This window comes from Salmo salar, chromosome ssa08 (assembly GCF_905237065.1).
Source record: "Salmo salar chromosome ssa08, Ssal_v3.1, whole genome shotgun sequence".
In the NCBI taxonomy this organism is placed as follows: domain Eukaryota; kingdom Metazoa; phylum Chordata; class Actinopteri; order Salmoniformes; family Salmonidae; genus Salmo; species Salmo salar.
In genome coordinates this window covers 22,799,963-22,872,051 of record NC_059449.1, presented here as the reverse complement: position 1 = coordinate 22,872,051, position 72,089 = coordinate 22,799,963, and the positions used below count along the sequence as shown (strand labels likewise).

At 42.3% G+C, this 72,089-nt stretch overlaps 1 protein-coding gene and 1 long non-coding RNA gene across 8 annotated transcripts in view; both read left to right on the top strand.

Moving 5' to 3' along the window:
* LOC106592304 (uncharacterized) overlaps nucleotides 1–2,181 on the top strand; it is a 6,222-nt gene extending 4,041 nt beyond the window's left edge. For 2 of the 3 annotated variants that reach the window (XR_006770813.1, XR_006770815.1), the window contains exons 3-6: nucleotides 386–767; nucleotides 883–1,025; nucleotides 1,372–1,422; nucleotides 1,623–2,181. This is a non-coding gene — a long non-coding RNA (uncharacterized lncRNA). The remainder of the gene's footprint in view (nucleotides 1–385; nucleotides 768–882; nucleotides 1,026–1,371; nucleotides 1,423–1,622) is intronic. The other variant, XR_006770814.1, reaches the window with a different exon arrangement.
* Nucleotides 2,182–12,270: 10,089 nt separating this feature from the next.
* Nucleotides 12,271–62,562, top strand: LOC106591358 (uncharacterized). 5 transcript variants are annotated; one of them, XM_045723000.1, is made up of 12 exons: nucleotides 12,272–12,489; nucleotides 16,976–17,362; nucleotides 29,589–29,679; nucleotides 32,998–33,267; nucleotides 39,091–39,360; nucleotides 42,188–42,457; nucleotides 44,937–45,206; nucleotides 46,070–46,153; nucleotides 46,233–46,877; nucleotides 52,114–52,253; nucleotides 52,356–52,465; nucleotides 61,906–62,562. In XM_045723000.1, exons 2-12 carry the CDS (start codon nucleotides 17,009–17,011, stop codon nucleotides 62,036–62,038), a joined length of 2,637 nt encoding a protein of 878 aa, XP_045578956.1. In that variant the 5' UTR covers nucleotides 12,272–12,489; nucleotides 16,976–17,008; the 3' UTR covers nucleotides 62,039–62,562. The 5 variants fall into 5 exon arrangements, with proteins under 5 accessions (XP_045578958.1, XP_045578959.1, XP_045578956.1 ...); XM_045722999.1 differs by having other exon boundaries at nucleotides 46,058–46,153; XM_045723001.1 differs by having other exon boundaries at nucleotides 46,058–46,153; nucleotides 61,860–62,562.
* Nucleotides 62,563–72,089: the final 9,527 nt, after the last annotated feature.

Genomic DNA, 72,089 nt, shown 5'->3' with positions numbered 1-72,089 from the left:
CCCGGAAATTACTGTTGCATATACAACATCACTAAACAGTAGAGACATAAGTTCACTACAACATTGCCCTACTCTTTCAAATGTTCAAACACATTCCATAGTTCAACAAGGTCACTACACATCAATCACCTTGACAACTTAAATGCAAACACATGCTTTACCCTAAACAGATGCACTATCAGGTTACATAAGCACTCACTCGATAGCGTGAGAATGGCATGACCGGATGTACATATATGGGCATAACCACGTGACACATAAAATAGATCATCAATCATTTTTGAACACAAACCATCTACTGTATTCTCTCTATTGTTTTTTACTAAAACATTTGTAGTCAATGTTGTGACAGCTACACATTTTGATTGACGTTTCCCTTTTTCAGATGCAACTAAAGAGAGTCCAGCTACAGAATAGTCTAAATACCAGGACCACTGAGAGAGACCAGTTACAGAACAGTCTAAATACCAGGACCACAGAAAGAGACCAGTTACAGAACAGCCTAAATACCAGGACCACCGAGAGAGACCAGCTACAGAATAGCCTATATTCCAGGACCACAGAGAGAGACCAGCTACAAAATAGTCTCACCACAAGGACCAAAGACAGGGACCAGCAGCAAAATAATCTTAAAGTTATGACTGCTGAAAGAGATCAATTAAAGATTAGTCTTAACTCAAGGACTAAAGAGAGAGACCAGTTGCAGAATAGTCTAAATACCAGGATCACTGCGAGAGACCAGTTACAGACCAGGCTTAGGTTCTATGGTGAGTGCAGTCTTTTATTTTCTTATTTAGAAGTACAATTTTATTTCATACTTAGAAGAGATGTAATATATTTGTAGATGTTTAAATGCCTGCTGTTCTGTTGTGTTTATCTCAGAGGAACCCTGTCTGGATGGATGGTGGAAGTTTGGCACCAGCTGTTATTATGTCTCCTCCAGGATGGAAACAGCTGGGGGCAGTCAGAGAAAGTGCAGAACAATGTGTGCTGCCTTGGTTATTATAAACAGCAGAGAAGAACAGGTAATATAATATATATTAGTAATACTATAATACTACTGTTTCGTTGTTGTTGTTGTTATTATTATTATTATTATCTACTTCTCTGATTAGTATTCAACATGTGTAACCAATTGTATCACCAATGTTCATGTAACTGTCAATTTATAAAATATACTTCCTGTCAGAATAGCATGTTTGCATGAGACTATATCTAGACCTATACTATAGCTGAGGCTGCAACCTGATCTCATAGTTTCACTTCAAAATTTGATGTAATCTTGATGAAAGTCTATTTTTCAAGCATACATTCCGCATGGTTACAGGGTTAATTCTGTGCGGTTAGAGGTATAATTCTGTGTATTTACAGGGTTAATACGGAATCTGGGAGTGGGTTGGCAAAACACCATTTAACCTCTACGTAAGGAACATGTTCTGGAGGACTTTTACACAATTTTTTCTGTTGTAAGAAATTACTTTTTACAGTCTGATAATCTCGTCCTCAGCCAGCTCTCTCTCTCCCTCTCTGTCGGATGGTAACAATTGAGCCTGGGGACTAGGTTAATATTCTCTATGTTGTATTGGATGATTTTCAACTCTGATTCTCTGTGTTGTTTATAGCTATTGGATGGAAGGGGAACCAAATAACTTGAATGACAAGGTGGCTTGTGTTGAGATCTCACAGACGGCATCAGACCCATTGAAGAATTGGAAGGATGGACCATGTGCTCCTCGAAAATACTGTGTGTGTGAAAAACCATTCACACTGTAGTCCAATTGCAATAGCAAATGTAATTCCCTATCTTATAGAGTTGAACTGGTTTTCACTGTGTTAGGCTGAACCTGTTTTTGTTTCTATGTATAACTACATTGAAAGACGTATTTGATGTCTTTAAAGAGACCATGTCTATGTGGAGTTTGTCCACCATTCATCAGGCCCAGGGGAGTGGAACTGTGGATTCATAGTCTCTAACTGTGGTTTACATATTATTATTTTTTACCATAATTTACTATTATGTTTTTTAAATGTACCATTGTGGTGTGCATATAAAAAAATATCATTGAAGTTTTTACAGTTATCAACCCATTTCAAATGCAGCAGTGTTCTATATTTGTGTCCATTCTGTTCCATATGTATCATGTGTTCATTCTACTGACTAAATACATCTATATACTGTGATCCAGATATACTGTATTACTAAGTGTTGTAATGTACTAATAGTAACTCCAGTGTTTTCCTTCTAAAGGATGTCAGTTATTAGTTGACATAGCACAGTAAAAACACTTTAGTTAATAGATAGAAAATAGTCCTTATCAGTAAAGTTAAAGCAGTACCAGAATTGAACACTAGATGTGTTGTGTCATGCATGGACATGTGACCAGAGCCTGTATTCACAAAGCGTCCCAGAGAAAGTGCTGATCAAGAAACAGTTTTTTTCTTTGACCTCTCTCTCGTAATGTTAGTATATATTTTTTACTTAGCTTACCCAGTACAAAGGAACCAATATGATAGTCCCAAAAGTGCAAACTCTGCCCAACCAGCAGCACAATACTCCTGTTTGATCAAATATTCACTTTTAAAACATTTGTGCAGTATTCTGTAGCTACACATACTACCCGTTTCCAACCACTTACACATTTTCAGGATAAACCCAAATTAACCACGTTACCTTGTATCTGAACCCACCGTCCAATGGTACGTTAGTTCATTATTGTTTGGCCAAATAAGGTAACTGATATCCTGATGTAAACACATAATGCAGGGTGTTTAAACTTTAAAACACACGTTACTCCAATCTTACATTTCACTCGGTACATTTTGCTACATTTGTATTATTTACAAACCAATATATTACAGTTGGATGCATATGTTTTCACTTCTCAAATACTTATTTTCTCCATTTCACCAGATATGATCATTTTCTGCATTCTCTAGTTGCGCTGTGATTGGCTCAGTGTTCTGTCACACATGGGACACTACGTCACCACAAAATCTACAAGGAGAGCTCGACAATTCAAGCCCCTTTGGTGCTGCCATAGATTTACATTAGAAGTGCCCATCCAAGAAGGCTCAAAGTCATTGGCCATAAATAAAATGACGTCAAATCACCATTACATCTACCGTAGCTTTTATTAGGCTGATCATGTCAATATCATACTTTCAAAATCTTAGCTATCAAGCTAGACAAGCAGTCATCAGTCATCATCATTAATCAAGTTGACAATCCACTGGCAAAACCTTTTCAATCCTTGTCATATGAAGAGAAATTATAGATAAAACACATCGGTGCTCATCGGCCATTGGACATAAACATTACACAACAAGTTGGAAATAACAAATTCAACAATGAGTGGTTTAGAAGGAATCAGTGGCTAACAGCAAGTGTTGCATAGCAATCACATTCCTGCTATTCAGTGGAGAGGGTGTGTGGTCCAAGTCTGGGTTTAAGGGTCTCTTTTCCAACCTTAAAAGGATAAACACATGCAACAACATGGGCCAGAAAAGGTTGAAAACATTGGCGATGCTGTCAATCCAGCATGATTTCTGCTAAGTTCAAAACAACTGGAAACTCGGAACTGGGAAATCTCAGACTTGAGTGAGTTCAAGACAACTGAGACATTGGAAAAAAATGAGCTCCGACTGGGAAAATACGTTTTGAACGGTCATCTAACTCATAATTCCAAGTCGGGAACTCGGGCCTCTTTCTAGATATCCAACCTGAAGATCACCGACATCATGATTCAACCTTGTTTTTTTCCAGAGTTCCCAGTTGTCTTGAAAGCACCATAAATCCACCATAAATCCAAGATTTTCCCACAAGAAGGACCCCCTGCACCACTTTACTGTTCAAGTGAGTACAGCACAACAAGGAGAGTCCAAAAATGTCTTGTATGGTACTGCATAAATGATGTAATATGCCAGGGAGATATGTATACTGTAGCTAAGAAAGTAATACTAAGTGTATGTTGTGTAGTAAGTTGTTATCAACCCATGTGCATCGCCCTAAACATGTGGTCCCTTTCCCTCTCATAACTTAGCCTACTGTTCTGACTTGGTGATGCACATGTAGCCTGTAGCCTGTTTTAGAGAAATGTCTTCATCGAATATTGTAAGAGCTTTCATTTTCTGCTTATAGACCCCCTTTATTTATCCTACGGTTCTGACTTGGAGTACAGGGAGAATACTGTAAGAAAGGCCCATGTTCTGAAATTTGTCACTGTACATTTCAAAAGTGCTGAACAAATAGTTTTATTGACTATGTCCTTCTTAGCTCGCTCATTAGTGTCTTCATCGAAATTACAGAATGCCTCTTATCCGCTCACCGTTCCCTTATGCCGTAGTTTGTACATCTCAATTGTCAGTAGAAACTACATTTGTTTAAGCAAGTCAGCCATATCAGCTTTGGTTTTTTTACAAGGCAGTAAATGAGGCTGAATTAAATGTTTCGCTGCCAGACAAGGCTCCGCTGATAGCCAGGTGTAGCAGTGGTAAAATGTTGGGACTCTGCTGTTGGTTCAGGTTTGTGTGCACTGTTTGTCACCGTTATAGTACAGTAAATGTATTGTTTAGTGTTGTGTTCTGTTGTGTAGTGGCTTTGCTGGCATTCATCAACATTTTATATATTTTTTGCCCCCATGCTAAAATCGCCACTGAAAAAAAGAAGAATTTATGTTTAAGGAAAAGAAAATGTGTCTCCTTGCGGAGGTAACAGACATATTTGGGAAACTGAACGAACTGAACAAAAGTATCCAGGGGAAATACAAAAACATTCTACAGATGAGATACCGAATCAGTGGATTCAGAGGAAATTATTATTATTGGAGAGAGAGTCTTTCAAAAACGAACCATGCCCCCTTCCCTCGACTGTGCATTTTTCTAACAAACAACAGCATCAGTAAGTGTCCCACACGAGTGATGACTGCTCACCTCTAACACTTGGAAGAGCACTTTGGGACCTACTTCCCAATCCGAAATCAGTTGACTTGCCTGTAAGTGAAATTGAACAGCTGATGTAGCTGTCATGTGACAATGCTGCAGACAACGCATTCAGGGGTTAATGTATCACTGGATGAGTGTCAACAAGATGCATACCCAGCATTGTTAAAATAACAGTTTTAATTCAATCTGAGCATACTAGTTCACTCCCTAAAATAAGACAAGGTTCCAATGCAGTCCATGAAGAGGTTGGTCTATTAGGATTATGTGAACAGCTATTCTGCCATACTATTGCAAACAGCAGTAACTACTGTTCACATTTTGGTCAAAAGTTAAGACTGAAATCCAGCTTTGTAGTATCTGGTTTATCTTGGCACAAAGTGTCCTGGTTCAATTATATTCAGTTTCAGAGAAAATGGAGTGTCAAATAGTGACTACAAAATCCAAGTAAAATCCAAGGCAAACAGCAGTAAGTGAAGTTACTGTACTCTGTCTTTGATCCACCGTGATTTGACTGCAGTTACTGTGGTTTGTCTTGGTTTTCTGTCAGGCTCCGAGTTCAGGTCAAACCAATCATGACACCCTCAGACACACCATGAGACAGCCAGTGATCCCCAGAATAAAGATGGCACATTCCCACGGAAAATGTTTGGTTGAACTCTCATTGAAATGTAAATAACCAGACAATGGTAAGATAGCAAACAAAGTATGTAAAAGTTAGCTAACATTAAGCAACTGACACCATTGTAACTATATTTATACAATGTCAAATATTAAGTTTAAACATTCTCCATGATTAAATCGTTACATTTTTACCTTTACATTTTAGTCATTTAGCAGACGCTCTTATCCAGAGCGACTTACAGTAGTGAATGCATACATTACATTTCATACATTTTTTTTAATATATATTTTTTTGTCTGTGCTGGCCCCCCGTGGGAATCGAACCCACAACCCTGGCGTTGCAAACACCATGCTCTACCAACTGAGCTACAGGGAAGGCCTAATACTGAAAAAATGATTCAGGATTACATTCAAAACATGAAAACATGTCTACATAAAACCATTAAATACATCTAGAATGTAGTTAGAACTCTCAAACTGTTTCCATCAAACAGAAAAACAACAAGAAAGATGGATTAACACATTTATATTTCAGATCCTATACTTTGCATTTACCCATATAGTTGTTTAAGGTCATACAAAGGGGGAGTGCAAACAGCTTGTGAACTCTGCAAATAATGTTTCCACTCCGAGAATGAGAACGGTAGGCTAATTGACTGTAATTAATACATGCATTAACAGAATTTAATGTAACCAAATGACAGGGTATAAACAGTATATTTACACGGCCTACTGGTGACATATGTAATGGGGAATTGATAAACAATTAACAAAGGGCAAACAATTCACACAATTAAACAATGAATGTTCAAGAATTGGAAGGCGACAGCTGAGCGCATTCTGGAATTGCTGATGAAGTGCATCCATTCTGGAGAGAGATGCCTCCACCACACCCACCTCCCCTTCTTCTTGTTGCAACATTTTCCATTATACTCAAGACACATTATCTTCACACATATTTTAGATGCTTTTCACTGGCATCCACAACTCAATCAGCTAGGCCTATTGCCACGTGCTCTGCCCAAATTGCAGGCTTCCCACATAGGCCTTGGCCTACGCACTTGTGATGTGTAACAATCCATAACAAAAACATATTTGTAAATAAGCTAATGATCCTCTGTGGCGAAGTCATGCCCTCTGGTGAAGTATTTTGAATGATTATATTTAGGCAGGAGTAATTATATCATTTTGGCAAAACATCAATTTACTTTAGGGGAAGCCAGCATCCAAACAGTGCACAGGATGCACCCGGCAACTTTCCCTTCCAATTCGCAAGAGGCTGAAACCAGAGATCTGTATATAATGACGTGATGCTCCGCCCGAACAATGGGATTAGTTGTCCCAAAGGCAGGAAGGCAGGCTACAAGCTTAGGTCTGCATATTATGCCAATAGAAACACATTGGGTTAGTTCTGGACAGATTTTGGCGAGAGTGAGCCCTCTCGCTTCACCTCTTCCTCTTTGCTTAAACAATCTCAATGGAAGACACATCCATGCGAGCGAAACAAAGCCCCTCTGTCTTACTACACAGTATGTAGCCCATGTATCAGATGCTGTCTGGACCAAAAGAGTATGGCATGTCATACTATTTCCGGCCAGACAGCATCAGATACATGGTCTACACATACTGAGACAGAGGGGCTGTTTCACTGTCCAGACAGCATCAGATACATGGTCTACACATACTGAGACAGAGATGGTGCTGTTTCACTGTCCAGACAGCATCAGATACATGGTCTACACATACTGAGACAGAGGTTTGCTGTTTCACTGTCCAGACAGCATCAGATACATGGTCTACACATACTGAGACAGAGATGGTGCTGTTTCACTGTCCAGACAGCATCAGATACATGGTCTACACATACTGAGACAGAGGGGTGCTGTTTCACTGTCCAGGCAGCATCAGATACATGGTCTACACATACTGAGACAGAGATGGTGCTGTTTCACTGTCCAGACAGCATCAGATACATGGTCTACACATCCTGAGACAGAGGGGTGCTGTTTCACTGTCCAGACAGCATCAGATACATGGTCTACACATACTGAGACAGAGAGGTGCTGTTTCACTGTCCAGGCAGCATCAGATACATGGTCTACACATACTGAGACAGAGGGGTGCTGTTTCACTGTCCAGACAGCATCAGATACATGGTCTACACATCCTGAGACAGAGGGGTGCTGTTTCACTGTCCAGACAGCATCAGATACATGGTCTACACATACTGAGACAGAGGGGTGCTGTTTCACTGTCCAGGCAGCATCAGATACATGGTCTACACATACTGAGACAGAGATGGTGCTGTTTCACTGTCCAGACAGCATCAGATACATGGTCTACACATACTGAGACAGAGGGGCGCTGTTTCACTGTCCAGACAGCATCAGATACATGGTCTACACATACTGAGACAGAGGGGTGCTGTTTCACTGTCCAGACAGCATCAGATACATGGTCTACACATACTGAGACAGAGGGGTGCTGTGTCAGTGTCCAGACAGCATCAGATACATGGTCTACACATACTGAGACAGAGGGGTGCTGTTTCACTGTCCAGACAGCATCAGATTCATTGTCTACACCTACTGAGACAGAGGGGCGCTGTTTCACTGTCCAAACAGCATCAGATACATGGTCTACACATACTGAGACAGAGGGGCGCTGTTTCACTGCCCAGACAGCATCAGATACATGGTCTACACATACTGAGACAGAGAGGTGCTGTTTCACTGTCCAGACAGCATCAGATACATGGTCTACACATACTGAGACAGAGAGGAGCTGTTTCACTGTCCAGACAGCATCAGATACATGGTCTACACATACTGAGACAGAGGGGCGCTGTTTCACTGTCCAGACAGCATCAGATACATGGTCTACACCTACTGAGACAGAGGGGCGCTGTTTCACTGTCCAGACAGCATCAGATACATGGTCTACACATACTGAGACAGAGGGGTGCTGTTTCACTGTCCAGACAGCATCAGATACATGGTCTACACCTACTGAGACAGAGGGGCGCTGTTTCGCTCGCTTGGACGCTTTATCTGAGATTTATGCTTCTTTCTGTCGGCACTCGTCTGGGTCAAGTAAATGATCAATATATCAATATTTTATTTGGACGGTCAAGGAGGTATGGTAGGGCGGGCTAGGAGGTATGGTAGGGCGGGCTAGGCCTCCTAAGGACCGCCCATAACACCGACCCTGTTGCCAGGAAACAAAACCAAAGCATTGATTGCTGTCATAACTTGTCCATAGACTGCTTACAGGGTACGGAAACCAATATGTAATTTTGTAATATGGGTGAACTGTTACACATTTAGATTTTAGATATTGCACTTTCCATCTGCATTACCCATATAGTTGTTTAAGGTCATACAATGGCAAGGTGCAGTATCAGCATTTTAGGGGTCATAGGTCATGTGTTCATGCTTGATAAGCATACAAAATTCCTTCATAATAAGATAAAAGTCCCTCAGTGGATTATCACTTATCTACCTACAATATATTTGTCTATACAGCCAAAACACTTTAAAGGACCAATCCCCGGTTCAAAAAATAACAAAGAGGGCACCCCTGCCTCTGTTTTGTTAAAAAGTTGAAGGATGGGCCAGGAGAAATGTAACCACATCAGTATATTTTGCTTAAGAACGCCCACAACCCTCACAAGACTCATCTGAAGGTAGTCCGGTACGTTTAAAAAATGAATGAAAGTAATATATATGGAGGTAGTTTAGTGCCTAAAAAAAGGCATTAAATATGTGGCAAAAAATATAACTATTATTTCCTGATCTTTCTTATATGTCTCAGATATAGGGCAGAAACTTTAAAACAAACTTCCTTTAGAATTTTTTTTTTTTGTACAGTTTTAACATGTATGAATCTGTTATTCAATGTGCGTTTCTATGGGCTAATAGCAGTAAGGTCAAATTCAATATTTCATCAAATAATGTATATATATATTTTATATATGTAGGTGGAACGAAACCGACACAGGGTCCTCATGACCCTGCTGGACCCATGACCCTGCTCATGACCCTGCTCATGACCCTGCTCATGACGCTGCTCATGACCCTTCTAATTACAGATTCATTCAGGATTTTAGACAAATCTAACAGAGTTGACTATATCTCCAAATTTGTAATCACAATTTTGATATACATTTTCAAAGAGTCACCGAGGGCTATTGCAAGAAACAACATAACATTATTTTTCAGTTAATATTAATTTTAAACACTTTTGGGGGGAGTTTGAAATCTTGTGATCCTTTTCTCTGGACAAGGGCATTTCTTTGCACAGAGCCGACATAGAAATTAATAATATTGAAAATATTTAGAAAATTACAAAACCAAAACTCTTTCCTTATAAAATTCCCCTTAAAGTAATTTGTAAGATAAAAAAATAAATATATATATATATATATATATATATATATATATATATATATATATATATATATATATATATATATATATATACAAATGTAATTTCCCTGCTGGACAAGGATCATCCCTACTTTTAAGAATCCCTGGCTGAATAAATGTGTTATGACAGTTGTTATGAATGATACTGCAACACAGTATCTGGTTTCATCAAGGTGTTATGAATACCCCTTCACATAAAGGGTAACGTGTGTGTGTGTATGTGTGTGTGTACATGTGTACAATCCAATGTGTGGTTGTGAGTGTGTGTTTGTGTATGCGTTCATGTGCGTTGGTTGTGTGTGTGTGTGTGTGTGTGTGTGTGTGTGTGTGTGTGTGTGTGTGTGTGTGTGTGTGTGTGTGTGTGTGTGTGTGTGTGTGTGTGTGTGTGTGTGTACAATCCCATGTGTGGTTGTGAGTGTGTGTGTATGCGTTCATGTGCATTGGTTTGTGTTTGTGCTTCCAATTAGTGGAGTGTGGTATGTTCATCAAAATGAGGGAAATAATGCATAAAAACACTGACTGTAGTTATTACATGATCAGTTGAAGTTATTACATTATTAATACAAAACATTGCTACTCACCTGATAATGTAATTACCACCGAATAACGTAATAACTTGCTGGATAAGTTAACCTCTATGGGATTGGTGTCCCTATACGTGCGCTAATGTGACTAGAATTACATTGTAAGTAACATCCAACCAGGACATAGACATGTCGTATATTTGCAGAAAGCTTAAATTCCTTTTAATCTAACGGCACTGTCCAATTTACAGTAGCTATTACAGTGAAAAAATAACATGCTATTGTTTGAGGAGAGTGCACAACAATACATTGACCTCTGAAGGTAAATCATGAACTTATATTCAGTAATCTTGCTCTGATTTGTCATCCTGAGGGTCCCAAAGATAAAATGTAGTATAGTTTTGTTTGATAAAAATAAATGTTTATATTCAAATGTAGGAACTGGGTTCTAAAGTTTGAACCCATTTTTTGGCATTAAAGTAATTCAATTAATTGTTTTTAATTGGTACCGGGTTCAGATGAGTCTTGTGAGGCTTGTGTTCATCGAAGAGTAAAACAACCGAAATGTACGTGTTCATGTGAATCTCAACTTTCGATGGTGGGGTCATATTATAGTTTGTAGGGCCACAACATTTTGGCCATCTCAGTCTCCGGACTTGAACCTCATTGAAAACCTGTGGTTTGAATTAAAGAGGGCATCCATAAGCACAGATGAATGATGTTCAGGATATGGAAAGATTCTCTATGGAGGAATGGTCTAAATTCCCTCCCAATGTGTTCTCCAATCTCTTTTATATTTTTTCTTTGTTTTAGGTCTCAGCGTTGTTATCCTCGCAAGGGGAGGATGATAGAGTATTGAAAACAGGGTGTCACACCCTGATCTGATTCACCTGTCTTTGTGCTTGTCTCCAACCCCCTCCAGGTGTCACCCATCTTCCCCATTATCCTCAGTGTATTTATACCTGTGTTTTCTGTTTGTCTGTGGCCAGTTCGTCTTGTCTTGTCAAGTCAACCAGCGTGTTTTTCCGGGCTCCTGGATTTCATAGTCTCTGTTTTTGTAGTCCTTCTAGGTTCTGACACTTTGACTGCCTTGACACTGTGGTCGCCTGCCTGAACAATTAGCCTTGCCTGACCTCGAGCCTGCCTGCCGCCCTGTACCTTTTGGACTCTCGCCTGCTTTATGAACTTCTGCTTGTCCTCGACCTGCCTCTTGCCTGCCCCTTGTCTACTTTGACGACATCCTTGTTTTCTCTTGTTCTGCTTCTTAATAAATATCAGCAACTCGAACCATCTGCCTCCGGTGTCTGCATCTGGGTCTCGCCCTGCGTCGTTATACAAGGGATCCAATTATTTGGACCCCTATCTTTTAAGATCATACTAGATCGTAAATTGTACTAGTATAAAATATATATATATATTTTGTTGCATACAATATAGCTCAGTATTTGTATGATTTTTTAAAATAGTATTTTCTGCTAAATTTTATCAAGGGACCCAATAATTCTAGACCCCACTGTATGTGGGTGAGTCAATTTATTTGAATGGCATTATTTTTACATGATTTAATACATGTTCTCCATCTGAAGAATATATTAAAAGTCAACTTTATTACATTAAACAAAACGTTTAATCAGTTTGAGACTACAGGAAATAGGTTGACTGCTTTGTTAAACAACAACAGTCACAGTTGCTTTGGTTGTCAACAGCCTTGTGGAAAAACAGGAATCCCTGAAGTTGTTGCAGGTGAGGCATGCGGCATGCAAGGGTGGGGCAACTGTTCCTGCACCTGAACGAGACAGACTGGAACAACCTCTGTGATTAACAAGAAATCACCTGACTGTCTAGAAAGGGTAAGCCTTCAAGCTAAGGGTGACCTGTCACTTCATGAAGTACAACTAGTACCCACATCGCTATAAAACATCAGCTGTAGCTCCACTTGTAGACATACAACTCCAGATACCCAACTCAGCAAGCAGGTAAGGACATCTATATAGTCACTATTACAAGACACAAGCCTGATACAATAAATGGGTGTTTTGTTTTTCTAAATTGACATAAAATTAAGTATGACTTTTGTAAAGGCTATATGTAATTTATTTTTTACAAAGCTGGATGGTGTTAAGATATAGATGGGAGGCTTGAGTAGAGATGAAGAGTGGGACTAATAACAACAAGAGAACTCATGTAAAATATACTGTGTCCGTAAAATGTATATAGGTTCAGAAATCAAAGAATGTGTAAATTGTAAACAATTGTTGGAAAAGTTACTTGTGTCATGCACAAAGTAGATGTCCTAACCGACTTGCCAAAACTATATTTTGTATCCTAGCTTCTGAGTTGGTGTAGGAGGCAGTTAAAAATGGGCACATATTTTTTTCAAAATTCTCAATACTGCCCCCTAGCCCCAACAGGTTAACAAGAAATTTGTGGAGTTGTTGAAAAACGAGTTTCAATGACTCAACCTAAGTGTATGTACATTTCCGACTTGAACTATATGTACAGTCGTGGCCAAAAGTTTTGAGAATGACACAAATATTAATTTCCACAAAGTTTGCTTCTTCAGTGTCTTTAGATATTTTTGTCAGATATTACTATGGAATACTGAAGTATAATTTCAAGCATTTCATAAGTGTCAAAGGATTTTATTGACAATTACATGAAGTTGATGCAAAGAGTCAATATTTGCAGTGTTGACTCCTCTTTTTCAAGACCTCTGCAATCCGACCTGGCATGCTGTCAATTAACTTCTGGGCCACATCCTGACTGATGGCAGCCCATTCTTGCATAATCAATGCTTGGAGTTTGTCAGAATTTGTGGGTTTTTGTTTGTCCACCCGCCTCTTGGGGATTGACCACAAGTTCTCAATGGGATTAAGGTCTGGACCCAAAATATAGATGTTTTGTTCCCCGAGCCACTTAGTTATCACTTTTGCCTTATGGCAAGGTGCTCCATCATGCTGGAAAAGGCATTGTTCATCACCAAACTGTTCCTGGATGGTTGGGAGAAGTTGCTCTTGGAGGATGCGTTGGTGCCATTCTTTATTCATGGCTGTGTTCTTAGGCAAAATGTAGGGACAAAAAAGTGATAACCCTTGTGTGGTGTTCATGTTTGTTAAACAAATCAAAATATATTTTATATTTGAGATTCTTCAAATAGCCACCCTTTGCCTTTGCTCAGGCTCCGACCGCAAGGCACTACAGAGGGTAGTGCGTATGGCCCAGTACATCACTGAGGCCAAGCTTCCTGCCATCCACGACCTCTATATACCAGGCGATGTCAGAGGAAGTCCCTAAAAATTGTCAAAGACTCCAGCCACCCTAGTCATAGAGTGTTCTCTCTGCTACCGCACTGCAAGCTGTACAGGAGTGCCAAGTCTAGTTCCAAGAGGCTTCCACACAGCTGCTACCCCCAAGCCATAAGACTCCTGAACATCTAATCAAATGGCTATCCAGACTATTTGCACTGCCCCCCCTTTTTACACCGCTGCTACTCTCTGTTATTATCTATGCATAGTCACTTTAATAACTCTACCTACATGTACACATTACCTCCATTACCTCGAGTAACCGGTGCCCCCGCACATTGAACCGTACCGGTACCCCCTTTATGTAGTCTCGCTATTGTTATTTCACTGCTGCTCTTTAATTACTTGTTACTTTTATTTCTTATTCTTATTTTTTTAAACTGCATTGTTGGTTAGGGGCTTATAAGTAAACATTTCACTGTAAGGTCTACACCTGTTGTATTCGGCGCATGTGACTAATAAAATTTGATTTGATACCCATATCTATACCCCAAATGTGCAGAATGTCTGCTAAAATCCATCCCCTTCCATCTTTTCCCACCTCCGGCCAATGGGCTTCCTCTCACTACTATATTTGGTAGTGAGTGGAAACGCCAAGCGGACGCTTCACATTGAAACGTCCAGTGAAACATCTGTCTCATTGTTCTGTCAGTAGCTGTACTGCTCCAGATGTTGTGGCTTGCGGTAGCATAGTGGTGTTTGATTGGCCAATCATACAGGTGGGTTGGTTGTTTAGCAACAAAACTGACTCGTGTAAAACCATGGCGCAAAACAGACGGGGTTGGTTTAGATTGTTGACAACAAGTATGCTATATTTGGTCTCCAATGATTATTGAAAACATAAATATACTGCTCCAAAAAATAAAGGGAACACTTAAACAACACATCCTAGATCTGAATGAAAGAAATAATCTTATTAAATACTTTTTTCTTTACATAGTTGAATGTGCTGACAACAAAATCACACAAAAATAATCAATGGAAATCCAATTTATCAACCCATGGAGGTCTGGATTTGGAGTCACACTCAAAATTAAAGGGGAAAACCACACTACAGGCTGATCCAACTTTGATGTAATGTCCTTAAAACAAGTCAAAATGAGGCTCACTAGTGTGTGTGGCCTCCACGTGCCTGTATGACCTCCCTACAACGCCTGGGCATGCTCCTGATGAGGTGGCGGATGGTCTCCTGAGGGATCTCCTCCCAGACCTGGACTAAAGCAAGCGCCAACTCCTGGACAGTCTGTGGTGCAACGTGGCGTTGGTGGATGGAGCGAGATATGATGTCCCAGATGTGCTCAATTGGATTCAGGTCTGGGGAATGGGCGGGCCAGTCCATAGCATCAATGCCTTCCTCTTGCAGGAACTGCTGACACGCTCCAGCCACATGAGGTCTAGCATTGTCTTGCATTAGGAGGAACCCAGGGCCAACCGCACCAGCATATGGTCTCACAAGGGGTCTGAGGATCTCATCTCGGTACCTAATGGCAGTCAGGCTACCTCTGGCGAGCACATGGAGGGCTGTGCGGCCCCCCAAAGAATTGCCACCCCACACCATGACTGACCCACCGCCAAACCGGTCATGCTGGAGGATGTTGCAGGCAGCAGAACGTTCTCCACGGCGTCTCCAGACTCTGTCACGTCTGTCACATGTGCTCAGTGTGAACCTGCTTACATCTGTAAAGAGCACAGGGCGCCAGTGGCGAATTTGCCAATCTTGGTGTTCTCTGGCAAATGCCAAACGTCCTGCACGGTGTTGGGCTGTAAGCACAACCCCCACCTGTGGACGTCGGGCCCTCATACCACCCTCATGGAGTCTGTTTCTGACCGTTTGAGCAGACACATGCACATTTGTGGCCTGCTGGAGGTCATTTTGGCAGTGCTTCTCCTGCTCCTCCTTGCACAAAGGCGGAGGTAGCGGTCCTGCTGCTGGGTTGTTGCCCTCCTACGGCCTCCTCCAAGTCTCCTGATGTACTGGCCTGTCTCCTGGTAGCGTCTCCATGCTCTGGACACTACGCTGACAGACACAGCAAACCTTCTTGCCACAGCTCGCATTGATGTGCCATCCTGGATGAGCTGCACTACCTGAGCCTCTTGTGTGGGTTGTAGACTCCGTCTCATGCTACCACTAGAGTGAAAGCACCGCCAGCATTCAAAAGTGACCAAAACATCAGCCAGGAAGCATAGGAACTGAGAAGTGGTCTGTGGTCCCCACCTGCAGAACCACTCCTTTATTGGGGGTGTCTTGCTAATTGCCTATAATTTCCACCTGTTGTCTATTCCATTTGCACAACAGCATGTGACATTTATTGTCAATCAGTGTTGCTTCCTAAGTGGACAGTTTGATTTCACAGAAGTGTGATTGACTTGGAGTTACATTGTGTTGTTTCAGTGTTCCCTTTATTTTTTTGAGCAGTGTCCATTTGCAAAGAAAGCACTTGTTTCCCCTCAAATACATCATTACAGTTGTTGCTTAGCTAGTGAATTTTAGCATTGCATGTCTTCATCAAAACCCCTCAAAATAAGACATAGTATCAATAACAAGATGAAATGAGCTGAAATGAGTCACTTACGATTCTCCACATGGAAGATTCTTGTCATTCTTGCTGGTAATTTGGCCATCCAGAAACACAACAACACGCTGACTTCTGCCCCATGGAAGCGTGCACATCATTTTCTAAACTTTGTCAGCTAACCCATCTATGCTCAAATACAAATAGCACGACTTTTCTGCGTGTAGTTTTCAATGGTTTTCAAAGGTATACTGCGGAACGGATGCTTTGCAAAGGTCAATGAAAGATGGCGGAAGCTGATGTGGATCTTGAATCTAATGGTGGTGGAATCAAGGACAATTGGACTATTGTCCAAAAGAATGGAAAACGGAGCAAGGTAGAGTACAGTGCTGAGAATATCCCTTCTTACAGTATCTTGTAGGAGTACAGTTTGATAATGAGGAGCAGCTGATCGGATTACCAATCTTAAAAAATCTATTTCAGATATCACAATTGTGGAGAGAGTACTGGGTAAAGTGAAGGGTGTGAGGATCACGAAAGGCGGGCTTGTTTCGATATTTTTGTACTTCTGAGGATCAGAAGGAATGTGTGGTGCGTCTCAGCCGATTTGAGAAGTTTTACATGTCATGTGTCTCTTCGAACAGGGCACCCCTCAAGGGAGTAACATCTGGCATCTCATGGGAAGTCGATGTTGCAGAGATGTTAAACACCTTGACAAGAAAGGCCCAGTAGAGGAGGTATTAGGTGAACACCTTGACAAGAAAGGCCCAGCAGAGGAGGTATTAGGTGAACACCTTGACAAGAAAGGCCCAGCAGAGGAGGTATTAGGTGAACACCTTGACAAGAAAGGCCCAGCAGAGGAGGTATTAGGTGAACACCTTGACAAGAAAGGCCCAGCAGAGGAGGTATTAGGTGAATACCTTGACAAGAAAGGCCCAGCAGAGGAGGTATTAGGTGAACACCTTGACAAGAAATGCCCAGCAGAGGAAGTATTACGTGAAAACATTGACAAGGATAAGGAGGCAGAGATGGTAAGACACACTTACATAATTTACATCCTCAGTGGTAAGCATGTTCCTGTAATGTGTTATGTTATTTTAGTTTTGCTAATTAAAACTTGTTTATGTGACCTAGCAAGCAATGTATAGTGTAGAGCATCAGTGTACCATCTTTGTAATAACCAAAAATATCCTATTTTGAAGCTGGTGTACAAAAATGAAAGTAAAATTATGCAAAAAAGGAAACTTTAAGGATGGGAAGCATACAAATGGACAGAGATGTGGACTCGAGTCATGTGACTTGGACTTGAGTACTACTCGAGTTGCACATTTTGTGACTTGCCAATCGACTTGAGCATCTACTGTATGACTCTTGACTTAACTAGGACTTGAGCTGTATGACTTGATTTGTCATCTCGCTCACAATATTGGAGTGCTGCAGATTCTGTGCGTTGTGTTCTGTGTCTTGACCAATCAGATTCACGGAAATTACAGGTTGCGCAGGCTAGGCACAAAGCTCGATGCAAAGCACGCACTGCACCGCAGAGATGGAACCTAGTCACAATTTTGCAAAAATCATGAGCAAGTCTCAAGTCTTAACCTTCAAGTCCAAAGTAATAATGGGCAAGTCTCAAGTAAAGTGCCAAGTTCCACAGCTCAGGTCGAGTCAAGTCACAAGTCCCTAATTTTGGGTTTCGAGTGGTCAAATCAATTGTTGTTTTTTTATGCCAAACTGCATCCTTTCACAATCCCCCCCACCCAACCGAATGCAACGATTTCTGGGACGATGATGCCCTGATGCAGAGGTGGCACCACAGGTCCCAGAGTGGTGGAGGAAATTGTTTTTTCGCTGGGGCCCAGAGCTTTTTTAAATCTGGTTACCTATCCAGGTATAAATCAGAACCCTATAGGTTCTGACAGTGATTAATTAGTTGGAAAATGTTTTTATATGGGCAATGATAGGAGAGGGACCCGATTTACATTTGAGTCATTTAGCGGACGCTCTTATCCAAAGTGACTTACAGGAGCAAATAGGGTCAAGTGCCTTGCTGAAGGACACATTGGCATATTGTTCACCTAGTTTGAACCAGCGGCCAAAATTAAGAACTTGACTCGACCTGAGCTTCAAAACTTAGAAATTTGACGTTTGGAACAATTTGGAAATGTGTTGTTTGTGAAACATGGATGAACATCTAATTCTGAGGTGAGACTGTGAGATCTTGTTGATCTTTCCACCTGCTAAGAAGGTAAAATATCTAGATAAAAACAAAAAGCTTCCAGCAGATGTCGCAGTGCATCAGTTCCGAGTTCCGACACCTGTCAGATGGTAGTCTGATGTCTGAAGCTTCGAACGTCATCATCACATTGTATTGTTACTTTGATATAAGCATCAGTACATTATATTGAATCAGTAGTGCTTTGAAAACTGCATCAGAATGTTGGAGTATCAATCATCCCATCACAAAAAATAAATAAAGAAGTAATTTTGTGTGGAAGCCAAAAATGTTTTTACGTCAGAGGCAGAGATGCCTAAGTGGACGCGTCATAATTCCCTTAAAACCTAGCTGTCTAACACGGAAATTGTTCCAATAGTTTTTTCACCATCAATTTTTCCTATAGGGGATTTTAAGAACCACTTCAAACAAGGTCTGTGTTTCATGTAGGCTTTCCCTGGCTCTATTCCCTATCCAGCTCTATTTAATCTCAGATTGGAAAATGCTAATTGCCCCTTGTGTGCACTTCCGGTAATACCGTATACCCTGGTATGGAATAGAAATGGTATGATAATCTGGATACCGCACAACCCTAAACAACTGTACACCACAACACTTATAAAACTTGTTTTTGATTCTAGATGTTATCAAATCTGGAGAAGAACAAGTGATGGAAGCAACATGGGGAAAATGGGTGAAGGTTCTAATGGCGCCGGAGGGGATGGCTGCCGTTTTATGGGCTCTTAACCAACCGTGCTATTGTGTTTGTTTTTTCGCATTGTTTGTAACATATTTTGTAAATAATGTTGCTGCTACAGTCTCTTAGGAACGAAAAGAGCTTCTGGACATCAGGACATCGATTACTCACCTTGAACTGGAAACATTTTTTTTCTTTAATGAGTCAGACAAGAGGGATTTACTCCAGACAAGGCCCTCATCCCCGTCATTAGCAGGAGAAAGAGACGGAGATATCGCAGAAGGAGATCAGGGTGCCTTGTAAGGATCCGGCGATGAGTGGCTAATCTGCCTTTGTCATCGGTACTCTTGGCCAACGTACAATCGCTGGATAATGAAGTGGATGAACTACAAGCACGTATATCCTACCACCGGGACATTAAAAACTATAATATCTTATGTTTCACCGAGTCGTGGCTGAAAAACGACATGAATAACATACAGCTGGCGGGTTATATACTGTATCGGCTAGATAGAACAGCAGCCTCTGGTAAGACAAGGTGTGCCGGTCTATGTATATTTGTAAACAACAGCTGGTGCATGATATCTGAGGAAGTCTCAAGGTTTTGCTCGCCTGAGGTAGAGTATATCATGATAAGCTGTAGACCACACTATCTACCAAGAGTGTTCATTTATATTTTCCGTAGCTATCTATTTACCACCACAAACCGATGCTGGCGCTAAGGCCTCACTCAGTGAGCTGTATGCAGCCATAAACAAACAGGAAAATGCTCATCCAGAGGCGGTGCTCCTAGTGGCCGGGGACTTTAATGCAGGGAAACTTAAATCCGTTTTACCTAATTTCTACCGGCGTGTTAAATGTGCAACCAGAGGGGAAACATTTCTAGACCACCTTTACTCCACACACAGAGACGCATACAAAACTCTCCCTCCATTTGGAAAATCTGACCATAATTCTATCCTCTTGATTCCTGCTTACAATCAAAAATGAAAGCAGGAAGTACCAGAGACTCGGTCAATAAAAAAGTGGTAAGATAAAGCAGATGCTAAGCTACAGGACTGTTTTGCTAGCACAGACTGGAATATATTCCGGGATTCTTCCAATGGCATTGAGGAGTACACCACATCAGTCACTGGCTTTGTCAATAAGTGCATCGATGACGTCGTCCCTACAGTGACTGTACATACCCTAACCAGAATCCATGGATTGCAGGCAACATCTGCAGTGAGCTAAAGGGTAGAGCTGCCGCTTTCAAGGAGTGGGACTCTAACCCGGAAGCTTATTAGAAATCCTGCTATGCCCTCCGACGAACCATCAAAAAGGCAAAGCATCAATACAGGACTAAGATCGAATCGTACTACACTGGCTACCGACGCTCATCGGATGTGGCAGGGCATGCACACTATTACAGACTACAAAGGGAAGCACAGCCGCGAGCTCCCCAGTGACACGAGTCTACCAGATGAGCTAAATTACGAGGCGAGTAATACTGAAACATGTATCAGAGCATCAGCATCAGTTTCGAACAACTGTGTGATCACGCTCTCGTAGCCGATGTGAGTAAGACCTTTAAACAGGTCAACATTCACAAGGCCGCAGGGCCAGATGGATTACCATCACGTGTACTCTGAGCATGCGCTGACCAACTGGCAAGTGTCGTCACAGACATTTTCAAACTCTCCTTGTCTGAGTCTGTAATACCAACATGTTTCAAGCAGACCACCATAGTCCCTGTGCCCAAGAACACTAAGTCTACCTGCCTAAATGACTACCGACCCGTGGCACTCACATCTGTAGCCATGTAGTACTTTGAAAGGCTGGTCCTGGCTGTCATGACTTGCCCTCCTGGATGGAGATCAAAGGTGCTGGCTAACCAAAGTTTTAAAGACCCCCCTCTACTGGGGTAGTTGGCCAGTTTTAGTTATTTGTATTTATTTTGTTTACCCATTTTTCTCCCCAATTTCATGTTATCTAATTGGTAGTTACAGTCTTGTCCCATCGCTGCAACTCCCGTACGGACTCGGGAGAGGCGAAGGTCGAGAGCCATCCATCCTCCGAAACACAACCCAGCCAAGCCACACTGCTTCTTGACACAATGCCCTCCAACATTTGTTAGGCCATATTATAACTTCTGACATTTGGTAGGCCATCTGTTTGTCAAATATGGTTAGATACAATGCATTCGGAAAGTATTCAGACCCTTTCACTTTTTAAGCATCTTGTTTCGTTACAGCCTTGTTCTAAAATGTATTAAATAAACATTTTGCCTATCCCATGATTACAAAGTGAAAATAGTATTTTTTATGTTGCCAATGTATAAAAATGAAAACAGAAATATCTCATTTACATAAGTATTCAGACCCTTTGCTATGAGACTCGAAATTGAGCTCAGGTGCATCCTGTTTCCATTGATCATCCTTGATGTTTCTTCAACTTGATTGGAGTCCACCTGTTGTAAGTTCAATTGATTGGACATGATTTGGAAAGGCACACACCTGTCTATATAAGGTCCCACAGTACAGTACAGAGAGATCCTTGATGAAAACCTGCTCCAGAGCACTCAGGGCCTCAGACTGGGGCGAAGGTTCACCTTCAACAGGACAACGACCCTAAACACAGAGCCAAGACAACACAGGAATTGCTTCGGGACAAGTCTCTGAATGTCCTTGAGTGGCGCAGCCAGAGCCCGGACTTGAACCCGATCGAACATCTCTGGAGAGACCTGAAAATATCTGTGAAGCGATGCTCCCCATCCAACCTGACAGAGCTTGAGAGGATCTGGAGAGAAGAATGGGAGAAACTCCCCAAATACAGATGTGCCGTGCTTGTAGTGTTTTACCCAAGAAGACTCAAGGCTGTAATCGCTGCCAAAGGTGCTTCAACAAAGTTCTGAGTAAAGGGTCTGAATACTTATGTAAATTATATATTTCCTTTTTTTATTTTTAATAAATTAACAAACATTTCTAAAAACCTGTTTTTGCTATTTCATTATGGGGTATTGTGGTGGCATAATGGTGTATTGTGTGCAGATTGATGAGAGAAAAAAATACTTTAATCAATTTTAGAATAAGGCTGTAACGTAACAAAATGTGGATAAAGTGAAGGGGTCAGAATACTTTCCAAATGCACTGTACAGTACATGCAGCTTCTCTTCTGTCATAATTTGTTGACCCACAAGACTAAATAAAGTAGTGCTTTCCAGAATAATGTCTTACATTGACAGAATTAATGCGTTAGTTGACAAGGATAAATTTGTCGGTTTTGTTTAGGGACCGGGGAGAAAATGCAAAAACTCCAATACAGTTGAAAGATTGCTACTGTGCAAAATGTCAAAATGTTGTCAGGTTGACTGTTTTTTTAGGACATTAAAAGCTGAGAAAACAATGAAACACGTTTCTGATAAGACTTCAGTTGGTCTTGGGTACATATTTTGTGGTTGAAATACTGTCTGCTTGCATAACAGTGTCATAGATAACACATTACACAGGCACATGAGCTACTATCTGGAATACTGTGGGCATTTTAACATGGTCAGTGATCCTGTAGATGACTGGAAGGAGAGGGAGAAAATGTATTCCTCTAACCTCATTCTTTCAATAAAGTTCTTGTTTCATTGATATTAAATTACTTGTTTTTCTTTCCTTATCATATTTAAGACAATGCTATTTGTAATGTGTTTTGGTGCAGATTTGTTTTTAACATACTATCCAGATAAGAGTGTCAAATACTGTTGGCCGCAAAGACAGCTGTAATTTGTTCACAGTAAAATGTATTTCTATTCTGATTTCAGATCTTCAGTCCTTACAAAACAACTGCCACTTTCTAATGAAGATAGTTTTTCTCTAACTTGTTTGGTAAAAAGCAAAGATTTTCATATAAAATACACATTTCCACAGGTGTTATTTCTTGACTGATTACAATTTCATTAATGGGATGCAATTGTATGTCATCATCTCAGCTTTCAAAATATATAATGTTTCATATATGCACAGGTCATGATTCAGCAAGATGTGGAAAATTCCGATCAGACTGGAAAGGGCTAGGGTAGCTACAAGTCGAGTAGGACTTCAAGTAGGCTACCAACCCCTCCCCACAGACACAAACAAACATTATCAAGAACGTCTAGCTTCACCATGTAAGTTAGCTAGCTAGTTCATTCTCTAGAGACTAAGAAGTCGGGGTTATAAACTGACATATGGAATTATTTTAAGATGGTCATACTATGAATCATTTAGCTATTTGAATTTTAGGACCCCTTTAGGTATAAAATAAAATAATTAATTGACAAAATATTGAATTTCGTCTTTATTACTATAGCCCAGAGAAATGCATTGAATAACATATTCATAAATGGCAAAAAAGACAATCAATAAAAACTTCTAAGAAACAAGGTTTTATGTTTTACACATTTAACCCATATTTTTGGGTAGGGACAAAACTATCTTCATACTTCCATAAAAATGTTTTAACCTTTGTAGTCGGGAGAATCTCTCCTTTCCACAGTGGGGTCACATTAGCTTGTAAGTCAAGCCCTTAGGGAAGTCTCATGGTCTGACAAACAGTGCTCTAACTGTGCCACCCTTCAGCACAGATGTGGAAGTGCGACACTGATGGATGCAATGGATTGAGATACATCCAATAAAAAAAAAACATCTCTACCTTAAAGTTGATGGGGATTTAAAAAAAAAGTCATTTAGATTGATGCACCGGTGCATCAATTGACTCTAGGGGGTTGCAACTAGCAAGCTAAACCTCTGTTTAATAAAAGCCAAAGAAAGGTACATTTTTTTTATGAATTATATATTTAAATGACTAGACAAATAGAAGGCTAATATAGCCATGTAGCCAGGCTAATGTTGCTAACTAGCTAACTAGCTAGATAACAGGTATTGTGTAAATTTTAGAACATGCCCAAGACAGTTCACAGAACTATACATTTAAACAAATTTAGCCAATTAATTAATGACTAGATTTAGCTAACATTAGTTAGTTAATGCCTTGATTTGTCGGTCTTGTCCAGATCATCATGGCACTGGTGAGTGTCATGCAGCTTGAGAAAGGTATTTGTAGTTCTGTGTCATAGCCACATTAGCAGCTAACCGACAGAGTAAGTCTACACGAAACACAATCCTTATTTGAAGTGTTTCTAAAATCCCCTTTGTGTTTGACTGCTAGGTTTTATGGGTATTATGACTAATAATGTGGTACTTTGTTTAGACCTAATTCCTGTCGTAGTGTGGAAATGCTTGTGTAGTTCCACCCTCAGAACACAAATCTATGGTTCCTTATCAAAATTGATTCATCGGGCGTGGACATCTTCACCTTCCTCCATGTGCTAATTGCTATGGAGCACAGCACAGTTAACAGTAGCTACTACATAGCAAAGACTATCCACTCTCCTCCTCCCTCTTCTGCAACGGAATTGAATGATAATGGATGAATGCAGAGTTTAGCTGTGATATTGGAGTTTTACCGGCGAAGCTAGAGGCTAGCTAACCTACTCCCTGGACCAATACATCTAGCTACAGTAGCTACCAGTAACTATTAGCAACTGTGGATATATCTTTTTTATTCTTTTTATTTTTTTGTTACCCAGTTTTCTCCCCAATTGGTAGTTACAGTCTTGTCCCATCGCTGCAACTCCTGTACAAACTTGGGAGAGCTGAAGGTCGAGAGCCTCATAAACTCCTCCGAAATACAACCCTGCCAAGCCGCACTGCTTCTTGACAAACTGCTCGCTTAACCTGGAAGCCAGCCTCACCAATGTGTCGGAGGAAACATCGTACAACTGGCGACCGAGGTCAGTGTGCATGTGCCCGGCCTGCCACAGGGAGTCGATATAGCGCAAATGACATCCCGGTTGGCCAAACCCTTCCCTAACCCGGACAACGCTAGGCCAATTGTGCGCCGCCTTTCCCGGTCCCAGATTCTTGTTGCTAGTCAACTTTCAGTGCACACCCCCATAAACGTAACAAAATAGGGGCTCGTCCGGGATTTTGTTTCCCATGAGCTCTAATCAACTACTCTGAAGCTCTACTGTGCCCAGATATTTGAGTGTTTAAAATACAATTTTGTGGTAGAGTTTATGTTACTGACAATCACTCAGAGGGGTTATAAGATTGGTGAAATAATTTTGAAAGTTGCATAAACACACAGGCTAATAATGAAAAATATGGACCTTAAGTTTTTGTGGAAAGCATTTGTGGAAAATCCTACTATGGAGATACATGTACGAAGGTGAAACTGCTCATCATTGCAAGGCATTATGACATCAAAGTGGTACATGTCGATCCAAAAGCAGTAGTCAGTTAATTGGTACTGCTTTGGTAGAGGAGGAAATCCTCCCAGAGAGGGAAGAATAATGAAAAGGTTCCTACATGTGGTAGAGTACTCCGTAGATGTACAACTAAGAGAGTTAGAACTAAAGGCAAAGTTGGAGCAACTAAAATACGAGTTCTGAGCACATTGAAAAACAAGAAGAACGTGAGCAGCCATTTGATTAAGAGAATTGGATTTGGAAACACTCCGAATCCAGGCAGGCTATCCTGCACCCTCAACGGAGTTTGATCTTGGTCAGACAGCCGGCTTGTCCCACCTGTCAACGAAAAGGAGTTGGACGTACAGTACCAGTCAAAAGTTTGGACATACCTACTCATTCAAGGGTTTTTCTTTATTTTTACATTTTTATTACATTGTAGAATAATAGTGAGGACATCAAAATTATGAAGTAACACATATGGAATCATGTAGTAACCAAATAAAAGCGTTAAACAAATCCAAAATATATTTTATATTTGAGATTTTTCAAAGTAGCCACCCTTTGTCTGGAATGTATTTCAATTAACAGGTGTGCCGTGCCTTTCCTTCTTATTGCATTTGAGCCAATCAGGTGTGTTGTGACAAGGTAGGGGTTGTATACAGAAGATAGACCTATTTGGTAAAATACCAAGTCCATATTATGGCAAGAACAGCTCAAACAAGCAAAGAGAAACGACAGTCCATCATTACATCAAGACATGAAGGTCAGTCAGTCCGGAAAATTTCAAGTGCAGTTGCAAAAACTATCAAGCGCTATGATGAAACTGGCTCTCAAGAGGGCTGCAACAGGAAAGGAAGACCCAGAGTTACCTCTGCTGCAGAGGATAAGTTCATTAGAGTTAAAAGCCTCAGAAATTGCATCCCAAATAAATGCTTCACAGAGTTCAAGTAACAGACTCATCTCAACATCAACTGTTCAGAGGAGACTGTGTGAATCAGGCCTTCATGGTCGAATTGCTGCAAAGACACCACTACTAAAGGACACCAATAAGAAGAAGAGACTTGCTTGGGCCAAGAAACATGAGCAATGGACATTAGACCGGTGGAAATCTATCCTTTGGTCCAAATTTGAGATTTTTGGTTCCAACCGCCGTGTCTTTGTGAGACGCAGAGTAGGAGAACGGATGATCTCCGCATGTGTGGTTCCCACCGTGATTCACGGAGGAGGAGGTGTGATGGTGTGGGGGTACTTTGCTGGTGACACTATCTGTGATTTATTTAGAATTCAAGGAACACTTAACAAGCATGGCTACCACAGCATTCTGCAGCTATACGTCATCCTATCTGGTTTGCGCTTAGATGGACTATCACTTGTTTTCAACAGCATAATGACCCAACACACCCCCAGGCTCTGTAAGGGCTATTTGACCAAGAAGGAGATTGATGAAATGCTGCATCAGATTACCTGGCCTCCACAATATCAAACCTCAACCCAATTGAGATGGTTTGGGATGAGTTGGACCATAGAGTGAAGGGAAAGCAGCCAACAAATGCTCAGCATATGTGGGAAATCCTTCAAGACTGTTGGGAAAGCATTCCAGGTAAAGCTAGCTGAGAGAATGCCAAGAGTGTGCAAAGCTGAATGAGTAGGTATGTCCAAACGTATATATAAATCACTTAAAATTCAATAATTCAAAAGTTCAAAGTGTTGTATGCCCCTACCCTGTGGAGTTCTCAAAAATGATTACATTTCTTTGAACTTCATTTATTCATTTTACCTTCCATTTCTGACTTATAATTTCAATAGCTCCTTGGTCACATGACCTAGACACCTCACTCAAACTTTGTATTGTTCAAAGTGGAGGGACACACATTGCACACCCTTTGGTTTTCCCAAAAAGCAATTCGATAACAGATACTGAGGTTGGCTCACAATGGTTTTATGGCAGACGTATGTTTGACCGTATCTGGTCTGTAACAGGATGCTGTGGCATACGGTAAAGCCTGTTACATTTGCCAGCGGATGGGTAAACCAAATCAAGCTGTTTTGGTTGCACCTTTGTATCCTATTCCTGATTTTGACAAACCTTTCAGCAGGGTTCTGGTGGACTGTGTTGGTCCTTTGCCAAAAGAAAAGAGTGCTTTGGTATTCTTGAGAGAGTTAATAAAACTTTGAAGTATACATTGAGAGCTTACTGCTTTGAGTTCGAGAAAGACAGGGATGAAGGGGTCCCTCTTGTGCTATTTACAGCGTGGGAGTTTCAGTCTGAATGAGCTCATGTTTGGATATCACGTCAGAGGTCCTTTGTGCTTGCTGAAAGAGAAGTTGTTGCAGGACAACACCTCAAAAACAAATTTGTTGGAGCAGGTTTACGCTTTTCAATACAGATGTCCCCGCTCCTGTGAGTTTGCTAGTAAGAATCTGGAGAAGGCCCAAACAGAAATGAAAGTTTGGTATGATTGAAAGCCCTGAACCCACACTTTCGATGTGAGTGACCATGTCCTGGTTTCGTTAGTGATGACGTCAGGCCGGAGCGCAGAAAAACAAACCTGGCTGTGTCATGTCAACATGTTGAAACCATACTTCTACTGCTACAAGAAGTCCGGAAACCGGTAGTGATCTCCTGCCTGTGTTTCTCACTGTTGACTATTCTCTTCCTTGAGAGTACCAGGAAAGCCCAGTACACCTTGTGCCTGTGGAACGGTTGAGTAACTCAGAGATTATAGAAAGCCTTGATTTATTTTTTTCCACATTTGTATCCGGGGGAAAAAGGTGACATTGTTGCACTGCTTTTAGGTACACTATAAAAGTTGAATAAGTTATCATGGACTGTTTGGTGATGTTATGGCTGCTGTTTTAAATGGATATATTGTACCTTCACCTTTTAAAGGGCCAATCAGCAGTTGAAACAACAAAGCGTCTGCCGACCTCTGTTTTGGTAAAAACAGAAACCTGAGCCTATATTGTTTGTTTACAATGAATGAAGTAAAAAAAAAAGCGTATATTATGGGTTCTGATGGGGTTCGACTGTTGAACTAAGCTCATGAGTAAGTGGCTACCTATCATTCATTTAAAAGTAAAAACGTGGATGTAGCAATCACAGATTGTCGCTTTATGGTTTAGGATAGGGTAAAAGAAATATATATATATTTAAGAAAATTGTGCCTAGCACTAGGATTGAACCCACAATGCTCAGAGCTGTAGCTTGCAGTTTTAGCCCATCCTCACACCCATCCTAATCACCCTGACTTGTCACGAGCTTATTAGATCAGAGGTAGTCAAACCTCTCCTCTTAGACCCCCAGCCGTTCCATGGATTTGAACTATTCCAGAACTAGCATACCTGATTCAACTTGTCAACTAATCATCAAGCCCTTGGTTAGATGAATCAGTGAGCTAGTTCAGGTCTACAGCAAAATTGTGAAATGTCTGGGGGTCTCCAAGGAAAGGTTTGAATCCCCCTGTACTAGATGGTAACAGGCACGCACGTTGCCCCTAGTGGACGTTTGGAAATTGCCATGGAAATAAAATGGCTTGCCATCACGTTACTTTACTTTTCCAAAAACGGGTTGGTAGCAAGTAATCCACTAGAGTTTGGGCTCAAAGTAGGACATTTTTATGTAAAAAATATAAAGTAACTTTTTCCAAATGTATTGTCTATCCCCTATGATGTGACATTATCAATGTAGACACATTGGGATTTTGTGTGGAACTTCTGCTTTTTTTATGTGAGTTATCTGTTGCTGGATGAATGACAAAGGAGATGATTGTAAAACAAAACAAAAAAAGCACACAAACGCTCCGTCTTTTAATGTATGCAACTCGTCAGGCATCAGAAATTATTTGACTGGAGTGATACTTTTGACACACAAAAACTGATAATGATGTATGTTCTATACGATTTCAGCCATGTTCATGCGATCAGTCTGACTGTACCCTTAGTGTGCATTAAACCAAAACTATACATGCTGAACACGGCATTAAATATCCCTAATTCTGAACCTGTTGTGCTTTATTCTCAACAGACCTGCAGTTGTAGATTCAACATAATGTATTAAACATGTTAACCTGTGAATTCTACTTTTTATAGAACTGTGAAGAGGAAAAGCCACTGAAACAAGTCAGAGATGAGTCGAAACCAGAGGAGGGATTCTCAGGAAGAAACAGGGAAACATCCCAAGGTATTGTCTCCTGTTAAAGTTCTTCATACCAGCTCCATTCATTGGCCTTACAACTCATGTCTGCTAAATGACTAAAATGTAAATGGTTGCCACGACATACTCCACTTTTAATAACATATGACTTGGTAACACTATCATAAATGTTTTATTAATAAGCATTTCTAAACTAAAGGTTATAAGTATAGGCTGGTTTACAGTTGGTCTATCGACATGTCTGGAGCCAGTTTTCACAGTGACATAATGAACATTATATTGTCATATGACATTAAACTTGTCCTTGCCGTTATGAAAAAGTATAAAACACAAGAACTGCTGTATTTTAAAAACGAATTTACCCTGAACAAAAAATAAATGCAACATGTAGTGTGCTGGGGACAATAAAAGGCCACTCGAAAATGTACAGTTGTGTCAAACAACATAATCCCACAGATGTCTCAAGTTTTGAGGGAGCGTGCAATTGGCACACTGACTGCAGCAAAGTCCACCAGAGCTGTTGCCAGAGAATTTAATGTTCATTTCTCTACCATAAGACGCCTCCAATGTTGTTTCAGAGAATTTGGCAGTCCATCCAACCGGCCTCATAACCACAAACCACGTGTGGGTTTTGTCATGACGTTGCCCTCTCTCTGGGTACAGCGAGCACAGTTGAACCCCCTCCCTCTGCACCAGGCCTTTTCTATGCAAACATCCCCTTCCTCCCTCCCCCCCCCCTGGCTGTGTGGTCAGAATGCGGTCGTAAATTCCAAAGGGAATGTCCTGCCTCACAGGCCATAGTTTTGAGACAGAATGGTTTCATAAAGAGACAAAGGAATTCTTCCACCTCTCCGGACGGGGAACCGAACGACATTTATGTTCTGGAGAAGGTATAAAAGATCGGTGAAGAATCCAGCTACGAACTGGTCCGCTTGGTACAATTTTATGAAACTTGTGAGAGACAATATTGCCATATTACCATAATAATGTTTATTTGATAGCCTCAGCTATGGGACTTACATCTAAATGGTTGTATAAAATGTATTAATAAGGATAAAGCTATTTGGATTATGTTGAGATGCTATGTACTGATGTTAATGTGAGAGAATTATATTTCTGTTCAAAGCTTAACTAAGTCATCGGCATGCCCCCAGGGACACAGACAGGACAAGGCGTCATGTGACAGCCTTTTCTACGTTCAGTATATAAACCCCCACCCAGAATTTCTTTCTTAGACCAGGCCTCCACTCCATTATGAGTTGGCCAATAGGTTTGACCATGCATTCCTCTACTGAGCTTTAACCATACCACGTGGTTAAACTTTTTAGACTATCGATACCGACAGAATAATAACAAGTCTTTGATATTAATTACTAGTCTGCAGCTAGAAATTCGGTATCATTGAACGCAAAGACCGACGAAACATCCATTCTATAACGACATGAACGGATGTCGCTTTGAAAGATCCATTCTAACCGAGAGAGAGAGAGAACGCGGACAAAAACTCTCCAACAGGACAAAAACTCTCCAACAAGGATCCCGACGACACACTGAGCGTAAATATATATATTGATTGCAATTGTTTCCGAATGAGTGAGCGTTCATGTGCAAAGGATAGCATATTAATTGTTAATATTTATCAACTCTGTTGTGCCTCCTCAGCTGCCCTGTATTACCCTTTGTTTAACAAGGCGCCATGCCGGTTTAGCCCACTAGGGCACATTACTCTACCATTTCTTTGTAACAATAACTGTTTGTATGCTTTCTGTGAATTACTTAGTTTAGTAAATAAATGATTTTAAGACAATTTATGTGTGGATGACTTAGTGAAGACTGGGTTCGTGAAGATAACAACGATTTACGACGTTTGGAATGAGACTGGAGCGAGGTAAAATACACCATTTAAACCAGAAGATAATTGGTCAGATACTATAATATAATATAATATATAATGTTATAATATAGGAAAGTTATATTAGGAAAATTATAACTTGGTAATCTGAATATTTTCCTTGGTGCCCCGATCTCCTAGTTAATTACAGTTAAACGATTAATCAGTTTAATCGCGTAATAATACTTACAGGGAGTTATTTGATAAACCTGTCTTCAGTTTTAATGGTGCCCAAAGACACGACAGGGGCCTAGCCTCCACCAAACTGTACAGTTGGCACTATGCATTGAGGCAGGTAGCGTTCTCCTGGCATCTGCTAAACCCAGATTCGTCCATCGGACTGCCAGATGGTGAAGCGTGATTCATCACTCCTGAGTCCAATGGAGGCGAGCTTTACACCACTCCAGCCGGTGCTTGGCATTGCACATGGCGATCTTAGTCTATGAGCTGTTGTTGCTCATAGACTTTCCACTTCACAATAGCAGCACTTACAGTTGACCGGGGCAGCTCTAGCAGGGCAGAAATTCCACAAACTGGCTTGTTGGAAAGGTGGCATCCTATGACAATGCCACATTGAATGTCACTGAGCTCTCTGGTAATGCCATTCTACTGCCAATGTTTGTCTATGGAGATTGCATGGCTTTGTGCTTGATTTTATACATCTGTCAGCAACGGTGTGGCTGAAATAGGCAAATCCACTTTTTTTGAAGGGGTGTCTACATACTTTTGTATATCTAGTGTATTTGTGAAGTAGGTATTAACTAATATAATTCATGATCCATTTTTAATCCATAATTGTGTGTGTGTGTGTAATATTTTGTTAACTAATATAATCCATTAGTTATACGTTAACTGCAGTTCAGTAAAACATGAACTACAGTGCAATAGTGCAACTTAATGTTAAGTGTTATCCACCCAGCTTTATATCCTATTATATCCTATTCTGTTGCTGACAGTAGCATGAAACCATGAAAACAATACCTTCCTTTTCTTCTGGCTAGTCTTTCCTCCCTAGCAACTGGATCTACGTTAATCTTTTGTCTGTGCCGTGCAGCCCTCTCCTTATTAGACAACGGCATCTACAGTATAAAGATAACGTGCCTTGAAATACCTTAAAATACCATGAAATTGTTTAAAATTATAATATTATTGTGCAGAGGATTTATCACAGCATTATCTTAATTGATATAAAGTTGCTGCCAAATATATTGGCATCTTTGCACTTTTCTTAAATAATTCCCTATTTCTTCTGAAATAAGTTGAAAACAACTTTTGGTATCCACACCTTGTTATTGGATTTTAAACATTGTAGAACAACTTGTTGTTGTGTGACTTCTATTTTTTTAGCTTGTTTCTTACCATATCAAAAGAAATTGCAAGCTGGCCTTTTCAACCTCCTGTAATATATTTCTAGAGTTAAACTATAGCCCTGACAATAATGTATTTTCCCTTAGTACTTCCTGCTCCAGACCAGCTGAATGTTGATTCCGTGGAGACCACATCAGCTGCTGTTAGCTGGAGCCAGCCACCAGGATTGAACCAAACCAAACATCATTACCAGATCTCCTACCGCTGTCCAGGGACAGAACGACACATCACTACCACGTCTTCACACAGCATCACTCTCTCTGGCCTGAAACCTGGTACTGAATACTCAGTCACTGTCTGCACTGTGCTGGAAAATGGAAAGCAAAGTCAACTGGTGTTAACAACATTCACCACAGGTAAGGAAGTACCCTACTTAAGTATTATTTCTGGTGTCAAAGTTAATTAAGCTTTGACTAGTTATCAAAATGACTAATATAAATTAACTAATCATAATGGATGTGTGTCAGCATGGGATATAAAGGTACACAAATATATGATGGTGAATTCCCTAGATCTCATAATGCAGTTTGGTGTTGAAATCCATAAAGGTTGTGCAACACCCTGTTAAAACATGTATTTAGAAATATGATTTACGTAATAATGTGGATGTATAGTTTGTATACGTTATATACATTTAATCAGATTTGTTTTATTTTCATAAACTCTATGTTTTACTAAAGCCTTCACTGTTGGGCACAAGTTGGTTAAATTATTATATACTGTTACTTGAAATATGTTAGGACAGTTTCTGTTCACGTCAAATGAAATCAACTCAAATCAAATGTATTTATATAGCCCTTCGTACATCAGCTGATATCTCAAAGTGCTGTACAGAAACCCAGCCTAAAACCCCAAACAGCAAGCAATGCATGTGAAAGAAGCACAGTGTCTAGGAAAAACTCCCTAGGAAAAACTCCCTAGAAAGGCAAAAACCTAGGAAGAAACCGAGAGGAACCAGGCTATGAGGAGTGGCCAGTCCTCTTCTGGCTGTGCCGGGTGGATATTATAACAGAACATGATCAAGATGTTAAAATGTTCATAAATGACCAGCATGGTCAAATAATAATAATCATAGTAGTTGTCGAGGGTGCAACAAGGGTGTCAAGGGTGTCTGATCGTTAGGGCCAATCAAGATGGACTATGGGTGGTGTGCAGAGGGTTTCACAGGTTTTTCTGTTGTCGCTGAATAAGAGAAGGAAGATGGGAGAGAGATGTTTTTGTGGTCTGGTCCAATAATGCATTTCTTGTTGGACTGCGTATTTGACGAGTACCTTCGTCAGAAAATCACAGGAGTGGACAGTGCATGTCGCCTGATCCGTATGGTAAATGGTGGAAGGAGACAAGCCTATCCATACTATTGTTGTTTGAGGAGACTACCTGAACATGTGAAGCTTGGATATGTGAGGTGTACAGTGAGGGCATTTGTGTCCAAACCATTACATTGTGGGAAAATGGTCACGTGTCAAATGTTTGCAGACAGGAGAAGTATGGTTTTGAAGAATCTGTCAATTGAAACTGTTGCAACTGTGGTGGGGATCATACTCCGGACTTCCTTGCGTGCCCTGTTAGGGTGAAGGAGGCCGAGGTGTCAAAGGTCAGGGATGTGCAGCAGATTTGCTATGTGGAGTCAAAGGGGTAAGAGGTAACCATGTTACAATATGTCGGAGGATGCAATGCAACCAGTTGATAGTGTATTAAAACCTGTTGGGGATAGGGGGCAGTATTTGCACGGCTGGATAAAAAACGTACCCAATTTAATCTGGTTACTACACCTGCCCAGTAACGAGAATATGCATATAATTATTGGCTTTGGATAGAAAACACCCTAAAGTTTCTAAAACTGTTTGAATGATGTCTGTGAGTATAACAGAACTCCTATGGCAGGCCAAAACCTGAGAAGATTTCAAGCAGGAAGTGGCCTGTCTGAGAAGTAGTGTTTCATCTTGGCTCTTTTTATTGAAGACTCAGGATCTGTGCAATAACGTGACACTTCCTACGTCTTCCATAGGGTCTCAGAGCCCGGGAAAACGTTGAACGATATCGAGGCAGGCTCTGGCTGAAACACTTTATCGCTTTTGGCAAGTGGCCACTCAGAGTACTATGGGCTTAGGCGCGTGCCCGCTTCGACCGAATGGTTTCTTTTCCTTTGTCTGTTTATCTAAACGCAGATTCCCGGTCGGAATATTATCGCTTTTTATGAGAAAAATGGCATAAAAATTGATTTTAAACAGCGGTTGACATGCTTCGAAGTACGGTAATGGAATATTTAGAATTCTTTTGTCACGAATTGCGCCATGCTCGTCACCCTTATTTAGCCTTTAGGATAGTGTCTAGAACGCACGAACAAAACGCCGCTGTTTGGATATAACGATGGATTATTTTGGACCAAACCAACATTTGTTATTGAAGTAGAAGTCCTGGGAGTGCATTCTGACGAAGACAACAAAGGTAAGAACATTTTTCTTATAGTAAATCTGACTTTGATGAGTGCTAAACCTGCTGGGTGTCTAAATAGCTAGCCCTGTGATGCCGGGCTATCTACTGAGAATATTGCAAAATGTGCTTTCACCGAAAACCTATTTTAAAATTGGACATATCGAGTGCATAGAGGAGTTCTGTATCTATAATTCTTAAAATAATTGTTATGCTTTTTGTGAAAGTTTATCGTGAGTAATTTAGTAAATTCACCGGCAGTGTTCGGTGGGAATGCTAGTCACATGCTAGTCACATGCTAATGTAAAAAGCTGGTTTTTGATATAAATATGAACTTGATTGAACAAAACATGCATGTATTGTATAACATAATGTCCTAGGGTTGTCATCTGATGAAGATCATCAAAGGTTAGTGCTACATTTAGCTGTGGTTTGGGTTTATGTGACATTATATGCTAGCTTGAAAAATGGGTGTCTGATTATTTCTGGCTGGGTAGTCTGCTGACATAATCTAATGTTTTTATTTCGTTGTAAAGCCTTTTTGAAATCGGACAGTGTGGTTAGATTAACGAGAGTCTTATCTTTAAAATGGTGTAAAATAGTCATATTTTTGAAAAATTGAAGTAATAGCATATCTAAGGATTTGAATAACGCGCCACAGGATTCAACTGGCTGTTGAGTAGGTGGGACGCACACCTAGCCCATAGAGGTTAAGACAATCGAGGGATCTGGATACACTCATTGTGAAGAAAGTGAATTTTGTTGCATTTATAGCCACAGTGATTAATCGTACAGCACAAGTGTCTAAGAAGTCCAAGAAGCTGAACTTCGAAATAGGACTGTTGTCGATAGGAAATGTCACGCCTGTAACGGTCGTCCTATGAAGTGGACCAAAACGCAGCGGAAATATGTACACTCATCTTCTTTTATTAGGACAAAGAAGGAAAACCAAAACAAACACACGTATACAAAAACACGGCAACAGTGCCTTGTCCAGAACTTCCGGCAACAGTGCCTCGTCCAGAGTGTCCGGCAACAGTGCCTCGTCCAGAGTGTCCGGCGATAGTGCCCCGTAGAGAGACGGCCCACAGTCCGGAACCAAGAGAGACGGCCCACTGTCTGGAACCTAGAGAGACGGCCCACTGTCCGGAACCGAGTGAGACGGCCTACAGTCCGGAACCGAGTGAGACGGCCTACAGTCCGGAACCGAGTGAGACGGCCCACAGTCCGGAACCGAGTGAGACGGCCCACTGTTCGGAACCGAGTGAGACGGCCTACAGTCCGGAACCGAGTGAGACGGCCTACAGTCCGGAACCGAGTGAGACGGCCCACAGTCCGGAACCGAGTGAGACGGCCCACAGTCCGGAACCGAGTGAGACGGCCTACAGTCCGGAACCGAGTGCTCCCAGAGTCGACCTACAGTCCGGAGCTCCCAGAGTCGCCCTACAGTCCGGAGCTCCCAGAGTCACCCTACAGTCCGGAGCTCCCAGAGTCGCCCTACAGTCCGGAGCTCCCAGAGTCGCCCTACAGTCCGGAGCTCCCAGAGTCGCCCTACAGTCCAGAGCTCCCAGAGTCACCCTACAGTCCTGAGCCTTCAGCTACGCTCTACAGTCCTGAGCCTTCAGCTACGCTCTACAGCCCTGAGCCTTCAGCTACGCTCTACAGCCCTGAGCCTTCAGCTACGCTCTACAGCCCTGAGCCTTCAGCTACGCTCTTCAGCCCTGAGCCTTCAGCTACGCTCATCAGCCCGAGGTCTCCAGCTATGCTCATCAGCCCGAGGTCTCCAGCGACGAATCATAGCCCTGAGCATTCAGCGGGGTGGACAGGTTAGGTGGGAGAAGTAGACCTGAGCCTGAGCCACCTCAATATAGGTGGGTTGGGGAAGGGGGGGGGGTTGTAGCACGGGAACCGTCGGTGACGGCAGCCACCCTCCCTTTAGTTTGGGGGATTTATTTTGTAGATGGTTTTTTTGTGCGGTGCATCCGGGGTCTGCACTTTTGGGGGGTACTGTACGTCCTGACCAGTAAAGGGCCTATTTGTTATTGTAGTTTGGTCAGGACGTGGCAGAGGGTATTTGTTTTTCATGGTTTTGTGTATATGTTTATAGAGGGTTAGTTTGTGTAGAGTGTTTCTGGGGTTTATTGGTGTATGTGTCGATATAGAGGGTGTATTTGATTTAAGTGGTTCGGGGTGTGTATGTATGTAGAGGGGTGTTTGATTTATGTGTTCCGGGGTGTTGGGTATGTTCTTGTGTTTGTATTTCTAGAGGGCTGTTCTAGTTTTGTATTTCTGTGTTGGCCTGGTATGGCTCTCTATCACAAACAGCTGTACATCGTTGTTGCTGATTGAGAGTCACATTTAGGGAGCTTGTTTTCATGCCTTATAGCTTCATGCCTTACCCCCTCAAATACCCCCCTCTGTTAATCGTCGTTGTGTTTTTGTATACGTGTTTGTTTTGGTTTTCCTTCTTTGTCCTATTAAAAGAAGATGAGTGTACATATTCCCGCTGCGTTTTGGTCCTCTCCTTACGACAACCGTTACAACGCCTTCACAGGAGTCTTTTGAGCCTGTGTAGGGGCATGATTAGAATTCATTATTTCACAGAAAAGCAGGTTGATTTTGTTTAGTAAATTATTATTTCTTTCTATTTTTTGATAGTTTGTATGATATTCGATTTATTTTTACCCACGTGATTTCCTTTTTAGGGGAATTGTTATTCACCCCCACAGTAGGTGGCAGAATGCACATGAAATTGTTGCAAACTACATTATGCCATAGAAGAAGAAGAAGATGCTCATGTGAAGTGGGAAGACGTTTTGTGTACTAAACATAGTTTTTTCCTCGAATTGGGTTTAACTGCACTCTACTTTACTCACCTTAACAAAATAAGATTTATAGTTTCATATTTTAGCGAGAGAATCATCTCAATTCGCTTGCTGCTTGGCTGGATTAACAAAGGTTCCAGATGCTTCGGCAGCTAGTTTGGGTTTGTCGGATCGGGAGCTGAAGAAGACGGTTTGGTCTGAGAGAATTTGAGGGCTTCGTTGAATTGGATTATAAATAGGTCACAGCCTTGGAACTGTTGGTTTCAACGGGTTTCTGTGAAACCATGATTAACTGCTTAGCTCCAACGGCGCCGATCGAACATTTTCAGTTTAGCACCCGGGTTTAGGTTTAGTCTGTTTTAAAATTGTATGGTGTCGTTTATTGCAGATTGAATGAAAGTGTATCATTCATTATTTTCTATATAACCATTCTATCTGTAGGTAGGAACCCTGGTCTCTGGTTTTTCCCTAGTAAGTTAAGTCATACCAGGTTTATTATATACTGAGTGTCCGTTTCACCATACTTACTGGATTGATTTATCTGAGCCTGTGGTGAGAGGGTTACAGTTGTTTATAAAACAGGATCTGAATTCATGCTTTCTTCCATTCCTGTGAGTCATTATGTCAAGGAGTTATTCTGCCTCTGCTTGCTTTAACTTTATCAGTAGTACAGTGTTAAACACTTTGTTATTGTGGTGAGGATTTATAATTACATTATTTTAATTTATATAAATTAATGAATATAGCAGAAAATCTTCATTCTTGTTACAACAGAAGCTGTTTTGTAATGTATGTGACTTCTGTTTTTAGTTTACTTCTGCCCACATCAAAAGGAATGTTCTACTTTGACTACTTTTCCTCCTGTAATTTATTTCTGGAGTAAAACTGTAGCTGCACTACCAATAATATATTTTCCCTTAGTACCCTCTGTTCCAGACCAGATGACTGTTGACTCAGTGGACTCCACATCAGCTGCTGTTAGCTGGAGCCAGCCACCAGGATTGGACCAAACCCAACATCATTACCAGATCTCCTACCACTGTCCAGGGACAGAACCACACATCACTACCACGTCTTCACAAGGCATCACTCTCTCTGACCTGCAATGTGGTACTCAGTACTCTGTCACTGTCTGCACTGTGCTGAAGAATGGAAAGAAAAGTAAACTGGTGTCAACAACCCTCACCACAGGTAAGTACCCTGCTTTAATTATTATAATAACTAGACAACTGTCACGCTTGTCGTTGGTGGAAATGGAAGACCAAAACGCGGCAGGTACGTGAATGCTCATCTTGATTTTTAATTACTCTCAAAATGAACATACAAAATAACAAACACGAAAAACGAATGAACGACAATAACAGTCTGACTAGGCACACGGCTAAGCACAGAACAATCACCCACAAATAACACATACAAACACACCCTAATATATGGGACTCTCAATCAAAGGCAGATAGACAACACCTGCCTTCAACTGAGAGTCCCAACCCCAATCAACCAAACATAGAAACACACACACTAGACTAACCATAGAATTAACTAAACATAAACCAAAACCCGGAAATACTAAATCAAACACCCTTTACACAAACACACCACCCCGAACCACATAAAACAAATACCCCCTGCCACGCCCTGACCAACTACAAAACAATTAACCTTATATACTGGCCAGGACGTGACAGTACCCCCCCTTAAAGGTGCTACCCCAGAAGCACCTTAACAAAAAATAACCCCAAGCAACAAAAAGTCCCCTTTTCTAAAGGGAGGGAAGGGAGGGTGGCTGCCGTCAACGACGGCACTGTGCTACACCCCCCCTCCCCAACCCACCTATTTCTGGAGGTGGCTCTGGTTCCGGCCGTTCCAGGCTGTCGGGCCACTCTGGCATCGCCGAGGGGCAGTCGGGCCAGTCTGGCATCGCCGGGGGGCAGTCGGGGCAGTCTGGCAGTTCAGGACAGTCTGGGCAGTCTGGCAACTCGGGACAGTCTGGGCAGTCTGGCAACTCGGGACAGTCTGGGCAGTCTGGCAACTCGGGACAGTCTGGGCAGTCTGGCAACTCGAGACAGTCTGGGCAGTCTGGCAACTCGGGACAGTCTGGGCAGTCTGGCACCTCGGGACAGTCTGGGCAGTCTGGCCACTCCGGCAGTTCAGGGCAGTCTGGCCACTCCGGCAGTTCAGGGCAGTCTGGCCACTCCGGCAGTTCAGGGCAGTCTGGCCACTCCGGCAGTTCAGGGCAGTCTGGCCACTCCGGCAGTTCAGCGCAGTCTGGCCACTCCGGCAGTTCAGCGCAGTCTGGCCACTCCGGCAGTTCAGCGCAGTCTGGCCACTCCGGCAGTTCAGCGCAGTCTGGCCACTCCGGCGACTGTTGACTGGCGGGCAGCTCCGACGACTGTTGACTGGCGGGCAGCTCTGACGACTGTTGACTGGCGAGGCTGGGTTTACGCACTTGCAGTTTAGTGCGGGGAGCGGGAACAGGACGAGTCGGACTGGGTGGACGCACTTCCGGGTCCGCACGAGAGACAGGAGCTGGAAACCCAGGGCTATGGAGGCGCACAGCCGGTCTAGATCTTACCTCCTGCACAACCCGCCTTGGCTGGATGGAACTAGTAGCCCTGTACGAGCGGGGTGCTCATACAGGGCAGACTGGGCTGTGCAGGGGCCTGATGGTAGCCGTGCGTAGAGCGGGAGTTGGGTAGCCTGGTCCTCGGAGGCGTACCGGCGACCAGATGCGCTGCGCAGGCATCCTCCTACCAGGCTGGATGCCCGCCCTAGCACGGCACCTGCGAGGGGCTGGAATAACTCGCACCGGACTGTGCGTGCGTATGGGTGAGATAGTGCGCTCCTCAGCGAAACATAACGCTCTCCACCCCATACGCTCCTCCATATAACCACGGGTAGCTGGCTTCCGGCTCTTCCTTCGCCTAGCCAAACTACCCGTGTGCCCCCCCCAAAAAAATTATTGGGGGTGCCTCTCGTGCTTCTCCTTCAGCGCGTCCACTCTGGCCTCGTACCACCGCCTCTCTGCCTTGGCTGCCTCAATTTCCCACTGCGGGCGGCGATAATCCCCAGCCTGATGCCAGGGTCCGGCCCCGTCCAGAACTTCCTCCCAAGTCCACTTCTCCCGCCAGTCCAACTCGAACTCCGTCTGCTCCTTCCTCTGCTGCTTGGTCCTTTGGTGGTGGGTGATTCTGTCACGCTTGTCGTTGGTGGAAATGGAAGACCAAAACGCAGCAGGTACGTGAATGCTCATCTTGATTTTTAATTACTCTCAAAATGAACATACAAAATAACAAACACGAAAAACGAACGAACGACAATAGCCGTGTGCCTAGTCAGACTCTTATTGTCGTTCGTTCGTTTTTCGTGTTTGTTATTTTGTATGTTCATTTTGAGAGTAATTAAAAATCAAGATGAGCATTCACGTACCTGCTGCGTTTTGGTCCTCTTCTCTCCAGTACGACATTTTCAAGGATGAGTACGACTTATTCTATGACAACAACATACTTATTTATTTTAACTAATCATAATGAATGTATCAGCATGGGATGTAAAGGTACAGTATCTTCCCTGGTGTGAAATATATGATGGTGAATTCCCCAGATCTCATCATGCAGTTTGATGCTTAAATCATTAAACCTTTTTCATAATATTTCAATTACTGCTTGCTCCCAATTCCTGTGAGTCATTATGTCAAGCTGTGGATCTGCCTCTGCTTGCTCTAACTTTATCAGTAGTACAGTGTAAAACACTTGTTATTATGGAGAGGATTTATAATCACACCATTCTTTTCTTTTATATTAAAAAAAATTGGTGTGGCGGCAACAATTTAGCAGCGACGCAGCACCATACAGCAGAAACCCCTAAACTTCTGTTGTGACTCCTGTTTTTATTTCCTCCCATATCTAAAGGAATTGCAAGCAGCCTTTTCTAATTTTCGACTACTATTCTACTTATCTTCCGGTTGTTTATTTCTGGAGTTAAACTGTAACCCTGACAATAATGTATTTTCCCTTAGTACTTCCTGCTCCAGACCAGCTGACTGTTGACTCAGTGGACACCACATCAGCTGCTGTTAGCTGGAGCCAGCCACCAGGATTGGACCAAACCCAACATCATTACCAGATCTCCTACCACTGTCCAGGGACAGAACCACACATCACTACCACATCTTCACACAGCAACACTCTCTCTGACCTGCAAGGTGGTACTCAGTACTCTGTCACTGTCTGCACTGTGCTGGAAAATGGAAAGAAAAGTCAACTGGTGTCAACAACCCTCACCACAAGTAAGGCAGTACCCTACTTAATTATTATGTCTGGTGTAAAACTTTGACTAGTTATCAAAAAGACTAATGTAAATTAACAAATCATAATGGATGTGTCAGTTTTACATTCCCAAAACACAAACACAATGTCATCGCTCCCAGAAAAGGGAACTAACAAAGATAATCACTTCAACAACAAAATACAGAAAGGGTTTCAAAAAGGGTTCTGAAAGACACCATGGGGGTTCCCACTGAAAGATGGCAAAGCCACTAGTAAGGGGTTCTGAAAGACACCATGGGGGTTCCCACTGAAAGATGGCAAAGCCACTAGTAAGGGGTTCTGAAAGACACCATGGGGGTTCCCACTGAAAGATGGCAAAGCCACTAGTAAGGGGTTCTAAAGACACCATGGGGGTTCCCACTGAAAGATGGCAAAGCCACTAGTAAGGGGTTCTGAAAGACACCATGGGGGTTCCCACTGAAAGATGGCAAAGCCACTAGTAAGGGGTTCTAAAGACACCATGGGGGTTCCCACTGAAAGATGGCAAAGCCACTAGTAAGGGGTTCTGAAAGACACCATGGGGGTTCCCACTGAAAGATGGCAAAGCCACTAGTAAGGGGTTCTAAAGACACCATGGGGGTTCCCACTGAAAGATGGCAAAGCCACTAGTAAGGGGTTCTAAAGACACCATGGGGGTTCCCACTGAAAGATGGCAAAGCCACTAGTAAGGGGTTCTAAAGACGACATGGGGGTTCCCACTGAAAGATGGCAAAGCCACTAGTAAGGGGTTCTAAAGACACCATGGGGGTTCCCACTGAAAGATGGCAAAGCCACTAGTAAGGGGTTCTAAAGACACCATGGGGGTTCCCACTGAAAGATGGCAAAGCCACTAGTAAGGGGTTCTAAAGACACCATGGGGGTTCCCACTGAAAGATGGCAAAGCCACTAGTAAGGGCTTCTGAAAGACACCATGGGGGTTCCCACTGAAAGATGGCAAAGCCACTAGTTAGGGGTTCTAAAGACACCATGGGGGTTCCCACTGAAAGATGGCAAAGCCACTAGTAAGGGGTTCTGAAAGACACCATGGGGGTTCCCACTGAAAGATGGCAAAGCCACTAGTTAGGGGTTCTAAAGACACCATGGGGGGTTCCCACTGAAAGATGGCAAAGCCACTAGTAAGGGGTTCTAAAGACACCCACCATGGATGCCCACTAAGGTTTACCTCTGAAATGACAAACTAAAAGAAAAACCTACACCAACTCAGGATCTGGAGTAAAAGGAAATGGAGCTAAATAAACAGGAGTTTCTGTCTAAATGCCATGACAACCCTAAAATGAGGTGTAGGTCTCCCAACATCCCTCCATCTGATGCACTGGACCAGCAGCTCTTAAATACCAGCAGGACCAGCAGCTCTTAAATACCAGCAGGACCAGCAGCTCTTAAATACCAGCAGGACCAGCGGCTCTTAAATAACAGCAGGACCAGCAGCTCTTAAATACCAGCAGGACCAGCGGCTCTTAAATACCAGCAGGACCAGCAGCTCTTAAATAACAGCAGGACCAGTAGCTCTTAAATAACAGCAGGACCAGCGGCTCTTAAATAACAGCAGGACCAGTAGCTCTTAAATAACAGCAGGACCAGCGGCTCTTAAATAACAGTAGGACCAGTAGCTCTTAAATAACAGCAGGACCAGCAGCTCTTAAATAACAGTAGGACCAGTAGCTCTTAAATACCAGCAGGACCAGCAGCTCTTAAATAACAGTAGGACCAGCGGCTCTTAAATAACAGCAGGACCAGTAGCTCTTAAATAACAGTAGGACCAGTAGCTCTTAAATACCAGCAGGACCAGCGGCTCTTAAATACCAGCTGGAACACATACTGACTAACGAGGTGACTCCAATCAGAGCGCAAAACCTAGTGAACCTCTAAATTGATAGAGGAACCGAAACCCCTAACAGAACCGAAACCCGTAACAGTCCGCATGGGATGTAAAGGTCCAGTATCTTCCACGATGAGAAATATATGATGGTGGTGAATTCCCCAGCTCTCATCATGCAGTTTGGTGCTGAAATCATTGAATTTTGTTTATAATACAGTATCTGAATTCATGCTTTCTTCCATTCCTGTGAGTCATTATGTCAAGGAGTTGATCTGCCTCTGCTTGCTTTAACTTTATCAGTACTACAGTGTTAACTTTGTTGTTGTGGAGAGGATTTAGAATGACAACATTCTTTTCATTTATATTTATTTTTGGTGTGGCGGCAACAATCGTGCAGCGGGACAGCACCGTTACTAAATGAATATAGCAGAAACCCTTCATTTTTGTTACTTTACAAATCCAACTTCTGTTTTGTGACGTCTGTTTTTAGCTTATTTCTTTCCATATCTAAAGGAATTGCAAGCAGCCTTTTCTACTTTATTACTACTATTCTACTTTTCCTCCTGTAGTTTATTTCTGGAGTTAAATTGTAGCACTGATAATAATGTATTTTCCCTTAGTACTTCCTGCTCCAGACCAGCTGACTGTTGACTCAGTGGACTCCACATCAGCTGCTGTTAGCTGGAGCCAGCCACCAGGATTGGACCAAACCCAACATCATTACCAGATCTCCTACCACTGTCCAGGGACAGAACCTCACATCACTACAACATCTTCACACAGCATCACTCTGTCTGACCTGCAATGTGGTACTCAGTACTCTGTTACTGTCTGCACTGTGCTGGAAAATGGAAAGCAAAGTAAACTGGTGTCAACAACCCTCACCACAAGTAAGGAATTACTCTACTTAAGTATTGTTTAGTGTTAAAGTTTATTCAATTTTAGTTATCAAAATGACTACCTGCCTCTACCTTACCCCTACCTACAGTACCCTCTGTTAATATTGAGACTACCTGCTGTTACCTTACCCCTACCTACAGTACCCTCTGTTAATATTGAGGCTACCTGTTGTTACCTTACCCCTACCTACAGTACCCTCTGTTATTATTGAGACTACCTGTTGTTACCTTACCCCTACCTACAGTACCCTCTGTTATTATTGAGACTACCTGTTGTTACCTTACCCCTACCTACAGTACCCTCTGTTAATATTGAGACTACCTGCTGTTACCTTACCCCTACCTACAGTACCCTCTGTTAATATTGAGGCTACCTGTTGTTACCTTACCCCTACCTACAGTACCCTCTGTTATTATTGAGACTACCTGTTGTTACCTTACCCCTACCTACAGTACCCTCTGTTATTATTGAGACTACCTGTTGTTACCTTACCCCTACCTACAGTACCCTCTGTTATTATTGAGGCTACCTGTTGTTACCTTACCCCTACCTACAGTACCCTCTGTTAATATTGAGACTACCTGCCTCTACCTTACCCCTACCTACAGTGCCCTCCGTTAATATTGAGGAAACTCAACTTAACTTTGAGCGCTGTAATTCAAATTTTTACATTGCAAACAGTAACAATTATTTTTCAAGCCAAGAAAGGTAGCGGATCCAAACAAATAGGTTCTGGAATCCATCAGTCCAAAACAGAGGTGCTGTTCCTGTTTCTGTAGGATCCAGCTCAAATAAAACATTGATACAGTAAAACACATGACCAATTATCTGACTTTAATAGCTTGTTATTCAGTACATTTTCAGTGGTGGAAGAGACCCTCCAGTGTTGCTGTAGTGTGTGTTCTACTGGCTGTCATCATAGGCCTGTGGGATTCCTGTAAGTGAAAAAATAAAATAAAAATTTGAAGTCAATGTTTTGACTGTGACACATTTTGATTGACTTTTCCCTTTTACAGATGCAGAAAGAGACCGGTTGCAGAATAGTCTAAATACCAGGACCACTGAGAAAGACCAGTTGCAGAATAGTCTAAATACCTGGACTAAAGAGAGAGACCAGCCACTGAATAGTCTAAATTTCAGGACCACTGAGAGAGACCAGTTACAGAATAGTGTAAATACCAGGACCACTGAGAGAGACCAGTTACAGAATAGTCTAAATACCTGGACCACTGAGAGAGACCAGCTACAGAATAGTCTAAATACCTGGACCACTGAAAGAAACCAGTTGCAGAATAGTCTAAATACCAGGACCACTGAGAGAGACCAGCTACAGAATAGTCTAAATACCAGGACCACTGAGAGAGACCAGCTGCAGAATAGTCTAAATACCAGGACTACAGAGAGAGACCAGCTACAGAATAGTCTAAATACCAGGACCACTGAGAGAGACCAGTTGCAGAATAGTCTAAATACCAGGACCACTGAGAGAGACCAGTTACAGAACAGTCTAAATACCAGGACCACTGAGAGAGACCAGTTACAGAATAGTCTAAATACCTGGACTAAAGAGAGAGACAAGTTGAGGAAGAGTCTGAACACTACAACTATGGAGCGTGACCAGCTACAGAAGGAGATAGATAGACTGAACTGTAAGATCAACGGTAAGGACAGCCCCCCCACCGTTTTGGTAGTTGACCTGTTATTGCACACCCAATCATACTCAAGAAGTATTGTCAGCGCTAGCTGTGGCTGTTAGAAACAGTAACAAATTACAGGAACTGTGTTTTGCTGTGGCGCTCAAGACATGCCACAGGAGGTCATCAGAACTACCTACCTAGAACTCCCTCAGATTTTGTTTTGTCAGTCAAGGAAGTTTTATATATATATAATGTAGTTCTACATCTTATCATTCACTGTGGCATCTTTTAGAATTCACCAGTGGCCTTGTGGTTAGTGTCCACCCTGAGATTGGATGTTTGGGAGGTCGATCCCCTACCGAGTCATATGAAAGGCTGTAAAAATGTTACCCAATGAGTGTCTGCTTGGCACTCAGCATTAAGGAGATAAATTAGAGGTAAGGTCCTACGATAGACTAGTGTCCAGCGGGTGTACTTTATAAAAAATAATTTTATTTAAACAGGATCAACTAGGACCAAGGTCTCATTTGCAGTAGAGCCCTGTTTTCAATACAAATAAAAACACACATACAGTGGAAAGAAAAAGTATGTGAACCCTTCAGAATTACATGGCTTCCTGCATAAATTGGTCCTAACATTTGACCTGTTCTTCATCTAGGTCACAACAATAGACAAACACAGTCTGCTTAAACTTTTAACACACAATTATACATTTATGTCTTTATTGAACACCGTGTAAACATTCACAGTGCAGGATGGAAAAAGTATGTGAACCCTTGGATTTAATAACTGATTGACCCTCCTTTGGCAGCAATAACCTCAACCAAACGTTTTCTGTAGTTGCGGATCAGACCTGCACAATGGTCAGGAGGAATTTTGGACCATTCCTCTTTACAAAACTGTTTTAGTTCAGCAATATTCTTGGGATGTCTGGTGTGAACCGCTCAAGGTCATGCCACAGCATCTCAATCAGGTTGAAGTCAGGACTGACTGGGCCACTCTAGAAAACGTATTTTCTTCTGTTGAAGCCTTTCGGTTGTTGATTTACTTCTGTGTTTTGGGTCATTGTCTTGTTGCATCAACTTCTGTTGAGCTTCAATTGGCGGACAGATAGCCTTACATTCTCCTGCAAAATGTTTTGATAAACTTGGGAATTCATTTTTCCGTTGGCGATAGCAAGCTGTCCAGGCCCTGAGGCGATAAAGCAGCCCCAAACCATGATGTTCCCTCCATCATACTTTAAAGTTGGAATGGGGTTTTGATGTTGGTGCTGTGCCTTTTTCTCTACACATAGTGTGTGTTCCTTCCAAACAATTCAACTTTAGTTTAATCTGTCCACAGAATATTTTTGCTGTGGAACATCCAGGTGCACTTTTGCAAACTTCCGACGTGCAGCAATGTTTATTTTTGACAGCAGTGGCTTCTTCCGTGGGGTGTCCTCCCATGAACACCATTCTTGTTCAGTGTTTTATGTATCGTAGACTCGTTAACAGAGATGTTAGCATGTTCCAGAGATTTCTGTAAGTCTTTAGCTGACACTTTAGGATTCTTCTTAACCTCATTGAGCATTCTGCTCTGTGCTCTTGCAGTCATCTTTGCAGGATGGCCACTCCTAGGCAGAGTAGCAACAGCACTGAAATTTCTCCATTTATAGACAATTTGTCTTAACGTGGACTGATGAACATCAAGGCTTTTAGAGATACTTTTGTAACCCTTTCCAGCTTTATGCAAGTCAACAATTCTTAATCTTAGGTCTTCTGAGATCTCTTTTGTTCGAGGCATGGTTCACATCAGGCAATGCTTCTTGTGAATAGCAAACTCAAAATTTGTGAGTGTTTTTTATAGGGCAGGGCAGCTCTAACCAACATCTCCAATCTCATCTCATTGATTGGACTCCAGGTTATCTGACTCCTGAATCCAATTAGCTTTTGGAGAAGTTATTAGCTCAGGAGTTCATATACTTGTTCCAACCAGCACTGTGAATGTTTAAATTATGTATTCAATATCAATACAATAATTTGTGTGTTATTAGTTTAAGCACACTGTGTTTGTCTATTGTTGTGACTTAGATGAAGATCAGATCAAATTTGATGACCAATTTATGTAGACATCCAGGTAATTCCAAAGGTTTTACATACTTTTTCTTGCCACTGTATGCACAACTACACAGACACAATACATATACGCCTTAAGAAAAACAATCACAGTTAACATTTAAAAGATCAGAAATCTATTTTTTGACCATCAATTCTAATAGTTTTTTGTAAATTGTTCCACATGTAAGGGGCATTTTCCGATCTGTGTAGAAACTGGGGGGATCTGAAGTGTAATGTAATTCATTGACCCAGTTTTATAATTAGTAATTCTAGAAGAGACTAGAGATGTCAGATACATTGGAAGTGTTTACTTGTACATCAAGCTGCCTCACACTACAGAAACAGGAGCAGGAGACTAGATCCAATGAGCTGTTCTGGCCTCTCACAAGACAAGGCTCATGCAAAGCTACCTACATATTCAATGTGGGAATAAATAATAGTTGCAAAGTTATGTTTAACTTGAAAATGTCACTGAACAAAAATGTAAAAGACAACATGTAAAGTGTTGGTCTCATGAGCTGAAATAAAATATCCCAGAAATGTTACATATGCACAAACAGCTCAAATGTTGTGCACAAATTTGTTTACTTCTCTGTTAGTGAGCATATCTCTTTTGCCAAGATAGTCCATCCACCTGACAGGTGTGGCATAAGAAGCTGATTAAACAGCATGATAATTACACAGGTGCACCTTGTGCTGGGGACAATAAGAGACCACTCTAAAATGTGCAGTTTTGTCTACAACACAATGCCATCAATGTCTCAAGTTGAGGAAGCATGCAATTTTTATGGTGAATCCAATAATGTCGACCCGAGCTGCTGCCAGAGAATTTTATGTTAATTTCTCTACATTAAGCCACCTCCAACGTCATTTTAGAGAATTTGGCAGTACGTCCGACTGGCCTCACAACTGCAGACCATGTGTAACCACGCCAGCTCAGGACCTCCACATCTTCACAAATTCACCTGCCACCCGGACAGCTGAGGAAACTATGTGTTTGTACAACTGATGAATTTCTGCACAAACTGTCAGAAATCGTCTCAGGGAAGCTCATCTGCATGTAGCAAGGATCTGTACACATTTCCTGGAAGCTGAAAATGTCCCAGTTCTTCCATGGCCTGAATACTCAGACATGTCACCCATTGAGCATGTCTGGGATGCTCTGGATTGACATGTACAACAGCGTGTTCCAGTTCCCGCCAATATCCATCAAGTTTTCACAGCCATTGAAGTGGAGTGGGACAACATTCCACAGGACACAATCAGGTTGATCAACTCTATGTGAAGGAGATGTGTCACGCTGCATGAGACAAATGGTGGTATTCTGATCCACACCCCTACCTTTAAGACGTTCCGCTAGCATAACCCCATTCCGCCTTGGGGACCCCTAGCCAACAGCCAATGGGATAGCAGGGCGCGAAATTCAAAACATCAGAAATCTCATAATTCAATTTTCTCAAACATACGACTATTTTGCACCATTTTAAAGATACACTTCTCCTTAATGCAACCACATTGTCCGATTTCAAAAAGGCTTTACAGCGAAAGCAAAGCATTAGATTATGTTAGCACACCACCTAAACAAGAAAAGCCACACAGCCATTTTCCTAGCAAGGAGAGGCGTCACAAAACCCAGAAATACAGCTAAAATTAAGCACTAACCTTTGACGATCTTCATCAGATGACACTCATAGGACATCATGTTACACAATACATGTATGTTTTGTTCGATCAAGTTCATATTTATATCCCCAAAAACCATTTTACATTGGCACGTGATGTTCAGAAAATGTTTGCCTCCCAAAACCTCCGGTGAATGTGCACATTCATTTACAGAAATACTCATCATAAACTTTGACAAAATATATAACAATTATTTAAGAATTATAGATATAATATTCCTTAATGCAACCGCTGTGTCAGATTTTAAAATAGCTTTTCAGCGAAAGCACATTGTTCAATATTCTGAGTACAGAACTCAGCCATCAATGCAAGCTATACAGCTACTCGTCAAGTCATGGCATCAATAAAATTCTAGATTAGTGTTATAAATCTTTCCTTACCTTTGATGATCTTCGGCGGAATACACTCGCAGGACTCCCACTTCCACAAGAAATGTTAATTTGTTTGATAAAGTCCATAATTTATGTCCAAATACCTCCGTTTTGTTGGCGCATCCAGGACACTATTCCAAAGGCACGATGCGGGAGCGCAATTCAATAGACGAAAAGCTCAAAAGTTCTATTACAGTTTGTAGAAACATGTCAAATGATGTTTACAATCAATCCTTAGGGTGTTTTTAACATAAAAAGTTGATAATATTCCAACCGGACAATAGCGTATTCATTACAGAAGAAAAATAAAAATGCTAGCCAATGCGTGAATGCGCATGAAGTGACTACATGACCTCAGACAGTCCACTGTTTGAACCGGCTGTTATTCCCTGAAAATTCACCATAGAAGCCTCAAACAACTTTCTAAAGACTGTTGACATCTAGTGGAAGCCTTAGGAAGTGCACAATGACCCCACAGACACTGTAGTTTCATAAGCAATGGTTTGAAAGATTACAAGTGTCAGATCTCCCACTTCCTGGTTGGATATTTCTCAGGTTTTGCCTGCCATATGAGTTCTGTTATACACAGACATCATTCAAACAGTTTTAGAAACGTCAGAGTGTTTTCTATCCAAATCTACTAATAATATGCAAATATTTGACACTGGGCCCAAGTATTAGGCAGTTTACTCTGGGCACGCTTTTCATCCGGCCGTGAAAATACTGCCCCCTATACCTTAACAGGTTTTAAGGTGTCTGAGACCAACAGATGCATATCTGTATTCCCAGTCATATGAAATCCATACATTAGGGCCTAATTCATTAATTTAAATTGACTGATTTCCTTATATGAACTGTAACTAAGTCAAATCTTTGAAATGGTTGCATGTTGAATTTATATTTTTGTTCAGTGTAACAGCTAAAGGCAAACAGGCAATTCACACAAACGACTGCTGTGGGAAATCACCAGAACATATGAATTATTTCCTAAAGCTGCAAGGTGGAATCTCAATCAGCTCATTGGAAGGGTTCATTAGCTTTATCTGTGTCATGTTTTTCTTATTTTTCATTACATTAAAGTGTCAAATATGGTAAATGTCAAACTTCTAGGGTCCTGTCCTGAAGGATGGAGAAGGTTTGGCTGCAGCTGTTACTACGTCTCTACTGAGGGGAAATCCTGGGAGGAGAGTAGACAGGACTGTCTGGAGAGAGGAGCAGATCTGGTGATCATTAACAGTGAAGAGGAACAGGTGAGACAGAGACAGAGAGAGACAGAGACAGAGACAGAGAGAGCTACTTTATTTATTGGTCCATCATGTGTTATTAATAATGCTTTTTCTGTGCCAAAACAGACATTCATCAATGGGTTTGAATCACTCATTTTTTCCTGGATTGGTCTGACTGACTCTGTTACTGAGGGTACCTGGAAATGGGTGGACGGCACACTACTGACCACCCCAAGGTAAGAGACTACTGATCTAATAACACTGACCACCCCAAGGTAAGAGACTACTGATCTAATAATACTGACCACCCCAAGGTAAGAGACTACTGCTCTAATAACACTGACCACCCCAAGGTAAGACACTACTGCTCTATAATAACACTGATCACCCCAAGGTAAGAGACTACTGATCTATAATAACACTGACCACCCCAAGGTAAGAGACTACCATTCTATAATAACACTGACCACCCCAAGGTGAGAGACTACTGCTCTATAATAACACTGACCACCCCAAGGTAAGAGACTACTGATCTATAATAACACTGACCACCCCAAGGTAAGAGACTACTGCTCTATAATAACACTGACCACCCCAAGGTGAGAGACTACTGCTCTATAATAACACTGACCACCCCAAGGTAAGAGACTACTGCTCTAATAACACTGACCAGCCCAAGGTGAGAGACTACTGCTCTAATAACACTGACCACCCCAAGGTAAGAGACTACTGATCTAATAATACTGACCACCCCAAGGTAAGAGACTACTGCTCTAATAACACTGACCACCCCAAGGTAAGACACTACTGCTCTATAATAACACTGATCACCCCAAGGTAAGAGACTACTGATCTATAATAACACTGACCACCCCAAGGTAAGAGACTACCATTCTATAATAACACTGACCACCCCATTTACACCTGGATCTTGCAGCTAACTAGCTGCTACCTGAGTGACTATTGGCAACGTCGGTCACGGAATTAACACACATTATTACGGAGCTAGCCAGCTGAAGAGTTCCGTCAGCCACTCCTGGGCTATTCCTGAGCTAGCCAGCTGAAGTGTCTCCTGGGCTACAACTCACCTATCCTGACCCGTTTTACTGCCGATGCGGAGCCCCATCGGGTCTTCACGACTGGACCACCGACGTTATCTGCCCGAGGGAGTTATCCAACTGGCCCCTCCGTCGCGACGTAACCTGATCGCCCATCTGCGGCCCGCTAATCGTTAGCTGTCTTTTCGGCTGCGATCTGAATAGGTCTATCGGACACTTTTCTTGGGCCACTATAACTAACTATTTTGCCAACTTGGACTGGTCCCCCCTTCCACACGGAACCCCACTAACCCACAGACGGAAACGCACGAGGTGGCTAAAAACAGACCTCCCTCCCATCTTCCACCAGCTTGCTACCTATGGCCCGGCTAGCTGTCTGAATCTCACTGGACCCTTTGATCACTCGGCTAAGCATGCCTCTCCTTAATGTCAATATGCCTTCTCCATTGCTGTTCTGGTTAGTGTTTATTGGCTTATTTCACTGTAGAGCCTCTAGCCCTGCTCATTATACCTTATCCAACCTCTCAGTTCCTCCACCCACACATGCTATGACATCTTCTGGTTTCAATGATGTTTCTAGAGACAATATCTCTCTCATAATCACTAAATGCCTAGGTTTACCTCCTCTGTACTCACATCCCACCATACCTTTGTCTGTACATTATACCTTGAAGCTATTTTATCGCCCCCAGAAACCTGCTCCTTTTTCTCTCTATTCTGGACGTCACAGACGACCAATTCTTATAGCTTTTAGCCGTACCCTCATACTTATTCTTCTCTGCTCCTCTGGGGATGTAGAGGTGAATCCAGGCCCTGCAGTGCCTGGCTCCACTCCTACTCCCCAGGCGCTCTCTTTTGATGACTTCTGTAACCGTAATAACCTTGGTTTCATGCATGTTAACATTAGAAGCCTCCTCCCTAAGTTTGTTTTATTCACTGCTTTAGCACACTCTGCCAACCCGGATGTCCTAGCTGTGTCTGAATCTTGGCTTAGGAAGTCCACCAAAAACTCTGAAATCTTCATCCCTAACTACAACGTTTTCAGACAAGATAGAACGACCAAAGGGGGCGGTGTTGCAATCTACTGCAGAGATAGCCTGCAGAGTTCTGTCCTGCTATCCAGGTCTGTACCCAAACAATTTGAACTTCTACTTTTAAAAATCCACCTCTCCAAAAACAAGTCTCTCACCGTTGCCGCCTGCTATAGACCCCCCTCGGCCCCTAGTTGTGCTCTGGACACCATATGTGAACTGATTGCCCCCATCTATCTTCAGAGCTCGTGCTACTAGGTGACCTAAACTGGGACATGCTTAACACCCCAGCCATCCTACAATCCAAGCTTGATGCCCTCAATCTCACACAAATTATTAATGAACCCACCAGGTACAACCCCAAAGCCGCAAACACTGGCACCCTCATAGATATCATCCTAACCAACGTGCCCTCTAAATACACCTCTGCTGTTTTCAACCAAGATCTCAGCGATCACTGCCTCATTGCCTGCACCCGTAATGGGTCAGCGGTCAAACGACCTCCACTCATCACTGTCAAACGCTCCCTGAAACATTTCAACGAGCAAGCCTTTCTAATCGACCTGGCCCTGGTATCCTGGAAGGATATTGACCTCATCCCGTCAGTAGAGGATGCCTGGTTATTTTTTTAAAATGCCTTCCTCTCCATCTTAAATAAGCATGCCCCTTTCAAGAAATTTAGAACCAGGAACAGATATAGCCCTTGGTTCTCCCCAGACCTGACTGCCCTTAACCAACACAAAAATATCCTGTGGCGTTCTGCATTAGCATCGAACTGCCCCCGCGATATGCAACTTTTTAGGGAAGTTAGAAACCAATACACACAGGCAGTTAGAAACGCCAAGGCTAGCTTTTTCAAACAGAAATTCGCTTCGTGCAACTCCAACTCTAAAAAGTTCTGGGACATTGTAAAGTCCATGGAGAATAAGAACACCTCCTCCCAACTGCCCACTGCACTGAGGATAGGAAACTCTGTCACCACCGATAAGCTCACTATAATTGAGAATTTCAACAAGCATTTTTCTACGGCTGGCCATGCTTTCCACCTAACTACCCCTACTGCATTCAACAGCACTGCACCCCCCACAGCTACTCGCCCAAGCCTCCCCCATTTCTCCTTCTCCCAAATCCATTCAGCTGATGTTCTGAAAGAGCTGCAAAACCTGGACCCCTACAAATCAGCTGGGCTTGACAATCTGGACCCTCTCTTTCTAAAATTATCTGCCGAAATTATTGCAACCCCTATTACTAGCCTGTTCAACCTCTCTTTCGTGTCGTCTGAGATTCCCATAGATTGGAAAGCAGCTGCTGTCATCCCCCTCTTCAAAGGAGGTGACACTCTTGACCCAAATTGCTACAGACCTATATCCATCCTACCCTGCCTTTCTAAGGTCTTCGAAAGCCAAGTTAACAAACAGATTACCGACCATTTCGAATCCCACCGCACCCTCTCCGCTATGCAATCTGGTTTCAGAGCTGGTCATGGGTGCACCTCAGCCACGCTCAAGGTCCTAAACGACATCGTAACCGCCATCGATAAGAAACAATACTGTGCTGCCGTATTCATTGACCTGGCCAAAGCTTTTGACTCTGTTAATCACCACATCCTCATCGGCAGACTCAGTAGCCTTGGTTTCTCAAACGATTGCGTCGCCTGGTTCACCAACTACTTCTCTGACAGAGTTCAGTGTGTCAAATCGGAGGGCCTACTGTCTGGACCTCTGGCAGTCTCTATGGGGGTACCACAGGGTTCAATTCTTGGGCCAACTCTTTTCTCTGTATACATAAATGATGTCGCTCTTGCTGCTGGTGAATCTCTGATCCACCTCTACGCAGACGACACCATTCTGTACACTTCTGGCCCTTCTTTGGACACTGTGTTAACAACCCTCCAGACGAGCTTCAATGCCATTCAACTCTCCTTCCGTGGTCTCCAACTGCTCCTAAATACAAGTAAAACTAAATGCATGCTCTTCAACCGATCGCTGCCTGCACCTGCCCGCCTGTCCAGCATCACTTCTCTGGACGGTTCTAACTTAGAATTTGTGGACAACTACAAATACCTAGGTGTCTGGTTAGACTGTAAACTCTCCTTCCAGACTCACATCAATCATCTCCAATCCAAAGTGAAATCTCGAATCGGCTTCCTATTTCGCAACAAAGCATCCTTCACTCATGCTGCCAAACATACCCTCGTAAAACTGACCATCCTACCAATCCTCGACTTCGGCGATGTCATTTACAAAATAGCTTCCAATACCCTACTCAACAAGCTGGATGCAGTCTATCACAGTGCCATCCGTTTTGTCACCAAAGCCCCATATACTACCCACCACTGCGACCTGTACGCTCTCGTTGGCTGGCCTTCGCTTCATAATCGTCGCCAAACACACTGGCTCCAGGTCATCTACAAGACCCTGCTAGGTAAAGTCCCTTTACCATAGCAGCACCCACCTGTAGCACGCGCTCCAGCAGGTATATCTCTCTGGTCACCCCTAAAGCCAACTCCTCCTTTGGTCGTCTCTCCTTCCAGTTCTCTGCTGCCAATGACTGGAACGAACTACAAAAATCTCTGAAACTGGAAACACTTATCTCCCTCACTAGCTTTAAGCACCAGCTGTCAGAGCAGCTCACAGATCACTGCATCTGTACATAGCCCATCTATAATTTAGCCCAAACTACTACCTCTTCCCCTACTGTATTTATTTATTTTATTTATTTTGCTCCTTTGCACCATATTATTTATATTTTATCTCTGAACTTTCTTCAAACTACAAATCTACCATTCCAGTGTTTTTCTTGCTATACTTTATTTATTTTGCCACCATGGCATTTTTTGCCTTTACCTGCCTTATCTCACATCATTTGCTCACATTGTATATAATCTTATTTTTTTATTATTATTTTTTTTCTTCTACTGCATCATTGATTGTATGTTGTTTTACTCCATGTGTAACTCTGTGTTTTTGTATGTTGTCGAACTGCTTTGCTTTATCTTGGCCAGGTCGCAATTGTAAATGAGAACTTGTTCTCAACTTGCCTACCTGGTTAAATAAAGGTGAAATAAAATAAATAAAAAAGGTGAGAGACTACTGCTCTATAATAACACTGACCACCCCAAGGTAAGAGACTACTGATCTATAATAACACTGACCACCCCAAGGTAAGAGACTACTGCTCTATAATAACACTGACCACCCCAAGGTGAGAGACTACTGCTCTATAATAACACTGACCACCCCAAGGTAAGAGACTACTGCTCTAATAACACTGACCAGCCCAAGGTGAGAGACTACTGCTCTAATAACACTGACCACCCCAAGGTAAGAGTCTACTGCTCTAATAACACTGACCACCCCAAGGTAAGAGTCTACTGCTCTAATAACACTGACCACCCCAAGGTGAGAGACTACTGCTCTATAATAACACTGACCATCCCAAGTTAAGAGACTACTGATCTATAATAACACTGACCACCCCAAGGTAAGAGACTACTGCTCTATAATAACACTGACCACCCCAAGGTGAGAGACTACTGCTCTATAATAACACTGACCACCCCAAGGTAAGAGACTACTGCTCTAATAACACTGACCCCCCCAAGGTGAGAGACTACTGCTCTAATAACACTGACCACCCCAAGGTAAGAGTCTACTGCTCTAATAACACGGACCACCCCAAGTTAAGAGTCTACTGCTCTAATAACACTGACCACCCCAAGGTAAGAGTCTACTGCTCTATAATAACACTGACCACCCCAGGGTAAGAGACTACTGCTGTATAGTAACACTGACCACCCCAATGTAAGAGACTACTACTCTATAATAACACTGACCACCCCAAGGTAAGATACTACTGCTCTATAATAACACTGACCACCCCAGGGTAAGAGCCTACTGCTGTATAGTAACACTGACCACCCCAATGTAAGAGACTACTACTCTATAATAACACTGACCACCCCAAGGTAAGATACTACTGCTCTATAATAACACTGACCACCCCAAGGTAAGAGACTACTGCTCTATAATAACACTGACCACCCCAAGGTAAGAGACTACTGCTGTATAGTAACACTGACCACCCCAAGGTAAGAGATTACTGCTCTAACAACACTGACCACCACAAGGTAAGAGATTACTGATCTAATAACACTGACCACCCCAAGGTAAGAGACTACTGCTGTATAGTAACACTGACCACCCCAAGGTAACAGACTACTGCTCTATAATAACACTGACCACCCCGGGGTAAGAGATTACTGCTGTATAATAACACTGACCACCCCAAGGTAAGAGACTACTGCTGTATAGTAACACTGACCACCCCAAGGTAAGAGTCTACTACTCTATAATAACACTGACCACCCCAAGGTAAGAGACTACTGCTGTATAGTAACACTGACCACCCCAAGGTAAGAGACTACTGCTCTATAATAACACTGACCACCCCAAGGTAAGAGACTACTGCTCTATAATAACGCTGACCACCCCAAGGTGAGAGACTACTGCTCTATAATAACACTGATGTCACGTCCTGGCCAGTATAAGGGTTAATTGGTATTGTAGTTTGGTCAGGACGTGGCAGAGGGTATTTGTTTTATGTGGTTCGGGGGGGTGTTTTGGAAAAAGGGTGTTTGATTTAGTATTTACGGGTTTTTGGGTTATGATCTTTGTTTACGTATTTCTATGTTTATCTAGTTAGTTGTATGTCTATGTTTGGTTAATTGGGGTGGACTTCCAATTGAAGGCAGCTGTGTGGTGTTGCCTTTGCTTGGAAGTCCTATATTAGTTGGGTGTGTTTGTTTGTTTAATTGTGAGAGATTGTTCTGTGTTTAGCCTTGTGCCTTGCCAGACTGTCTGTGGATCGTTCGTTCTCTTGTTTGTTGTTTTTGTGTTCATTTTGATTTAATAAATGTTCAAAATGAACAAACACAGTCCTGCTGCATTTTGGTCCTCCTTCACCGACGATAACCGTGACAGAATCTCCCACCAAACCAGGACCAAGCAGCAGAGGAAGGAGCAGTGGGATTTTGAGTTGGACTATGGTGAGAGATGGACTTGGGAGGAGATCTTGAAGGGAGAAGGCTCCTACACTTGGGAGGAGATCCAATCAGGAAACGATCGCCTTCCATGGGGCCAGGTGGTAAGAGAGAGAGAGGAAAGGCGAAAGGCTGGTATGGACCGGGAACGTTTCCGAGGAACACGACTGGCGTTGAAGCACGAGAGGCACCCCCAAGAATTTTTTTTGGGGGGGCACACGGGTAGTTTGGCTAGGCATAGGAAGAGCCGGAAGCCAGCTACCCGTGGTTATATGGAGGAGCGTATGAGGTGGAGAGCGCCATGTTTCGCTGAGGAGCGCACTCTCACCCATACGCACGCACAGTCCGGTGCGCGTTATTCCAGCCCCTCGCAGGTGCCGTGCTAGAGCGGGTATCCAGCCTGGTAGGAGGATGCCTGCGCAGCGCATCTGGTCGCCGGTACGCCTCCGAGGACCAGGCTACCCAACTCCCGCTCTACGCACAGCTACCATCAGGCCCCTGCACAGCCCAGTCTGCCCTGTACAAGCACCCCGCTCGTACAGGGCTACTAGTTCCATCCAGCCAAGACGGGTTGTGCAGGAGGTAAGATCAAGACCGACTGTGCGCCTCCATAGCCCTGGGTTTCCAGCTCCTGTCTCTCGTGCGGACCCGGAAGTGCGTCAACCCAGTCCGACTCGTCCTGTTCCCGCTCCCTGCACTAGCCTGGAGGTGCGTGTTCACAATCTGGTACGCCCAGTACCAGCACCACGCACCAGGCTTCAAGTGCGTAAACCCAGCCTCGCCAGTCAACAGTCACCAGAGCTGCCCGCCAGTCAACAGTCGCCAGAGCAGCCCGCCAGTCAACAGTCGCCAGAGCTGCCCGCCAGTCAACAGTCGCCAGAGCTGCCCGCCAGTCAACAGTCGCCAGAGCTGCCCGCCAGTCAACAGTCGCCAGAGCTGCCCGCCAGTCAACAGTCGCCAGAGCTGCCCGCCAGTCAACAGTCACCAGAGCTGCCCGCCAGTCAACAGTCGCCAGAGCTGCCCGCCAGTCAACAGTCGCCAGAGCTGCCCGCCAGTCAACAGTCGCCAGAGCTGCCCGCCAGTCAACAGTCGCCAGAGCTGCCCGCCAGTCAACAGTCGCCAGAGTGGCCAGACTGCCCCGAACTGCCGGAGTGGCCAGACTGCCCCGAACTGCCGGAGTGGCCAGACTGCCCCGAACTGCCGGAGTGGCCAGACTGCCCCGAACTGCCGGAGTGGCCAGACTGCCCCGAGCTGCCGGACTGCCCCGAGCTGCCAGAGTGGCCCAACTGCCTGGAACGGCCAGAACCGGAGCCACCTCCTGATATAGGTGGGATGGGGAGGGGGTGTAGCACAGTGCTGTCGTTGACGGCAGCCACCCTCCCTTCCCTCCCTTTTAGTAGAGGGGAAATGTTGGTGTTGTTTGGGGTTATTTTTGTTAAGGTGCTTCCGGGGTTAGCACCTTTAAGGGGGGGGTACTGTCACGTCCTGGCCAGGATAAGGGTTAATTGGTATTGTAGTTTGGTCAGGACGTGGCAGAGGGTATTTGTTTTATGTGGTTCGGGGTGGTGTTTTGGAAAAAGGGTGTTTGATTTAGTATTTCCGGGTTTTTGGGTTATGATCTTTGTTTACGTATTTCTGTTTATCTAGTTAGTTGTATGTCTATGTTTGGTTAATTGGGGTGGACTTCCAATTGAAGGCAGCTGTGTGGTGTTGCCTTTGATTGGACGTCCTATATTAGTTGGGTGTGTTTGTTTGTTTAATTGTGGGAGATTGGCAAGGCACAAGGCTAAACACAAAACAGACTGTCTGTGGATCGTTCGTTCTCTTGTTTGTTGTTTTTGTGTTCATTTTGATTTAATAAATGTTCAAAATGAACAAACACAGTCCTGCTGCATTTTGGTCCTCCTTCACCGACGATAACCGTGACAACTGACCACCCCAAGGTAAGAGACTACTGCTGTATAGTAACACTGACCACCCCAAGGTAAGAGACTACTGTTCTATAATAACACTGACCATCACAAGGTAAGAGATTACTGCTCTAACAACACTGACCACCCCAAGGTAAGAGATTACTGATCTAATAACACTGACCACCCCAAGGTGAGAGACTACTGATCTAATAACACTGACCACCCCAAGGTAAGAGACTACTGCTCTATAATAACACTGACCACCCCAGGGTAACAGACTACTGATCTAATAACACTGACCACCCCAAGGTAAGAGACTACTGCTCTATAATAACACTGACCACCCCAAGGTAACAGACTACTGATCTAATAACACTGACCACCCCAAGGTAACAGACTACTGCTCTATAATAACACTGACCACCCCAAGGTAACAGACTACTGATCTAATAACACTGACCACCCCAAGGTAAGAGACTACTGCTCTATAATAACACTGACCACCCCAAGGTAAGAGATTACTGATCTAATAACACTGACCACAGTGGAAGGAGTAGGACTGATTCTCTGTGTTGTTCATACTCTAGGTTCTGAGAGAGTGGTCAGTCTAACTCTGCGTTGGCTCTACTGCAGGTATTGGGATGATGGACAGCCCAATGGTGGTACATACCAGAACTGTGGGGGAATCATTTACAAGTCGTCAGGCCAAGGAGCATTGTGGGATTTTGAGTGTATCTATTCAAAACAATGGATCTGTGAGAAATAGGCTTCTCATAGGTACTTTCTCTGCACTGCTGATAAATGAACTCTCTACTGTATGTTAATGATGTTCTGAAGACTGGTGTGATTTGATAGAATGGTACAAACACATGCACACATTCAGAAACACACACACACAAAGATACTGATCTGAACCTGAGTCTCCCATGGGGGAAACCAACGTCTTACTTAGACGAGGTATTTCCCTCTCGGACCGAGATCTGACACTGATTTTGAAGTCGCAGGTTGGACTACCTCAACACTTGACCATGAGCAATCATGAACGACTCATGTCTGCTACACAAGCTGACAAACAATAATTCATATGTCAAACAATGAGGTGTATAATAGGGGTTTAATATCATTCAATAGCTGCTGTCAGTCAATTACTGTTAAGTTTTACACTTTTAAATACATTTGAAATGACTGTATATGTTTATCAGGTATGTTTTCTTCTTGTGCTTTTATTATTCTGAACATAAACAATGTGTACTTCCTGCTAATTCAATAAATCATTTAATCTAGATTAAAGACATTACCTGACTAGTACATTATTGTTCTCTACTCTGTTTTATCTAACATGGAATCTAGAAGGACAAGACACCTCTCTGTTTTATAGTTTATCTAATATTAACATGGAATCTAGAAGGACAAGACACCTCTCTGTTTTATACTTGATCTAATATTAACATGGAATCTAGAAGGACAAGACACCTCTCTGTTTTATACTTTGTCTAATATTAACATGGAATCTAGAAGGACAAGACACCTCTCTGTTTTATACTTTATCTAATATTAACATGGAATCTAGAAGGACAAGACACCTCTCTGTTTTATACTTTATCTAATATTAACATGGAATCTAGAAGGACAAGACACCTCTCTGTTTTATAGTTTATCTAATATTAACATGGAATCTAGAAGGACAAGACACCTCTCTGTTTTATACTTTATCTAATATTAACATGGAATCTAGAAGGACAAGACACCTCTCTGTTTTATACTTTATCTAATATTAACATGGAATCTAGAAGGACAAGACACCTCTCAGTTTTATACTTTATCTAATATTAACATGGAATCTAGAAGGATAAGACACCTCTCTGTTTTATACTTTATCTAATATTAACATGGAATCTAGAAGGATAAGACACCTCTCTGTTTTATACTTTATCTAATATTAACATGGAATCTAGAAGGACAAGACACCTCTGCCACTTAAGTACAGAGAGTGAATGTTACTGTTTACATTTGAACTTATATCTTGTTAACTTCCTCTATGTGGTGACAACATCAGAATGAAGGGTTGGATCATAAATAACCATTAGTTATCAAAACAGTGTCTGTGGTTGTGTTACTAAGCTAACAACTAGGACTAATCATTGACTACAGTAGAACAGGTGGCAATGACCTCCAGTTATCAGAGAGACAGCCTTAGGCAGGGTTTTGTGGGTGTGTGTGATTGACAGAATGCATAAGATTCAAGTAAAATCGTTTAAATCAGTGGAGGCTGCTGAGGGGAGGACGGCTCGTAATAATGGCTGGAACAGAGCAAATAAAATGGCATCAAACACAAAGAAATCATGCATTTGTATTTGATATCATTCTACCAATTACGCTCCAGCCATTACAAGCCTGCCCTCCGCAATTAAGGTCCCACCAACCTCCTGTGATAACCATCCATTCCGTGTGACTGAGAATGACTGGCCTAGAAGAGCTACAGCCTGTGCTAATTAAACAACAACATTACACTAACCCAATACACTATGGCTCTTTTCTCAGTAGTCTAAACATCTGTCTTCGTCTGTCCTCTCCTTCTCTGATCTGAAAGAGCTGACCAGGTGAAAGCTAAGCCAGCCTAATGATGGGCTTCCTTCCACCATATTTTTAATTTCATTTTTTTAATGTATTTATTGAATATTCGAAACATACAATATACTTGCAGTGAAGCCGCTCAACAACTACATCATACCAGTGTCATGACGTTGGCCTGTGGGTAAGGTTTATGACCCCCCCATAAATACCTTTCTCCCTTCCCCTCTCTTTCTGACCCTACTGAAGGACTTGAACAGCCTGTGTTAAATATAGAGAGTCTGGGAACATCAAACAAATTGGGAAAGGAACCATATTTTGGTAATAAAACCAGTTGGAAATATGCTTTGGAACGTAATGAGCATGGATGTCAGTTCGGTTGTCATCTGAGACATTATGACTGATGACAGGACGACATAAACTGTACCTGGGAAAGTATACACCCTCTAGTTATCAGAGTCACATGGAATTGTTATGCAATTGAAATGTTTGGTATTGAAATTGTTTGTTAGGAGATTAAATGTAATTTTAGCTTCCAAATGAGAGAATTGGGTTTTCATAAGGAAAGTGCCCTGCTTGATCAGTGGCCCACCCCTGTGAAGAGACAGGGGTTATAAACGATGAAACACATCCTTCCCCCTTCCACTATATAAGCCTTTGACGAAAAGATAACCACATGTTCCAGTACGTGAGGTCTGCAGCCTCTACGTTAGAAGGACACACGTCAAGTACAGAACTAAGCCAACCTCGGCGTGAGCTTTGGTGGCGAATGGTATGAACTTTGAGCTTATTCACTACAGAAGTGATACTTCCTAGCCGTTGAGTTAGCAGCGGCCGCTGTAGACGGGGGCTAGGAAAGGACGGACGACGGATCCAGTCTAACAGACAGACAAAGATACCACCACGTATCCAATTTACCACCAGAGACATTCTTCCGAGGACAGGAAGATCTGTTGGCCAACCCGGCCAGCATCTACGACCAATCTACCGAAGCGCAGCTCAGAGTAAATATTTATTGCATTTTCCTTTTCCAAATGGGCGGTAATTTAGAATGCATAAGATAATGTATTTACGATAGCATAGCTGCTGTTTCTTTGTTCCTAAGTCTTCCCGCTCTTTCATTCAAGCCCAACCCCCTTTCCTTTGTGTAACCAGCCATCATGTATGACATCATTTGTATTCGGTGTATTTGTAATTCTGTGTGATTAGTTTAGGTATTTAGTAAATAAATAATTAAACCCAATTTTGTATTGCTGATTCAACTTGTTAGCCAGGGTTCGTGAAGATAGCCAAGAATTTACAACTTTCATTATGAGACTGAAAATAAGATAAGGGTTAATATTGACTGCTATCGATGTAAAATATTACTAAGTATTTTAAGAGTTTATTCGGAAGATAACGGCTCTATAAACGTTCTTCCGTGGTGCCCCGACTTTCTAGTTAATTACATTTACATGATTAGCTTAATCAGGTAATATTAATTACAGAGAAAGGATTTTATAGGTTAGCATGTCATATCACTTAATCCGGCATAGCCAAAGACACGACACCAGTCATCCAACAGACTCCCATTCAGAGCGACACACAGAAGCATCCAGGGTCAATGCCCTGCTCAAGGGCACGTTGACCGATCTACAACCAGGCCAAAAAACGTGAACCCGAACCCTCCAAGATCCCCCCACAGTTCCCCAATAGCTGTCCCTCAAGCATTCGAGACCCCTCCCACAATCCCCCAGGAAGAACATTTTTAAATATAATTAATTCCATTCCCCACCCCCAAGAACCCCCCAATGCACCAACAATCAAGAGAATGAACTAAAGAGAAAAAGGAAACGACAGAAGTAAACAGCAAACAACAATGCATTTTTGTTTTATAATAATACATTTTAAACAAAGGTCATCAAGGGCAACTAAAATCTTAACAGCAATGCCAACTGTATATGTTTGTGTGCATGTCTGGCACTATTACATGTATGTGTGTGTTCTTATATGTGTTTATTTGAATGAGAGTGTGTGTACAGTATAAGCATGTGTACAAACACCTGCACAGCATCAGCCTCAGGCAAACCGGCATTAGTTGTAAAAACACTGCCCCTTAGTGTCATTCAAATGTACTTTTTATTATTTTTAATTTTTACTTGTTTTAACTTTTATCTTTGACCATCATTCTCTCTCTCACACAGCAACTCCACTCCCACTTGTCTCCAATTCCACATACCAACCCTCAGCTTCCCTCAGCCCATCCCATCTATCTCTGCTGGCCACCCACTTCGGGTTTCTACCCAACACATATCTTTCAACTATGCTGGGATGTTTAATGTAAAATTTCAATGTATCTAATCGAATAGAATCCACAGATTGCGAGTTGAAGATAAATACTTTTACTAAGAGTATTAGTATATTAGTAATTGACTGACCTGGTCTCTCCATATCTCCTAACAGTACTATTTCTAGAGTCAATTTTAGATCAATGCTATGCATTTTCAGCCATTCCTGAACCTGAGACCAGAAACAGGCTACCTGAGGCCTATACCAAAATAAATGGCTTCCTTCCACCATATTGTTTTCACCTGTGAAGCCAGTCAGTGCAGATGTAGGGGAGGAGACAAGTAGAGGGAGTCAATTGTGAAAGAGCCTCTGTCCACATTCAGAAGCCAGACTTGAAAAAACCAAAGCCTGTAACACCTTCCACCTCAAAACAAGTTTGCTCAGAACAAACAGAAAGCTACATCATCTCCCAATAGGATCGAAATTAAATGCATAACCTCCTTCAATATAAACATGGTGTCTACTGGCTGTCAACACTTAAAAACAAGACAAAACAGATGATATAGTTGCATTAAACTCAGAAGTTTTGAGATTGTGAGCCAGGGCTACACACTGACTAAACACAAAACAGAAAACTTATTGACTGAACACCCTTGAAATACAATCAATAACCATTTTGTCCTTAACACAGACATGTATGACTTCAAGGCGAAACTCCTGCAATATGAGACTGCAGCAAAGGAGTCAGCGGTTCGTGGAGCTAAACTTTAACAGGAAAACGAGAGGGTTAAGATGCGTATAGACCACCATAGTGGTAGAGGGCTATTATGGGTATAGACCACCATAGTGGTAGAGATTTATGATGGGTCTAGACCACCATAGTGGTAGAGGGCTATTATGGGGATAGACCACCATAGTGGTAGAGGGTTATGATGGGTATAGACCACCATAGTGGTAGAGGGTTATGATGGTATAGAGCACCATAGTGGTAGAGGGTTATGATGGTATATAACACCATAGTGGTAGAGGGTTATGATGGGTATAGACCACCATAGTGGTAGAGGTTTATGATAGGTATAGACCACCATAGTGGTAGAGGGTTATGATAGGTATAGACCACCATAGTGATAGAGGGTTATGATGGTATAGACCACCATAGTGGTAGAGGGTTATGATGGGAATAGACCACCATAGTGGTAGAGGGTTATGATGGGAATAGACCACCATAGTGGTAGAGGGTTATGATGGGAATAGACCACCATAGTGGTAGAGGGTTATGATGGTATAGACCACCATAATGGTAGAGGGTTATGATGGTATAGACCACCATAGTGGTAGAGGGTTATGATGGTATAGACCACCATAGTTGTAGAGGGTTATGATGGTATAGACCACCATAGTGGTAGAGGGTTATGATGGTATAGACCACCATAGTGGTAGAGGGTTATGATAGGTATAGACCACCATAGTGGTAGAGGGTTATGATGGTATAGACCACCATAGTGGTAGAGGGTTATGATGGTATAGACCACCATAGTGGTAGAGGGTTATGATGGGTATAGACCACCATAGTGGTAGAGGGTTATGATGGTATAGACCACCATAGTGGTAGAGGGTTATGATGGTATAGACCACCATAGTGGTAGAGGGTTATGATGGGAATAGACCACCATAGTGGTAGAGGTTTATGATAGGTATAGACCACCATAGTGGTAGAGGGTTATGATAGGTATAGACCACCATAGTGATAGAGGGTTATGATAGGTGTAGACCACCATAGGGGTAGAGAACAATACATAAACCTTGATATGCTGAAGAGCCAGTACCAATATAAATGTCTCTTTCTCGATAGTCTAGTAATGTTTTTGATGTGAGGCCCAAAGTACCCCACAGTGTGCTCAACATTGTTATCGTCTTTCTGTAGGAACACAGCCCCAGTTCCTACGTCGCTGGCATCAGTGTACAAAGCAAATGGACGATGAAATCCGCAGCAGCTGGCACCGGTGCAGAGACCAAAAGAGTCTTAGCATTTCGTAACCTGAACAGAAGACGAAGGTAGGAAAACAAACCATCAGGAGTGCCAAAAAGCAGACAAATCTTTGAGTTAGAAGGACCTGCTAATATCCCTTCAGCAGATCCAACTCTCTAACGTATTTAGCCGCGCCAACACTGTCCACACAATCATCGACCCTGGGAAAAGGGTACGAGTCAGACTTACTAACAGCATTGAGTTTCCAAAAATTGGAACAAAACAGCAGAGACCCATCCGAATATATACAGGGTGAATTCCACGAACTGTTGTCGTGTTCTGCAATGCCGTGCTCAAACATGAACTCTACCTCACTGTGGAGCTTCTCTCTCTTTTCAGGGTTCACTCAATAGACATGTTGTTTGATTGGGGCAGAGTCCACAACATCAATGTCATGCTTCAGTATATGTGTCTGAGTTGGTACATCTGAGAATAAACCCTGATATTTTTAAAGCAGTGCAACAATGTTGCCTTTTTACTCCAGAGACAAGTGTGCCAAAAAGACATCAATGTTTTCAAGAATCTCTAAGTTACTCAACCGTCCAATAGGAACAGTGTGTATTGGGCTTTCTTCATGCTCTTTAGGAAGACTATAGTCTGACCTCTTTCCCATGGAAGCACGGACATTGTTTTTGTGAAGTTGTTAGCTAACCCATCTATATAAAAACATACCTTAAAATGTATTTGAGAGTACTAATGTTACTGTTCCCACTACAACAAAGAAATACTTAAATACATGTAATTTGGTCCTTGAAATAAAAAATAGAAATACTGTTTAACTCCATTAATTCCTATGTAGACTGCTCCTACTGAGGAGTGCCAGTATGGCCGACCGGTAGCTTCAAAGTCTCTCATTGGCCAATACATAGAATCAGCAATCCGGGTTTATATACATCATTAGTTTCTATCTGTTCAATCTGTCCTTTTTTCAAACTGTGCATTGTCAACGTATAACTGACACCATTTTGAAGTGAAACACTGGTTACTATAGTATTAGTACATTACAACACATTTTACATTTTAGGTCATTTAGCAGACGGTCTTATCCAGAGCGACTTACAGTAGTGAGTGCATACATTTCATACATTTTTGTTCTCCATACTGGTCCCCCATGGGAATCGAACCCACAACCCTGGCGTTGCAAACACCATGCTCTACCAACTGAGCCACACAGGACACTTAGTAGTAGAGCATACATACATCTTTAATTAAATTATATATTTTTTCTGGTACTTGTGGTACTTGTCTACAAGGTGGAATAACAAGTTTATCACATATCAAATAAGCATAACTTCCTAATGTCTCCCTCAACTGCAGTGTATGATATACCATTTTGAAATTTTGAGGCTGTACTTTTATAAAATGTACAAAAAACTATCTTGGAAATGGTACATAAGACTCAAATGGGAAATTTAGATCCATTTAATAAGCAGAATGCATGATTGGGGTCAATTTCAGAACAGCTGTCTGTCAAAATCCATACAGATCTGTGAGACCCTGAGCTCTGACGTCATATATAGCATGTTGAAATATCAATATTTAACATTATGGTGTGATAACAATTTAACCAAAAACTGTTTTCATTTAGTTTTTACAGATATCAATACATTTAAATGACAGCCGTTGTATATGGACCACGTGTTCATTCTACTTATGAAATGAGAAAGTGTCTGTGTGTGTTTCTGTCTATTGTCATGGAAATTGCAAGATTATGTTATAATGCATGTATTGCATTATAATGGTTGTTTTATTCGACAGAATAGAGTATTCTGTTAACTATTGTGTGTGTTTTACTGAGGATGGGCCTCTATGAGATAGCACTGACAGAGGAGATTTACGATGTCTTTGGGTGATAAAACCTAAAGAGCATTCCAGAGTACATGAGCTAATGGTTCCAGTTTGGAGTAGGAGGACCAGACACTGGTCTATACAATGAAAACTGTTGACATAGCAGATGCTGTCTGCTATGTATTATAGATATCTTTCATACAAATCTTAACCTTGTGACCATTCTATGTATCTGCTGTTCGTCATGTAGGTTGAAAGGGGTGCATCTTGGTTATAAAAGAGCTCAGTAGCCATTGTGTTGTCACTCTCAACGGTTCATTAGAAATAGGGAATTGTTGAAAGTCATTGCTATTGCAAAGCTCTTATCATTAAAGATGTAGTTTAAGTATAACTCTGACTGGTGTGTGTTAAGTTTGTCTCTCCTCATTTGGTAATACAGAAATTAACCACCACACTATACATCTGTCTATACGTTTGTCTGGACTTGCATTGAAACATTTTTCTGGGCTTGTCAGCATAGGTGTCATCATCAATATCCATGGTCTGCATCGCTCTAGTTGGATTACTTTCTTTCAATTCCACTGGCATGTTATTTTATCACCCCCTGCTCAGTCCCCCAGAACCACAAACACATTACATAACAATCAGACAATCCGTTAAATTATCATATCATGTGAAATGAGGAACATAAATCTTATCAAGGTCTTTGAGAGTGAAAATGCATTCATCCATATATGTTACATTGGCTTGTTGTTAAGACAAACAACACAATAGTAGTGATTGAGCATTATTAAGATAGACCAAACAATAATGAACTGATGTACCACTGCCTGGTAGGTTCAGATACAACATGTGACAACAACAGAACGTGTGGGTGGTTGGAAAAAGGCAGGAAGTACAACTAAAGTTTACAGTCAGGCTCAAGTCCAACTGAAAGTTCAAGTTGCAGACTGCGGCACTGAAGTGTTTCACAACCCCGTCTCTCAAGCACCAAACCTGGGGTTATGAATGGTTGAATATTCTGCTACTCCAAAAGTCCCTAAAGTTAGAAAACCTGAAAGACTCAATACCAAAATGTGTCTATACCGTACTTTCAAAGAGATGTTTTGTGAAATAATGTGTTCTGTGTGAATGACAGTGCAGGGAATCTTCTTCAGTGAAATAAACCCAAACCTGGACTCAATGCAAATCAAATGCAGATCTGGAGATCAACCATCTCAGGAATACTGACCTGGGTTCAAGTCCTTCCTGTCCACATTACCTTATTCATTATGATAAAAAAGGATAAACAGATCCGGGATCAGAACTCCTGCGCTGAGACATTTGATAAATATGGGCCCTGGCTTGAGTCTGCTGATACAGCACTTTCTTCAGGTTTTACATCCGTCTAAATATTCTACAGAAACTAGAGAGAAAAAGAGATGTAAGTGAAAGATGAAAATATGAAAGTTTGGTGTGAGAAAAGGAGAAGTGGAGGAGCTGTGTCAGGGTAATAAGAAGGAATCCACCTAACACTCCAAGGTGGTACCATGTGACTTCTTAAAGTCCTATACAGTTTCTTGTAAACCACATGATCTTGGTTGACCTACAGTAGGACCTACAAGGCCTTACAACAGGCTAGCTACCCATTTAGCAACAAGCACTCAGTAGGCAGGTGGCTCTACAACAGGCTAGCTGCCTAGTTAGCAACAACATTCAGCAGGCAGGTGGGTCTACAACAGGCTAGCTACCCAGTTAGCAACAAGCACTCAGCAGGGCAGGTGGCTCTACAACAGGCTAGCTACCCAGTTAGCAACAAGCACTCAGCAGGCAGGTGGCTCTACAACAAGCTAGCTACCCAGTTAGCAACAAGCACTCAGCAGGCAGGTGGCTCTACAACAGGCTAGCTACCTAGTTAGCAACAATATTCAGCAGGCAGGTGGCTCTACAACAGGCTAACTAACCAGTTAGCAATAACATTAAGCAGGCAGGTGGCTCTACAACAGGCTAGCTAACCAGTTAGCAACAACATTCAGCAGGCAGGTGGCTCTCCAAAATGATTTGGACAGTGAGACAGCAGAGTTGCTCACCGGCCTTACTGGCAGGGCTCCCGCTTTTAGATACAAATCAACCCACCAGAAATGTAAATTACGCTAACGAGCAACTCTAAATTAAGCTAACA

What these genes read in the sequence shown, in the direction of transcription:
- LOC106591358 (XM_045722999.1), top strand. Translation starts at nt 17,009, where the DNA reads ATGGGAAGTCGATGTTGCAGAGATGTTAAACACCTTGACAAGAAAGGC. An exon ending in CATAGGCCTGTGGGATTCCT is followed by an intron (nt 46,154 to 46,232) that starts GTAAGTGAAAAA and finishes TCCCTTTTACAG; the next exon opens with ATGCAGAAAGAGACCGGTTG. An exon ending in TTAACAGTGAAGAGGAACAG is followed by an intron (nt 52,254 to 52,355) that starts GTGAGACAGAGA and finishes GTGCCAAAACAG; the next exon opens with ACATTCATCAATGGGTTTGA.